This window comes from Papaver somniferum, chromosome 9, assembly GCF_003573695.1.
Source record: "Papaver somniferum cultivar HN1 chromosome 9, ASM357369v1, whole genome shotgun sequence".
NCBI lineage: Eukaryota > Viridiplantae > Streptophyta > Magnoliopsida > Ranunculales > Papaveraceae > Papaver > Papaver somniferum.
The window spans coordinates 90,093,273-90,165,361 of NC_039366.1; the positions used below are offsets into that span (position 1 = coordinate 90,093,273).

Consider the following 72,089-nt stretch of genomic DNA (forward strand, 5'->3'; position numbering starts at 1 on the left):
TTAGAGGGTAAAATCAATCTTTTCTCCCGGATTTACACCAAGAATAGATACCAAAGGCGTATAAAAATATTTTCTTAATAAGGAAGAACATACAAAGTCATTAATGACCATGCACCGTAGTTCACATAAAATGATTGTGAACATCCAAGAATCCCATAGTAATGTCTACTACTACCCATTCTTGAACTTCCTTCTTTGTGATTCACCAACAACATTCTTGTAAAATCTACAAATGAGCTTAGAAGAGTAGTACTCCAATAATACAAGTGCCCAAGTCCAAGAGAAGTGGAACAAGTGCAACGAAACGGAGCAAAACACTCAAAAACAAGAGACAGGACAAATACCAATCTTAACTCATCCAAATTCAGAAATTCTCATCTTCATTTTGAAGAGATATCAAAGAGAAAGAGAATGCAAAAAGAATGAGGTCATTCCGAGTTCGAACGAAGAAATTACGGCCAAAAAAAGTTTACCGAATATCGACGTCTACAAGCAAGTATGCATACGGGTTTGCAAACGAATTTTCATGACTTGGAGCAGTTTGCAAACTGGGTATGCGAACTTAAACCCCTGGATTTTGATTTTAAATTATGGTATGCATACTTGATATGTGTACCATGAAGTCCAAACATCCCGAACTATTATTTTCAAACCTAAACATTTAAGAACCTTAAACACAGATCAAGTTAGGTAGAAAAGAACGATAAGAAAGGTATGTGAATCATTATAAGTTCTCTAAGAAAATCAAAGCACAAATCTTGCTCAAGTTTATAGACATACCTTTTTAGATGAATCCAATTGAATTCTACAGCCTTACCAAACATAATATGTGCGCCCCAATTTTCGTGCTTCCCTCACCGTATACATAACAGGGCATTCCTTGGTGAGGATACACTTACAACACACTCAAGTTGTGTTGAGGTGAAAAATGTCTTGCTCACCACAAGTGACTTTTGGATTATCATGAAAGATATCGCTTTTAGAACCTTTCACATACAAATCCATCTTCCCAAAGAACTCTTTAAGTTCCAGCATCATGGATATTGCTTTCTCCATAGTCATGGAACTTTCTGGGAGATCATTCCTTTTCACACTCAAAACATCATTGACTTTCTTTGGTATCCACTTTAGAGTGCGTTTAGGAACGACCGAAACCTTCTTCCCATTACTCTCTTCAAGATTTTCCGGAAGAGAATTGGATTGACTATTCTTTTTCAAGTTAGTCTTTCTCCAATTTGGAGCATCAGATCTTGTCTTCGTCTTTACGAAGTTATCCTTTTGATAACAATTACAATTGTGAAAAGGATTTGTACGACGTTTATAGGCAAATCTAGGCTTATCACAACACTGATTCCTTTGCCTAAAGGTTGGACAGTTATAACCTGTAACATTAAGAGGATTAGTCTTAAGGTATGATCTTGGTTTCACAACTTCTTGTTATGCCCAAACAAGAACATCATGAAGTTTCTCATTCCTTATACGGAAACGAAATCTCCTTTCCAGGTGACCTTTCTTTCCGCAATACTGGCAAACATAAAGAATATTCTTACCTCGATCTGTATGTGCTGTCTTTGGAGGTTGATATACTTTGGTCTTTTGAACCTTAACTACCGGTGAAGGTATTTCACTTTTGCCATCAGTGGAAACATTTTGTTGAGAGCCTTGACAAATTTTACCTTTTTGCTAATACTTGGAGCATTTATTCCCTTATACCCCAATCCTCGTGTATCGCGATGATTTTTACTTGCTCCTAGCATAGTGGTTAATTTGCTTGAACTAGTATTGAAATTTTTCAAGTCATCTTCCAACATCTTGATTTTATCAAGAGCAGTAGCTAAATCAGCCTCAAGGCATTTTTCTCGAGCGAGACAAGCACTTTCTCTGTCATCAAAACTAATTTGTTGAGAGTTAAATCTTGCTTCAGATTCTGCAAGTTTCTCTTCCAACAAAAAGTACTTTTGATAAAGATTATCACATTTAAGTGACTTCATACGTAGGTTTTCCTCAGAATCCTTGAGGATCGATTCGTTAAAACGATTCGAAAAATAAAAACATGCGTAACATCTTCTCAATTTCTTGTTTTCTCGACAAAGAGGAGTCATAAGAGGTGAGACATGAGAATTTGTAATGTTCTTCATATTCCACGAATCCAAAAACTTAACATACTCTGAAACTTCCTCATCAACATCTCTATCAATATCTGAATCACCTTCATCAGAAAGTTCATCCAACTGTTCTTCTAAGAGAGTTTCCCAATCAACAGTTTTTACATCAAGAGAATGTTTGGATATTGACTTAGATGTGACAGTTCTCTCAGGTGAATCCAAGCTTTTAGAATCATCTGGTAATTTTTGAATTGGTACGTTATTAGAGATAGACTCGTCCATAATCAGATCGCTACAAACACAGACTTATAAGGTCTTTAACGTGTTTGACTGCTCTGATACCAATTGAAAAAGCGGGGGTACAACAACCACACCCAACAATTCGATTAGCAATCTGTATGGACAAACTCCAATATACTTTCTAGAGAATCAACTAGACATTCAGACTCAATCTTGATAAAAGTATATCAAAGAGTTTATATCTCAATCTCTCGATTTGATCTTTACTCAAGCAAATAGAAATCTGTGAGTCTTTATCAAAGAGAGATAACTTGGATGGTACCAAAGACTAATATCCAAGTGTCAATCAATTTAAATCAACAACCAAAAGGTCGGATATTCTAATTGATTGAACAACGCACAACCTGTGATATTTCAATTATATAACAAAATATAATGCGGAAAATAAATAACACAGACACCAGAATTTTGTTAACGAGGAAACCGAAAATGCAGAAAAACCTCGGGACCTAGTCCAGATTGAACACACACTGTATTAAGCCGCTACAGACATTAGCCTACTCCAAATTAACTTCGATTTGGACTGTAGTTGAACCCCAATCAATCTCACACTGATCCAAGGTACAGTTATGCTTCTACGCCTCTGATCCCGGCAGGATGCTACGTACTTGATTCCCTTAGAGGATCTCACCCATAACTAAGAGTTGCTACGACCCAAAGTCGAAGACTTTAATAAAAAAATCTGTATCACACAGAAAATTCTACGGTAGTAGATAAATCCGTCACGCACGAATATACCTACGAGTTTTGTTCCGTCTTTTGATAAATCAAGGTGAACAAGAACCAATCAATAAACCGGTCTTATATTCCCGAAAAAGAACCTAGTATTATTGATCACCTCACAATAATCTTAATCGACGCAGCGAAAAAAGATATTGTGGAATCACAAACGATGAGACGAAGTGTTTGTGATTACTTTTCTATCTTGCCTATCGGAGATATAAAATCTCAAGCCAATTATTTCAATTTTACTCGTACGATAGAAACAACAAGATCAGATCACACAACTACAAGAAAAGTAGTATCGGTCTGGCTTCACAATCCCAATGAAATCTTTAAGTCATTAACCTGGTTTAGAAGAAGAAACCAAAGGTTAAAGGAGAATCGACTCTAGATATGCAACTAGTATCACACGTAAGGTGTGGGGATTAGGTTTCCCAGTTGCTAGAGTTCTCCCTTATATAGTTTTCCAATCAGGGTTTGGAATCAATGTTAGCTTGGTAACAAAGCATTCAATATTCACCGTTAGATGAAAACCTGATTAGATTCAAGATAATATTTCTCAACCGTTGGATCGAAAACTTAGCTTGTTACACACAAATGAAATGTCCAATTTTGGGTTTACGAACCATTCCCAAACATTAACATTTGTTTTTTCAACAATATTTAACCAAATGGTTAGCCATATGATTACTTTCATATCAACCATATTCTTCTTCACCATAACTAGTTCAAATGACTCAAATGAACTAGTTAGAGAGTTGTTCAATTGCTTAGATCTTATGTACCTACACAAGACACAATCGAAGCCAAAACGGTTTGATTCACTCGAATCAGTTCACGAACTTTATAGCCACGGTTTGCAAAAGCATTCCTTAGTTTAAGTAAACATGAGTTCAAGAACAACCGATTTTAGATATAACCTGCTCAAGTTAGCGGACTTAAGCTCATGGAAGGAGTTCACAAACTCCAGCAAAAATTCTCGGGTCGAGAACTTCCGCCAGTTCGCGGACTTGGCTCACGCCACTTCCATTTCTCTTGATCAACAAAGTTCGCAAACTTTGGTTCAAGGAATAAGGACTTATACATATATGTGTTTCCACAACAATGCTTATATCCTACCAATGGTTATGTAATCTAAACTCTCATTTTAATCATTGAAACATTCTCAGAGGACGGATATAGCCGTTATTCACAGACCGTTTTTCGTCAGAGAAATTTTCAAAGTGATTGAAACATAACATGACTTTTGTCACTAGGTAAAGATGAATTCGGCTAAAGCGAAAGCTTACCAACACATATTTCGAGAAATAGATAGGCAAGATAAACTCGGCTCTAAATAGAAAATGTGCATAATGAAAGTCTATATATCAAAACGACTCTTGTCTCAAGAGTAGGATATAGAATAGATAAACTTTTGAGTGACAGATAATTTCAAGTCTCCACATACCTTTTAGTCGATGAAGATCCACCAGTTTCTTGAGTAGTCCTTCGTCTTGTATGATGATTGCCATGGAGTTCTTGAGGTCAACTACACTTTCTATCCTAGTCCGAGACCTTTAGCTATGTAGGCTAGAAACTTATAGTTTTGATCACTAATATTGACAAACATGCTTGAGATAACAACGCATGCGAGTTCGACCAAGCAATGCTCTAACACTCTTAACTAGTCACCTTAAGTATGCGTACCCGTACGCATACTGGCGAAAGTTTTTGAACCGAAAATTTCTGTTGAGTTTGGAAACTTAACAAACTCAAAATCGATTGATTAAGTACGCATACCCGTACGCATACTTAAGATGGTTACTTTGTCAAATCGTTCAGTTCATGGACTTAAACATTTAAATCATTAGGAATGCAATTTTTGCAAACAGTGGCTATAATGTTCATGATTGATTCAAGTGAATCAAACCGATTTGCTGCAGAAATTGCAAAGCTTAAGGATTTGAAGTCCATAAAGACTTTTTCAAGGATTTTAAATAACTACTCTAATTCTTCCTTGAAGAATTGCCATATGTCAAGTGATAAACAAGGTCTAGGCTTTGTGAAATCTGACAGTACTCAGAACTCTTTGAACAAGGTTAATGATGTTGGCACATGTTTGTTTTGTGGTTCTCACAATCACTTTCAACATGTGTGTTTGTCCTTCAAGAGAAGATTAAAGGTTTCTAGTGATTTTCATAAAAAAACTATTCAACTTGTGTCATCTCTTAAAAGACATTCAATACTAACAAGAAAGCCCAAAATGGTTAGTAGTGTTGGTATGGGAGCTTTTGCTCTGAAGTCAACATCACCCTTTCAATGGTTCCTTGATGGTGGATGTAGCAGGCACATGACTGGAGATCTCTCATGGTTCATCAACTCTAGCGATTTTGATGGTGGACCCGTAACTTTTGGAGATGGAAGCTGTTGTTACATAAGCAAGAAAAGGACGATCAAATTACCTGGCGTTCCTGAAATTCATGATGTCGTATACGTTAAAGGTATGACCGCTAATCTTCTTTCTATAAGTCAAATCTGTGACAAGGGCCATAAGGTTGTCTTCAATGATAAAGGATGTGACATTGTCGACAAATCTGGAAAAGTGATTTTTCAAGGATCACGTGGCAAAAATAATTGTTATCTTCTAGATACACAGTTCAGTAACTGTTGCAATTTGACTAAGGTTGAATCTATACACCTTTGGCATGAAAATTTTGGTCACATCAATTATCGTCTTCTAACCAAGATCATTAATAAAGAACTTGTTAGAGGCGTTCCCAAAATCAATGCTAAGGTTGAAGGTGTATGTGGTGCCTGTCAAAAAGGTAAACAAACGAAAATTCCACACAAGTCATCCCGAGATATTCTCACCAAAGATCCACTTGATTTAATTCATATGGATCTTTTTGTCCCAATTCAACAATATACAGTGGCTGGGAAGAAGTATGTTTTGGTTATGGTAGATGATTACACTAGATTCACCTGGGTGGCATTCTTGGCTCACAAGAATGAAATTCTCATTTAGTTCAAGATTATTGTTAATAGAATCCAGAATGAGCAAGGTCGCAAACTAAAGAAAATTAGAAGCGATCGTAGCACAGAATTCAAAGACACCAAGGTATTTGAATATTGTGACTATCTGGGAATTGTTCAACAATACTCACCACCAATTACTCCACAAGAAAATGGAGTTGCAGAAAGGAAGAATAGAAATATTCAGGAAATGGCCAGGGTAATGCTCCATAACAAAAACCTACCATTAAGGTTTGGGGTGAGGCTGTTTTTACAGCTTGCTATTTGATCAATCGTGTTTACTTACGGTCAAAGACCTTAAACACTCCCTATGAGTTGTGGTACGGTAGGAAACCCAACTTACACTATCTCAGAGTGTTCGGAAGTAAGTGCTACATTCTAAAGGATCGAGAACAGAAAGGGAAGTTTGATTCAAAAAAAGATGAGGGAATTTTTCTCGGCTATCCATCTGACAGTCGTGGTTTCCGAGTCTTTAATCTCAGAACCCAAGTCATGATGGAATCAGATAATGTTATCATTGATGATCTAAGTAACTTTCATCATGATGACTCTCCTACTGAATTGCACGAGACAATTGAGAATGTCAAAGAAACGTCAGAATCAGAAGAAGTTGTTCCAACGGTTGCTGATCCTGATATCTCTAGTGATGAGGAGAAAAATTCTAGTCAGGCTGTTCCTCTTGAACAAGAGCGTGTCTCCGCACGACACCTTTGGGTTCAAAGGAATCATGATACTAACAATATTATTGGTGGCAAGGACTCTACTGCTAAGACGAGAGGTCAACTTCAAAATATGTGCAATTTTGGTTGTTATCTATCGGAAGTGGAACCTAGAAACATTGATGAAGCTCTTAGTGATCCCTTTTGGGTGAACGCAATGCATGAAGAGTTAAATCAATTTGAAAGACAAGACGTATGGAAACTCGTACCTTGTCCCCCCCAATATAAATATTGTTGGTACTAAATAGATATTCAAGAACAAATCTGATGAATTTGACACCATTGTCAGAAACAAAGCTAGATTTGTCGCTCATGGTTATTTACAGATTGAAGGAATCGATTTTGACGAAACCTTTGCTCCCGTGGCACGTCTTGAGTCCATTCGTTTGTTTTTAGCTCATGCTTGTTTTCTTAAGATTAAGTTGCTTCAGATGGACATTAAATCCGCCTTCCTAAATGGAAACTTAAAGGAAGAGGTCTATGTCGCTCAACCTAAATGGTTTGAAAACCCTGATTTCCCTGATCATGTCCTTAAACTCAATAAGGCATTATACGGTTTAAAACAAGCACCTCGTGCCTGGTTTGAAAAACTAACCACTTCTCTTCTTAAGAAAGGTTTTTCAAGAGGTGGAGCTGACAAAACTTTGTTTACCAAATGGAGCGGAAAAGATGTTGTTATTGCTCAAGTGTATGTAGATGATATCATCTATGGATCAACATCGGAGAAACTTGCAAAATATTTTCAAGTCTCTCTTAGTAAGGAGTTTGAGATGAGCAATGTTGGTGAATTAAAATTATTTTTGGGTTTACAAATTCAACAACACAAGGATGAAATTTACTTATCTCAAGAAAAATATGCAAAAAATATTGTCTCAAGATTTGGTCTTGATAAGTCAACTCCAAAACTCACTCCTATGCCTACCACGGGTAAACTACATAGAGATGAGAAAGGTGTAAATGTGGATCAAAAACTTTATCGATATATTATTGGAAGTCTTTTGTATCTCACTGCTACGAGACCTGATATTATTTTTAGTGTTGGTTGTTGTGCTAGGTTTCAGGCAAATCTAAAGGAATCTCATCTTGCTGCCACAAAGAGGATCATACGTTACATCAATCACACTGCCGGGTATGGTATTTCTTACACTTTTGATACTAACACGGATCTTACTGCCTATTCAGATGTCGATTGGGCAGGATCTGTGGAAGACAGAAAGAGTACATCAGGAGGATTCTACTATGTAGGAATGAATCTTGTAGCTTGGCATAGCAAGAAGCAAAATTCACAATCTCTTTCAATATGTGAAGCAGAATACATTGTTGTTGGGTCATGTTGTACTCAACTTCTATGGACGAAACAAATGCTTGATGATTATGGAATTGATTCTGGAATAATAAAGATCTTTTGTGATAACTCAAGTGCGATTCGCATCACTGAGAATCCTGTTGAGCACTCAAGAACTAAGCACATAGACATCAGGTACCATTTTATTCGATATCTTTATGAAGATGGTATTATCACTATGGAATTTGTGCCTTCTGAACAACAATTGGCTGATATTCTCACCAAACCATTAGACACTGCCACATTTCAGCACTTGCGGCAGTCTATTGGTGTTTTTCTAGATCATTAGATCCTCATAACTCTTGCCCCTGCTTTTATCTCGATCTTTTGGGCAATTAAGTTTGGAACTCCAGAATAGTGTTAAGTCTAGTTTGCATTTGTTTCCAGTAGGTATGTTTCTGTCAAGTATCCTAGTGTTTATAAGAAATCCTTTTTTTCTTGTGAAAGTAAGGTCGCCTTTTTTGTTCCTTCGAGGATGACATTTTATGGGGGAGAGTTCATTTTGAACTTGTGCTTAATTGCCAAATATTTGTGGGGAGTGCGGCTGTGGAATTTTTAGAGATTATCTTGTATCTTTATTAACTCCTTGATGAATGCATTTAGCTTCGGCTTTATGATTGCATCTAAATTTGTTGGTATGTTAATACACCTTTTGGTCATGATGTATCTCCGTGGAAATTTCATTAGGATCCCACTAATTTTCGCACCTTTGCCAATTCTTTTGACAAAACGGGGGATAATTAATGTGTAGTTCACACTACAAATACATATGGTTTTCGGATCATTATGTAAGGGGGAGTGGTTTCCATGTGAGATGGAGTATTGGCTAAGGGGGAGTGATACATATCACCATAGTATTGTTGTTGAAGTTGTGATATAATTGAACTTTGACGTTGTGTAATGATACTATGACACTGTATAACAATGATTGAGAACTATTGTTTTCTTATTGTTATAGCTATGGATCTTTAACAACTGTAATGATGAACTTACAACCTTTAGGATAATGGAGTACTTGGAAGTGACGAAGATTTCGAGTCGCGTTGAAGATGCCAAGGAGATCAAGCATGTGGATAAGAAGCTACATTTTTTTTATCTTTTTTGTAATCCATATGTATTGATAGTTTTGTCACTAAAATTGACAAAGGGGGATATTGTTAGAGCATTGATTGGTCAAACTCGCATGCGTTGCTATCTCAAGCATGTTTGTCAATGTTAATGATCAAAACTATAAGTCTTGATTTATAGCCTATTTCTCGGACTAGGACATAGATGGTGTAGTTGAGCTTAAATCTCTCAACGTTCATCTCTTGAAGACGAAGAACTACTAAGGGGAGCTTGTGGAACTTCTTCGACAAACGGTATGTGGAGACTTGAACTTATCTATCACTTGGAAAGTATATTTCTACTATCTCCTATATTGAGACATAAGTCGTGTTACGATATAGTTTTCTTTATACACATTTGAGATTTCGAGCTGAGTATATCTCGCTTACATATTTCTCGAAATATGTGTTGGTAAGCTTTCGCTTCGACCAAGTTCATCTTATATCATGAGAAAATTGCCAAGTAACATCTTACATGGTTTGTCTGATACAATCATTTGATGTAGTCTTGGAATGTTTCGACAATGATTATTTCAATATCTTGAAAATTGCTTTGATGCTAATAGTGTGTGAAAACGTCCATTGTCATTATAGAAGAATGTTTCAATGATTGAAATAAAGAGTTGATGATGTAACCATCTATAGATATAAGCATATATAGTGTGTTCGCACATTAGTGTATAAGTCCATAAACCGGGAGCCAAGAGTATGCATATGTGTGTATACGAAATTGGTGAAGGAGACAAGTTAAGTATGCGTACCCGTACGCATACTGGTGGAAGTTCTCGAACCGAGAATTTCTGCTGAGTTTGGTTTTGGCAAAACTCTTAACTAGTCACCTTAAGTATGTGTACCCGTACGAATACTGGCGGAAGTTTTTGAACCGAAAATTTCTGCTGAGTTTGGAAACTTAACAAACTCAAAACCGGTTGCTTAAGTACGCATACCCGTATGCATACTTAAGCTGGTTACTTTGTCAAATCGGTCAGTTCGTGGACTTAAACATTTAAATCGTAAGGAATGCAATCTTTGCAAACCGTGGCTATAATGTTCATAATTGATTCAATCGAATCAAACCGATTTGATTTCAATTGTGTTTTCTAAACAATTGAACAACTCTTAACTAGTTTCATTTGAGTCATTTGAACTAGTTATGGTTAAGATGAATAAGGTTGATATGAGAGTAATCATATGGCTAACCTCGATTAACTATTTGTGAACCAACCTGGTGTACACGTTTAGGTACGGTTACATAAACCTAAATGAGGGTACATTTCATTTGTGTATAAAAAGCTAAGTTCGATCTAACAGTTGAAAGATATTAGCTTGGTTGAATCAGGTTTTTTCATCTAACGGTGATTATTGAATGCTTTGTTACCAAGGTAACTTAGATTGCAAACCCCGATTTGAAAACTATATAAAGGAGAACTCTAGCAACTGGGAAAGGTAATCCCCACACCTTTTGTGTGTTACTAGTTGCATAACTAGAGTCGATTCTCCTTTAACCTTAGGTTTCTTCTCGAGACCCTGTAGGTTAACGACTTGAAGACTTCATTGGGATTGTGAAGCCAGACCCAACTATTATATTTGTAGTTGCGTGATCTGATCTTGCTGTTTCTAACGTGTTGAGTGCAATTGAAATAATTGGCTCGAGATTTTATATTTCCGATAGGCAAGATAAAAAAGTAATCACAAACAAACTTCGTCTCATCGTTTGTGATTCCATAATAACTTGTGTCGCTAGTCGATTAAGTTTATTGTGAGGTGATTGATAATACTAGGCTGTTCTTCGGGAATATAAGTCCGGTTTATCAACTGGTTCCTGTTCACCTTAATTTATCAAAAGACGGAAAAAAACTCCTGGATATTTCTGTGGGAGACAGATTTATTCAATCCTATAGACTTTTCTGTGTGAGACAGATTTGTCTATCAAGTCTTCGACTTTGGGTCGTAGCAACTCTTAGTTGTGGGTGAGATCAGCTAAGGGAATCAAGTACGTAGTATCCTGCTGGGATCAAAGACGTAAGGAGTGTAACTGTACCTTTAATCAGTGTGAGATTGATTAGGGTTCAACTACATGCCAGTCCGAAGTTAATTGGTAGTAGGCTAGTGTCTATAGCGGCTTAATACAATGTGGTGTTCAATATGGACTAGGTCCCGGGGTTTATCTGCATTTGCGGTTTCCTCGTTAACAAAATTCTGGTGTCTGTGTTATTTCTTTTCCGCATTACATTTTGTTATATAATTGAAATATCGCAGGTTGTGCGTTAAGATAAATCAATTAGAATATCCAACCTTTGGTTTTTGATTTACATTGATTGACACTTGAACATTGGTCTTTGGTACCGTTCAAGTAACTCCTCTTATATACAATCAGGCTCGCAGATTTCTATTTGCTGATTGCGGATTGAATTAAGAGTTAGAGATATTAAACTCTTTGATATACTTTAATATAGATTGAGTCTGACTGTCTAGTTGATTCTCTAGAAAGTGTATTGGAGTAAGTCCTCTCAGATTGTCAAATGAATTGTTGGGTGTGGTTATTCGACCCCTGTATTTTCAGAACCATCCTCTTTGAGTTTTCCCGACACAAAATTGGTAATATTGGGAAAAGGATAGTGAAGATGAAGTAGACATATCTAGATCTGAGATCTAAAATTCACAAGAAATGAGAAGAGATCGATGAATTGATGAAAATTTGTCGAAGATAGACCAAGAAACTGAAGGAGTAATAATAGGTTGAAGATTTCTTGAAAGCAGAAAGCAATTTTAAGAGATATAATAATGAAACTGGTAGAAATATTGAGTGATTGTAGATGTAAAAGTAGTAGCAATTTTAAGAAATCGTAGATACAGCGGAAAAAGGATCAAGGATTCAAAGAATCGGAATCTTACTCAGAAGTCTGATACCATGAAAGATTATCAGAAAGATAATGTTGAATTTTATTAAGATTTTTTGATTACACAAAGAAAGAAAAGTTTTACAGAAAGCAAAGGAAAACGTTGTAATAACAAGAGAACTAATACTCAAATTAATTTATTGGTCCGAGCTATGCCATATAACTATATCAAGAAAGAAAAAAAAGGGAAGAATGACCAAAAATACAAAGCAAACAATAAAAACTCTATTTTAGCGGGATAACTTGTCTGGACATCAACCCCTCAAAAATCAATTCCCGAAAGTTTCAAATCATCTAAAGAAATAATGTTGCTTACAAATAAAGACTGAAGATTTTTTACTTTTTTCCTATTTTTTTCGGAAAAGAGGCAAAGCCTCTATTATGATCCAGACAATTACAGGTATTTCAAACAAACAACAAACACAATCACAAGCAAATCACTTAACAACCCAGTTACACGACATGATCCAAGGCAGAATCCTAATCATTCCAGACATTATAAAGAGTAGAACAAGTTTAAATGGCCTGGTTCGAATTAAAAGTAACTCATGGAAACCATAAAGCTGAACTGCAATTAGTAGGGTTACTAGGATCCAAAGATCCAACCATTTCTCACGGTTTTTCTAAGAATGTGGTAAAACAAAGATCCACCCATTTGTCAAAGATTTGTTTTCTAAATAACAGTAGCATAAATGACCTGAATCGGTCATCAGAGGACGAAATCGGTCAGGGGCTTCATCGGAATCGGTCTAAAACTATTAATTGTTGGTGTCTTCTATGTCTTCAGTGTTGTTGCTGGTGTCTTAGAACCTGTTGTTGCTGTTGGTGACTTTTGAAAACCTGTTGCTGAAAGTATAAAACTAGAACTACTAGTTGAATCTAGACTATAATATCTAAGAAAAAGAACCAGATTGTAAACATCCTAAAACATGAATATCGTGTAAACCTAAAACATTAAAAACTAAAACCAAATCATCACCAAAACCAAAGAAAAACGCAAATCTGCTTAGGATTGGTGGAGATGATGTTGTCTCTTCGAATTGTTCATAAATCAGGACTAAAGATGATGATTATGATCTGAATTTCTCAATGATAGATCACAACCCATACCTGCATTAATAGCCACATATCTAATAAAGACCGAAGATGGAGCATATGTTGACCCTAGTCTCATATTCAATGCTTCTAATGAAAAAGTGTAATTATTAACTACCGATATTTCAAAAGCGATTCTCATGAAAAATCTAAAAACAGCACAGCCAAATGCTAAGTCGCCATCATGACTCTTACAATTCAAATGGGAAACAGAAAGCGGGAATCCGCAAATTGTAAGAAACTATGACACAGACAAAGTAATAACTTTGAAATATGTATTTTAGGGAGGGGGTCTTTGGATCAAGGGAGTGGAAAAATCGTACTCAATTTATCTGGTAAGACCTATTCAACACTTTCCTATGACTCGGACAGAAATACCCTCGCACAAAACCCCTACTCGTCCTAAAACAAAAGACCAACCTTCTTTTTTACTTCTTCTTCCAATTAAGAACGATGAACACTTATAACCCTAACCCCAATTTTATCTACGATTCATTTAATGTAAAACCATAAAGCTTTTGAACATTTCATCACCAAAGTTATATCCTCGACAAGTATGACACCAATAATGGTTGAATATTCAGATTTTGAAGGTTGGGAACCATTCTCAAAGCCAAGAGATCAAATGAAATATTTTGCGATGTTATGCCTTTAAATGAACCGGAGAACTATGGAAACGAAAAATCTGAGGTACCCAAACGATTGAATACAGATTCTTTATGTATGTTTATATATATATATATATAAAAAAAAAAAGCATCTCTAAAACCTTGGTTCTTTCATACCAGTAGAAAAGGAATAAAACATTCAAGTTCACAGTACGGAAAGTGAATACCAAATTTCTCTACCATGTAGGTGGAGGTAGAATGTAATACTTCTCTACCACTTGAGCGACAGTGAAATAAAACATTTCACTGCCATTTTGGTGACAATGAAATATAACGTATGCAGCAAAGAGGTGCTCTTGACGAACTCTGACTTCACATCACGTATTGGCAAAAGCATTTGTTTTAGTTCACCAACGAACTCTGATTCCGCAAACCTAAAACATGGCAATTGCAGAGAAGACTAAAACAAGGATTATATACGGTGCTCATTTAAAGATTTGATCATGTTACGGTACTTTTGTATCTTCAATATTTGAAAAACTTGCAACTTTTCTTCTTAAACCAACCTTCATGCCTATCCATGTCCCATTCATGTAGTTAGATTTCAGTATGTTCGGAGGACACCAAAGATAACGACATAAAAGTTCTTCATAATTAAGGAAACCCGAAAATATAACAACCTATTAAAATTAGTACGTCTAACCAAATAAATGGTAGCGAAATGTCGCATTTCACCATCACTCTGGTGCTAGTAAAAGGTTCTATTTCATCACCACTTTTTTGACAGTGAAATTCTGCGTTTCACCGCCTTTCATATGGAAGAGAAATTTGTAATTTGGGTTTCCAATTATGAACATGGTTCTTTTATTTCTTTTCCACTGGTACAAACGAACCAAGATTTACAGATTGATACTCTTATACATATATATATATATATATATATATATATATATATGGAAAAATGAGAAAGCCATGCTTGAAACCCCAGTAATACATAGAAGAAGAAAAATAGAATCGTGTTTCATTCATCCGCTAATACCTTGATTACTCTGTTAGAGATGATGAGTTTAAGATTTTTTGAGAGGTTTTGAAAAACAATTCTAGGGTATATGCTTTTTCTTCACACATGATGGAAAGAAGAAGCAAGGTGATATAATATGATCTAGGTTGTTTTGAGACATCGATTTTATGCAAAGGTAGAGTTGTCCAACTCATAGGTAAGTTTTAAAACCGTAGAATTGTGTGGGTTGAGTACGATTTTTCCACTCCCTTGATCTGAAGACCCCTCCCTATAACAAAAGTGAATTCAACTAGCTGTGTCTGCTCAAATTTGTTGGTCGAAGCTACACCACATCAAGAAAGAAAAAAAAAGGAAGAATGGCCAAAAATACAAAGCAAACAATAAAAAACTCTAAACTCTATTTTAACGGGATAACCTGTCTGGATATCAACCCCTCAAAAATCAATTCCCGAAAATTTCAAATCATCTAAAGAAATAATGTTGCTTACAAATAAAGAGTGGAGATTTTTTACTTTTTTCCTTTTTTTTTTTTTCCAGAAAAGAGATTTTTTACTTTTTTCCTTTTTTTTTTTCATAAACGAGGCAAAGCCTCTATTATACTCGTATTTCAAACAAACAACAAACACAATCACAAGCAAATCACTTAAGAACCCAGTTACAAGACATGATCCAAGGCAGAATCTTAACCATTCCAGACATTATAAATAGTAGAACAAGTTTAAATGACCTGGTTGGGATTAAAAGTAACTCATGGAAACCATAAAGCCTACAATCAGTACGGTTACTAGGATCCAAGTTTAAATGTGGTAAAACAAAGATCCACCCATAGATGACCTGAATCGGTCATCAGAGGACGAAACCTGTCTGGGGCTTCATCGGAATCGGTCTAAAACTATTAATTGCTGGTGTCTTAGAACCTGTTGTTGCTGCTGGTGACTTTTGAGAACCTGTTGCTGAAAGTCCAAAACTAGAACTACTAGCTGAATCTAGACTATAATATCTAAGAAAAAGAACCAGATTGTAAACATCCTAAAACATGAAGATCGTGTAAACCTAAAACATTAAAAACTAAAACCAAATCATCACCAAAACCAAAGAAAAACGCAAATCTGCTTAGGATTGGCGGAGATGATGTTGTCTCTTCGAATTGTTCATAAATCAGGACTAAAGATGATGATTATGATCTGATTTTCTCAATGATAGATCACAACCCATACCTGCTTTAATAGCCACAGATCTAATAAAGACCGAAGATGGAGCATATGTTGACCCTAGTCTCACATTCAATTCTTCTCACAGTTCTCTGAGCTTCTAATGAACAAGTGTAATTATTAACTACCGATATTTCCAAAGCGATTCCCATGAAAAATCTAAAAACAGCACAGCCAAATGCTAACTCGCCAATGTGACTCTTACAATTCAACTGGGAAACAGAAAGCGGGAAGCCGCAAATTGTAAGAAAACTAGGACACAGGCAAAGTAATAACTATGAAATATGTATTTTAAATGAAATCTCTTGCTACCACTAACAAATAATCGGCCCACATTAAAACAGTAATAAATAAGTTTATGTTCACAGTGTGATGCCTGCATGCCCAGTAGGATGCCAAACTTAATCTCTAGTACCAATGTACCATGGATGTGGGGATTATTGAGGCAGAATACCATAGTGAAGCCCTCAAGCATACCTATATGAAGTTACACAATGAGCAAGTAGCTCTCGAGTCAGAGAAAGTCACAGTGATGCTGAAGTACAGACTATCTGGGAATATGGAATATGAAACAGTCTGACATACACACTTGAACAGCAGAGGCATGGAGAAATTAGGGGTAGAATGGACAATATCATTCCATCAGGAGTTGGTGATAAAACTAGGCAGACTAGTCTGAAAATTCCAAATTGTGAAGGATACACTTAGTGCAGTCTACACGAATCATTGTAGGAAACTCCTTAGCATTACTATCTACCATAGGTTATCACATATTAAAATGATTGTCCAACAGATGAAGTAAAATGTAAAGCAAATAAACTCATATTGTATGATGTTTTAAGGGTATAATAATATACAGCACATCGAGAAACTTATAGTAGTGTTTCTAAGAAAAAACTGAGGTGACAAAAGATAACTGAACAGAATCGCTGATGAATATCAACGCTGAACAACATGAATGGCAATGACAAAGAATGCACAACTTACACTTGAACTTCCATCATGCAAGAAATTTTCCATCATGACTTACCTACTGTCGAGTTTTCACCATGTTAAATCTCATTGTGGTGAATAACGACTTGGGATGAGCTGAGAAGAGGAGTCAAACAAGGTCAATCTGCCCTGTCTCTACAAGTGGCTTTATTGACTTGTACCTTAGGACATACAAATCACCCGCAATCAGGTCTACAACCTCATCTCCACTGCAACATTGCCAAACAAAATTGATTAGTGGATGAACGAGATACACTTCTAGGAGGAACTGGAATACAATCTCTATTCTTTATGGCAAAGCTCAAATTAGCGGTTCAAGCCCCTTCCTTCATGCCTAAATGCCTAGTAACTAAATGCCAAGTACCCCATTCTACATAAAAATATCATATTGTCACACTTCTCTTACACGTACATCTGACCCACATGAAGATGATTCAGTATCTGTTTTCTTATAGAGGAATATTTCTTTGTAATATAGTGATAGAGATCAAAGTCAAGCCTACATTGATCATCATGTGACCCCTAAACCCAACATAATGACATGTGTACATATGCATGGATTCCATATTATATAGAGTTCATTAGAGAATTACACGGAATCGAGCTGAAATGACCCAACAGACCCCTTGCTTTTGCAGAAGACAAATGTGTCCAGCTGCGGCTCTGGAACTGCATGTCAAAATCAATGATCAGGCAAGTATAAGAAAAATAAATTAATTAAGATTGCCATAGCAGATACCATAAGGCATCCAAAAGAGTCACCCATGGGACAAGTGGATTTGAATGTTAAGATTGCCTGAATAGTTCAAGATAGAAGTTTAAGAATGACCCTGTAACAGTTATCAAAAACCATCCACATCTACGATGTAATCAATTGAACCTGAGTAGGCGTACAAAAGTAATTGTAGAAGTGCACATGGGTAGTGGAACGTTAAACCCAAAATCCTCAAATGGTAGAACAAGCTACAGTGAGCTTGAAAGAAGATAAGGGATGTATTAACTGTTGAAACAACTGAATAACCACATAATTTGTAGAAAGCGATTCACGCAGCTCTAAGACAGCTGGGATAACTTGTTCCAACACAGATACTCTATTATTTCCCCAGGGAGATAAAATAATCAGAAAATATGAAAAATTAGTATTCGCCACCAATATTTTCTTCAACATTTCAAAAACTGCAATAGGACGCAAAAAAACTTTTGTATAAGAACTGTTGGCCTTCACAGATAAGCCACTGTTTAGAATACATTAACAACGCAATTCCTTTATTACTGCGACATCTGGCCATACATATGTCATTAAGACATTTTGCATGGAGAAAAATTCTTATCAACACTAGATTAGTTTAACTAATCAGATTGGTGTATCTAGTGTTTTTAAGACTATATTCAGGAGTTAATGAAGTTAATAAATTTCGATATCAGTTAATCTGACAGTGAATCCTACTAGGTGAAAGAAGAGTGGAGGTCTTGTCATAGAGAGACAAGAATCATTACATCATACCTTACTACTCATCAGGAGTGCTCAGAAAATTTCTACCAGGGATGGTTCCAGAACCAAAGTCATATGATCAATGAAATTGCTTGAGAGAGAGAGAGAGAGAGATAGTACCCATATCATCCTCTTCACTTGATATAGATTGCTTAAGAAAATCCTGGTAGCCAAAAGGCAATCGTGATAAAACACTTTGCTTCAGATGATTTTCCATATTTTCCTTACAGCTGTTCATTCAAAACAAGTTCACAAACCAAATCAGTCATGTAACTTAGCAAAACATTTCGCACATAAAACTACACATATGACATATCAAATAAAATAGAATGATTCACCTTTTTGCAAACTCTTTTTCAGGTTTAGAAAGCCTATTCCATAAATCGGTTTTCGAAATGTGAATCATGTACTTCTCGATCTGTAAAAAGAAATTGTTAGATAAAAGGATAAACCATTTCAAGGTCCTAACCCACAAAAGCAACAAGAAATTGAACCTATCCCCACCTTTTGAAGGCGAGTTCGAAGATACGATCTCAATAAAAACTCAGTCCTGTCCAAGTCCATCTGATAAAGTGATACAGTGAGTGCATCCTTGCCATCTTCGGCATATGCTTCCACAGTATCTTCCTACCCAGACAGTATGAAAAATTGAATTAGATAAACAATGTAACATAAAAAAGACAAATCAGACACCCCCAATCAATCTTTCTTCTCACAGAACCTGTTTCTTAACTCACTCTCTAGAATTTTGTGAATAAGTAAAATTCCTAGAAAACCAACCCTAACTTCAACAGTGTACGAAAAAAGTTCTCAAATCTGTAAGAAATTCCAGCATAAAAACTATATAACCCTAAAATAGACTATATATTCACAATTCATTAGTGAAAATCTTACCCCGAATCTCAATTGAAAAATTGAAAAAGAAATAATTTCAGCAAAAATGAAAAAAGGGGGTAAGATCTAAAAGAAAAGGTTAGAAACAGAATTAGGGTTTGGGATAAAAAATTACCATATTTTGAATTTGGACTCTAGCATTTCTTACTACATCTTCCTGAAATTGAAGAATTTCAGGAGAAGCTTTCTCGTTTCTCCATGCGCGTTTCAAAAGCTCCACTTCAGTTGGAAGAGCTGAAATCGACGCATCGATATCTTCACTTCCAAAACCTAAACCTTGATCTGAAGCAGACGCCATAATATCTTATCTGCAGAGACGAAGATGGTAAAGCAACAAAAGAAGAGGAGACGGGAGGAGAAAGCACAAAATGGCGCCAAAAATATAGACATATGCCCGTCTTTCTGGATTCTGGACCGTCTTTGGGTAATTCACTTGAGGGTCCGTTTGGCACGGTGTTCGTAATAGAAGGAGGTAGTGCAGCCTAAGGAGTAGTAGAAAAAAGGTTGTATTTATAAGTTGTTTGGCTTCTGCCCAAAAATTCATTTCTCAACTGATTTTCCAGGATTATTAGCATCTCCAGTTGGTGCAGACTAGACTTGTTATCTCACTACATCCTACATGACTTTACAGTCATATATTTTAAGTTAGGGGCCTAAAAAGCCCGTCCCAGGACCATCTAATGACAAATACAACAGGATCCTTAGCCGAGTTCACTCCTCTGGTTCAGAGATAGTCCAGGTAAAATCAAAGTTTGCACCAAAAAGAAAATACAAAGCCTAACTTCCGGCAACTACTACATTCTTTACCAAAAATAAAAATAAGTTAAAGAGTCCAAAACCTTTTATCTAAATTAGCTTCCACTTATCCTGACAATGTATTGTGTTTTCCAAACCAGACTCATAGTATGAACAGTTGAATGATCTTTTCTTTTAAGGGGAACATAATCAAGGCAGCCATGACAATGCCAGTGTTGCTCAATAAATACAAGGATACTGTTGAAGAGAATAACGGATCCTACGATGTCGCAATATTATTTAAAATAATTAAGCACATGTCTGAGCATGTAAGAACAAGAAAGAAAAAAGTAACAAAGTAGATCCTTCTAAGGTGGTAGGCATCTTCATCCCTCATTTTTTTTCTCGTTCTCTTTTCTCTACTGTCAATATAAGAAGTTCACTACATGAAATCATATGTAGAATAAAGAATACAGAAAACTACTTACCGGACATTGACCTCACCTCAGAAGCAGGTGGGCACAATGTCCTCATTTTGGGTACTTTAGAAGGTTACTCGACCCCTTTCTTCTTTTTCTTTTTTCCACCATTTTTTTTTCAGTTTTTTCTTTTTTCTTTTTATACAGACGAGCTTACATCCAGCTTCAAGGCTCGGAGGATATCAAGTAGTAGAAGCCCATTCGAAAAATGGGCAAACTGCACCTCTGGTAGCAGTCCAATTTCCACACCCAAAAAAGAAGCTTCCATGCTTCGGACCGGGTTTGCGGACCATTCTTCTGCTGCTCTTAACCCCACAGAAACAGTATGTGCGCAAGTCTCTAGCAGAGTCAATGTGAGAAGGATGGTGGTGCAATTGGATGAGAGGAGGCACAGGAGAAGACTGCCTTATTGGCTTCTGGGGGTAATGGGTGGGAGTTGCAGGAGCTAGTTGTCGGTCAGGAGATTGCTGCCATCCCATTGGGCGTTCTGCAGATTGCCATACCAGCGAGTTGGTGATGGAAAACCTGAAGCCCCTGTGCATGATGTGGGTAAGAAGCCGAGCAGTATTCCTGGCGTCATCCAGGCCACAATGTGCACGACCTTCCCATACTAAACCAGCCATCTGAACAGCGTCTTTTAGATTGCAGCGTGCCCCACCAAAAACCTCACAAAATGGAACCTTCAAGTTGATCCACCTGAGAAAATTTCCAGGTGTTAGTATAAGGTATTTCAGGAATCGACAGAAACCAATGCTATATTCAAGGCCAAAATTTTGAATGCTTTGAGATGTTAAATTCCATTCAAATTTGAGCTTCTCAGAATACTTAGTATTATTCATGTGTTGTATCAAATTATGTGACGATTTTACAGTGAAGACATCTCAGGTTATGATTAAAAACGTTTAGAGGGGACTAAATCTACACCTTGCTTACAACGTAAAAGCCAGAAATACAAAACCTAATCACCTGTTGAAGTAAGGAGGTTTGCGAATCCTCTTAAAGCGACACTCAGATTCCAGCATGACCCTACAATCCCAGTTCGACCAAGTTACCACGGCAAAATTAGTGTGCTTGATCCCCTTATCTTCAAGCCACTTATCATGCATGAGTAACGCTTCGCCTAAAGGGACACCTCTGTCCACCTGGAAAACGACAACACATTAGTTATTTCTGTTTCATAGCTTCAACAAATGGCTTCTATTGATAAAAGCACTTTATTTATAGTGATTACTATTATGTATCAGCAACAGTTCTTCCATCAATAGGGTACAGATGACAAACACAAATTATGGAAATGATCAAACTTGTAACGGTGTTACCTAATTCCGATACGGTGGTATCTAATCTATAAACAACAAGTTTTTCTTGTACTTTATTATAAGGAGATACACTTTACAATATCTGCAGCAAGTCCTGATAATAACCAAAAAATACTGGGTTCCTAACAAATATTTGTGAACAACTTTCTACCCTTTTACAGGGCTTCTTGCTACTTAACCCAAAATGATTTTCACAATCATGGTCACATTGTGATGTGGTTTGAATTTGCAAAAGATGCAAATGTACTTTGGACCACACTGCTGACCAACCAGCAACCAGGATCCCTTCATACAAAAAAAGCCTTCGCCACATGAAGTCAGATTAATGACCATTAATTGGAGTCGGTTAAAACTCCTGTTTCCCTATTAAAACTTGAGACCAGGTATTCATATCACATAATCCAGACAACGAATATGGCTCCCCATTAATTACTTAGTATAAGTACAACACAAAAAGTCATAAATTCATGATTTTGAGCCGTTATTCAAACACAGATACCATACTTGATCACTAAAACTCAATATTTACCCATCCTTGAGTAATTTGAATATGTGTTATGTTATCCTAAACTTACATAAATAATCTTTACTTTGGCTTGAACAAGAACTCAAGAACTAACACAGTCAAGTGAAATGGAACAAAGAAGTGACTAATTCAAGTCGTCACACAGGATGATGCTTAGTTATAAATAACTATGCAACATGAAGTAGAAGGTAAGAATAATGAATAGATACACAAACTTGTATGAAAGTACGGGTGATTGTTTTACTATTTTGAGAGCTAAACATTCATATAATTACAAATAATACCCCGTCATCACATGGTCCACAAATCGCCGCAAACCAGCCAGCTCCACCCCATTAATTCTATGGACCCCTCTAAGGATACTAACTAAACTTCCTCAAACTTTATAATACATAATCTAACAAATCCCAGCAACACAAACTGATCCGTGAATAGGGATTGTTATTCAGAGCTTGTAATGGTACCGCTTTCAAGTCAAAGTCCATCATTACAGCATGTAAATAACTATAATGGCATTTACTAAGGATTGTGATTTCTGAGTAATGGGAAAACAAAGAGAAAAAATCTTTTCTTTAAGTAAATTGAGACTACAGTATCTGTGTCTATCATGGGTCGCAGAAGTTAATTGGCACTCCATGCGTCTCATTGCAACATCAGCTTGCTGATATCTTTAGCAAAACACAGCTTATGCGTGTTTTCATTCCAAGTAAGGTTTAGAAAACCCCCGTGCTCTATCTCTATCCTAAGTTGAATATCAGAAAAGCAAATCATTAGTTATAACTTGTAAATTGACAGCAGTTAGGTAGCTTTCAGGGTTCAACTCTCTAAGTATATCATTTTTCCAGCACTAATCAGTCAGTATAGTGTGATGACTATCCCCCACTGTATACGCTCCTTGTACTTCTTCCAAGACGATAATTTCTATGGTTTATCTGCTACAAGTATGTTTTACTTGGTCTACGATAGTGAACGTGAAAACATGTTCAATCACCCCATTTGAAACAGAAAAATAAAAATATAGACAAGAGAAAAAAAGGGAGTAGCAAAGTACACTGAAGACTCACCTGAATTTGCTGTATGCCTGTCAAGTCCTTGCAGAAATCAGTGAGATTTTGATGATAAGCAGGTCGCACATATGTCTGAAAAGAAGCTTCCAATTGCCCAGTCACACTGTTCACCAAAACAGACGGAAACTCGATAATTTCTTGTGGGTGGGGATTCCTTTCCTTGTCACAGGTTGCTTCGAAGTCTATAACCACAAAATATTGAAACTCTTGAAACTGAAACTCGTGTGGATAGCCACCTTGAGAAGCAAGCATCCTGAAGGGTATATACTGGATTCTGTTTTCTAAGGGAAAATGATGCTCCCTATTCATGTAATGTAAGCTCTCGAAGGCATTCCAGTTCTGTTGTGGCTTCTGATAGTCGGGATGATTAAAGGTTGAAGACCACATGCAAAAATCTTGTTGGTACATGGGTCTAGGATAACCACCTTCACCTGGAGGTGCAAAAGATTCATTGCTTGATGAACTTTCAGGTTCTACAATGCCACCACCTCCTGGATGAGCATTGTTTTCATCCTTGTACTCTACAAACCCTTCCATGGATATTCCATCATTTTGCAAATGGAAAGGGAATGCCTCAGGCTGCAGGCATCTTATGGATGCCTCCTGGTTCTTCTGCATTGTTCTGCAGTCACCCGGGGGCAAAAAAAAAGAAAAAAACTAGTAAGATTTCAATAACCTATAAGACGATAAAGCATTGAACAAGTCATTTGAAACCATACTGCGGAATTAGGCTTTTCACAGTAGCTCAAAAGGATATGATCGAAATGACGATGGCAAAAGAAAGTATTCACTCAAAAGGATTTGGTTTGAACTTAGAAGACTTAATGTGCGCAACAGCTTAATTTTTATAAATTTCAGCACTGAACCAAAAAAGATGTATAACACATTAATATGCTGTCAAACTCATTTTGCAACTCAGATCTCTCTTTGCAATAAGCAGGGCATAACCTGATAGGCAGCCAAGACACAGAGGTATGTAACTGCGAAAATTACACGGTGGCGGTATATGAGCCAAACATCCGTAGAAAGGTCAGAAAACATTGCTATGGGGTTAAAACAAGACTTTGAATTAGCTGTGGCATATAAATTAGCTATAATATTGAAGGGGACTGATGGCGGACTGTACTCTCATCAATGACAATACTAACTCAACTGTTGAAGAAGTAGAAGAGTATAAGATGAAGACATCCTTAGCCCATACATTGGCACACAAATATTCACGCACACTGAATTTTCAATCAAATATCCAAACAAGTAATAATAGGTTCTAAAACACCAATCCCACCGAATCTCCTGCTAATAGACTATAACTCACTGGCTAGAGCAGGGAAACTTGAGACTGTTACAATATACCTCCTTTCACACAAGTTCCATTAGAAATTCTAACAATTACATTGAAAAAGTAAAATAAATCAAAACTATGAATTCAGCTATTATCAGCATCCCATCTCCTTGTTGATTTAGTAATGCTATCGTTTTGTTTATTGCTAAGTTGCTAATGCCAGCAATGGTACAATACGGATGCCATATAATAAATAATCATATAAACTTACAAATTGGTGGCAATCCTTGGTCTCTAACTTGTTCTCCAATCATTTGCACGTTGTTGGAGACAACACCTTCGCTGTGAATTCCAATCAGATTCATAGTATTAGATTGGAAATTTACCAATCAAAAAAACAAACAAACTAATAACTTGCAAAGGCGATTGATGTAAAGTTCAATTCGTTCGCCTACAGAGAACAATTTCATGTTAACTAATCTTAAAACCTAAGTATATTTAAACAACTACAGCAGTAACCAACTCTCAATTATCATGATTTTGAAAGCAAATCAAACGAAAAGCAACATTAAATTCATCTAAAAAAAATTACATCTAAATCGAAATCTGCTCCTTGAAAAATAAGATTTCAAATCGAAATCCGGTAAGATGAGAATAGAATTTACAGAAAGAATAATCGAAAGAAAGAGGAAGAGAAAAATCGAAAGAAAGCGAAATCCGCTTACATTGATTCTATAGACAGACACAGAAGGAAGGGGGAGAGAGAGAAAGAGTTTGAGTGAAACGGAAGAAGGTGATCATATAATAAAAATCAGGACTAAAAAGCTTACCAGTTTCCGGTTTTCCTTGGAAACCAAGCAGGTGACTCTACTCCTAACTTCTTCATCCTTTTTTTACTTTTATATCCTTTTAATCTATTTTTATTTACACTCACGTGATATTCAAGTGCCCCGAATATCTTTTTTCCACTTTTGTCCTTGAACAGTCATCTTCGTCCTATTTCCAATTTTTAGACCATCCCTATAAGCCGGCCTTTTTATTTTCCTTTTAACTTGGCGTGTGTCACGTGTCCATTTAATCGCCTAAAATTTTCATAGGACATGACCGGCAATGATTGTGGTTCAGTGAATCAACTTCACCCAAAAATATTTAGCCTTGCATACTTGCATCAAAGTACGCATCTACCTTCACTCATAAGGCATTGCACAACGAAAGTCTTTTCTTCTTTCTCTCTTTCATGCCCCCATAAGCATAAGAGGTTCTTCCATGTACTTGAACAATTCTCACAACATCAGTAACACAATGAACACAAAGAATACTGCAACAAACCCATTTTACTGCACTAAAGGAAGATTACAAAACTTGTTCATCACATGGACCAAAACAGGTCATTCACCCTCTTGGTGAATGCCTAACTCTCTCTACAAATCGGTGGTTCTTCTCCAATTGAAAAACACCAACATTATTGATCTCTAAGATATTTATACCAACTAGGATCAGGCCAAAACTTCTGTGCAACCGCTTGCACATCCTACAGACAGCCACATGTCCACAGGTAGTTTCCATAACTGCATAAAGTGTGCATAACTGACTAGCCTTTACCAACTTCTGCCAAGTCACGCCACACCTGTCCCAAATGGTTGTAGACACTCTAATATGGTTATAAATTCAATTTATAACCATTCCACCCTGTCTCACTTCATTGGCATGCTCGCAAAGCCAATAACCAACACTTGAGCTATAATGTGCCACTTTTACGTCAACTTTATGCACCACTGCATATAGCCCTGATCTGAACTTGCTAAGACGCCTTAATTAATCCAAATTCATGCCAACATGATTTCCAATTGATGCCAATACGTGGCATATGCTCATATGCCTTATTCTTGCTTCACTTAGCCAATTTGCTTAACAATAGTAATGCGCATTCTCGCATTACTAGCTTGTTTGCATTATTCAAGCTTTGGCCAGCCTTGAACTAATGCATAGACCAACTCTTGGCCTATTCTGCCTTCTTGCATCATCCTTGAGTTTGGGCCAAACTCAATTCCACGGACATGCCAACATGCAAACATCACATGTTGCATGTTACACCTTGCAACTTTGTCTTGCCTTTCCTCAATGAAGCTTCATTGTGTCGGCCAATAAGCTTCATTATTTAGCCAAATGTATTTACAATGTAGTGATACTCTTTCACTTCATTGGCCCTGCGGGGTTATGCCATTCTTAGCACTTGATAGTCTACGCAGTGTGGTACCATTCTGGCTGCACACTGACTTGGCCTGCAACTCTGTAACGCGCAATCATTATGCGTCACTTGCAGCCATGTCATAGACCTCCCCCACCTAATCTGTTCAACTTCCTCGTTGAATGCAACATCAGTTCAGTCTCTACTGAACTTTCCTTGGCCTCGTATACATCTGAGCCACTCTCAGAAATCAGCAACTTTGTTTGGCCTTTAACCTTGCCAAAACTTCTCTGCCTAGTACTTTATGCCGCCACTTAGTTTGTTTGCCTTGCCATTAAGCCTATGAATTCCAGATCCACTGTCGCATCGTCGACTATGCTTCAATCTCCACTTTATTCACATCTCAACACCCAAATGTTTTTGTGATCTATTGCCATGCATTTTCAGAACTCCTCTGAAATTCGACAGTACTCTTTTGGCTAACCCTAAACCAATGGTCCTCATTCGATCTGCATCACAAATATTTTCTCCAAGCCATTTCGTGCATAAGTGTACACTTCAAACAGCCAACATATCACCCTGATATGCATAACTTAGCTTACCGCCTTCAATTCCGACTGACATTGCACTCTTGCAATTCAACATGCCTTATTGTAGACTAAGTGTTCTTCAATCATTTTGCAAAACTCCTGCGCAAACTCGACTGAAATGCATGACGTTAGCCATGACTTAGGATACCCGGAGTTTACTATTGCCTCATTGTACATGGTTCCTCTTCACGCGCCTTTGAAACCAGTACTTTAAGCATCACTTGCTCTTTCAAACTGCAACGCTTTAACGTGGCGGAAAAACAACATCATGTTCATCCTAACAATGAGTTACTCTTAACTCATATACTTGCTGGACTTACATCTTCATTCTTGTTGCGTCACTCTATGCATTCGCTGCCAAATGCCTTCGCACTTCAACATAACTCTCAACGGCAAACTCGACTATGCCACCAACTCCTCTTTTTGCTTCTTTCACTTTCAGCGTCTTCTATTGCATATTTTGGCTTAATATGCTATGTAGAATCTTCCACGCGAACTAGCTTTACTTTGAACGAAAGAGGCAAGATCTTTTCACTTCAAATACCCTCATTCACTACTACCTTACATAGAGAGACTTCATTCCAACACGAAGGTCCACTCGACCCAAACTGAAAGTATACTCAAACTTGAGCAAATACTCGCGCCAACTGATTGCAACTTGTAAGACCTAAAAAGCCTTACAATACTGACCTCAACTTCGCTTCTAAGCAACAAAGGAAGCGAGACAGCACCTACTGTCCCCAATGTAGCAATTCACTTCGCCACATGCACTCTTCCAACTATCAACGTTCTTATGCAACTCCCATAACGAAGCACAATATAATTGACAATTAGTTGAAAACTCCTTCAAACTGATGCCATCATGTTGCTTTAGCTTTCATGAAGATTTCTTCAATAATGTCCACATGCCATCTTTATGCATCACCACTACTTTGTCCTTCTTTCTCCATGCATCTACAATTCGCCTAACTTGCATCTCCAACATCGTCATGCATCTTGGCCATGCCCAAATCCTATTTGGCGCATGCTACTGTTGCATACCTGCTATGCCAATTAGTACCCAAAATTTAATGCAAAATTGTGCACCTTTGCACAACTGGAACGGACTTAACTTGGTAATTCGGAGCATCACTATAGAGCTCAGCAAAGTCATATCACTCAATGACTTATACGGATAAACACTCTTGGACAATCTTAACAAGGCTATAATCCTTGCAAATGAGGCGCCACTGCCTACGTTCCATGAAGGAAGAATGTCGCATTCTTCTTCAAACTTGGAACTCATTTTTATTTCCATGCACGACTGGAAACTCTTGTCTTTCCCCTTCTCCAAAATCAACTTCAGTAACGACAATTGTTGATTTGCAGTCGACAAGAACATCTGCTTGTGGTTATGATCAAATGAAGGTTTTTGGACACCCTTGTCCAAGCATACTGATCCCACTCATAAACCAGGTGCAAGCACACTCCTTGTGCTCATCTAGCATCAATGAAGAACTCTTTGCAAACGCAAGACCGCGGTGTATCGGTTTTTCCATAACTTGAGCTTATTTCTTCAGCCTTTCCATAAGCTTTATGATAGATAAGAATTGGCCATCCAATTCTTCTTTAATGGCATCACATTGCCACAAAAACGTTGGTTCGCAACCAGACTTTGCATTACCACCAAGGTACATGCATTCAAGAGAGATAACTATAATCTTCCATCAACTGGCTATGATGAAAACACCTTCAAATTTATCGCATAGACAGGTCCTTCATCTACTTTGCCACTGCAAAGGCCATCAACTTCTTTGAGTTCAATATTTTCACAAAATTCCCATTACCACATGTAATGTACTCGCTACGTATAACAATACGAAATTATGCATTCCTAATGCATCATCTTCGTATACTTGTGAGAAACATGGACTTTAACACCTGACTTGCACCATAGAAGTCAGCATACTCCATAGTTTTGTCATGCCATCACTTGAAAACCCTGTTAGAGCATAGCTCGGTCGACTTGCATGCGTTGCTATATCAAGCATGTTTGTCAATGTTAGTGATCAAAACTATGATTCTTGATTTCTAGTCTACATAGCTAAGTCTCGGACTAGGATATAAAAGTGTAGTTGATCTCAAGGACTTCATGGCGATTCATCATACAACGACGAATATCTACTCAAGAAACCGTGAAACTTCATCAACAAAAAGGTATGTGGAGACTTGAACTTATCTATCACTCAAAAGCCTATCTATTCTATCTCCTACTTCTTATGAGATAACAAGTCGTATGTTATATAGACTGGATCATATACATTTGACATTTCGAGTTGAGTATTCACTAGTTATCTTTTTCTCGAAATCGTGTGTTGGTAAAGCGTTTCGCTTTGATCAAGTTTATCTTCACCTACTGACGAAAGTCATGAAAATTTTCAATTACTTTGAGAATTGCTCTGCCGTGAAACGGTCTGTGAATAACGGATATATAACGTCCTTTGAGAATGTCTCAATGATTGGAATGAGAGTTTAGATTACATAACCATGTATTCCTTAATCCGAAGTTTTCGAACTTTTTTGATTGAGAGAAACCGGAGGAATTGGCTTTGCCAAGTCCGCGAACTGACAGAAGTTCTCTTACCGAGAATTTCTGCTGGGATTTTCCAAAAAATCGTTTGTATGTTTAGTCCGCGAACCTAGTCCGCAAACTGGCGGAAGTCTCTTTGCCGAGATTTTCTGCTGAGTTTGGAAAACTCTGCCGGTTGCCTTAAGTCCGCGAACTTATTTGTGAGCTTAAGTGGTTATGATCTAAAGATGTGCTCTGAACATGAAACTTAAATTACTAAGGAATGCTTTATGCAAATCGTGGCTATAAATTTCATGAGTCGATTCATCGAATCGAATCATCTTTGTTTTAATTGTGTCTTGTGTAGTTACATAAGATCTCATAGCAATTGAACAACTCTCTAACTAATTCATTTGAGTCAATTGAACTAGTTATGGTGAAGAAGAACTAGGTTAATATGAAATGCTCATATGGTTAACCTTTTGAGTTGCTATGTTGAACCAACATACACATACACGTTTGGGCACGGTTTTCACAAACCCAGTAAACGTCTACCCAAGTGTGTGTGACAAGCTAAGTTTTCGATCTAACGGTTGAGAAATATTAGCTTGGATCTAAATCAGGTTTTCATCTAACGGTTAATATGGATTGCTTTGTAATTAAGGAAAAACCCTGATTTGAAGGTTATATATAGGAGACATATAGCATTGGGCAAAAATAATCCCCACACGTCTGTGTGATACTAGTGCGCTCGCTAGAGTCGATTCTCCTTTAACCTTTGGTTTTCTTCTCTAAAACCAGGTTAACGACTTAAAGACTTCATTGGGATTGTGAAGCCAGACCGATACTACTTTTATCGTAGTTGTGTGATCTGATCTTGCATCTTCTATCGTACGAGTACAATCTTTGATTGGCTTGAGATCGTGAGAGTTCTCCGATAGGAAAGACAAAGAAGTCACAAACATCTTCGTCTCACTATTTGTGATTCCTTGACAAACCGCTTGTGTAGTCAAGAAGGATTGTTGAGAGGTGATTGATTAATCTAGGTTGTTCTTCGGGAATATAAGACAGGATTATCAATTGATCATGTTCACCTTGATTATATATCTTAAGACGGAACAAAACCTAAGATTTATCCTTTGATAGACTTTTCTGGGTGAGACAGATTTGTTTATTATCAAGTCTGCGATTTTGGGTTGCAGCAACTCTTAGTTGTGGGTGAGATCAGCTAAGGGAATCAAGTGCGCAGTGTCCTACTGAGATCAGAGACGTAGGAGTACAACTGTACCTTGGATCGGTGGGAGACTGATTGGGGTTCAACTATAGTCAAGTCCGAAGTTAGCTTGGAGTAGGCTAGTGTCTGTAGCGGCTTAATACAGTGTGTATTCAATTTGGACTAGGTCCCGGGGTATTTCTGCATTTGCGGTTTCCTCGTTAACAAAACTTCTGGTGTCTGTGTTATTTCTTTTCCGCATTATATTTTTTATATAATTGAAATAATACAGGTTGTGCGTTAAGATCATCAATTGGAAATCCAACCTTTGGTTGTTGATTGATATTGATTGATCCTTGGATATTGGTCTTTGGTACCTTCCAAGTTATTCCTTGTGTTTGATTAAAGACTCGCTATTGTTTTAGCTTGAGTAAATCAAAACAAGTGAGAGATATTGACTCCTTGAGATACTTTAATCTAGATTGAGTCTGACTATCTAGTTGATTCTCTAGCAAAGTATTTCGGATTTAGTCCATACAGATTGCTAAGCGAAATATTGGGTGGTGTTGTTAGATCCCCGCTTTTTCAATTGGTATCAGAGCAGGCAAACACGTTTAAGACCTAACAAGTCCGTGTTTGTAGCGATCTGACTCTATGGACAGAGGTGCTATCTCTATTAACGTACCACCAGTCTTCGATGTCTCTAATTACTTATGGTGGAAAATTTTTATGCGAGCTTTTCTTCAATCGCGTGATTTTCAATCATGGGTATATGTGGTTAATAGCTATGATGCTCCCGGTCTGGCATTTGGTGATGTAAACGTTCCCAAACCTATTGGTGAATACACCGCTGTTGGGATAACTGTTGCAAAGCAAAATTCTGACGGTTTGAATGCTATCATACATGCCATTACCCCAAATCTTCAAAATCATGTGAGAAACTGCACTAGATCTAAAGATGCTTGGGATATCTTAGAAACCGTATTTGAAGGCAACTTCAGTGAAAAGGATGCTAGGCTTCAAAACCTTAATTCCGATTGGGAAAACCTTTGTATGGCAGATGAAGAAATATTTGATGAGTTTAATCACAAAGTGTCTGAAATTGTTAATCCATCTTTTGCATTGGGTAAGACTTTTCCTGAAAATGACATTGTGATGAAAATTCTCAGATCGCCGCCATCTAGATACGAGTTTAAGAAGCATGCCATCGTTGAGGGGAATAACCTCGATAATCTTTCCAGAAACACCTTGGTTGGAAAGCTTAAGATCTTTAACCATGAGCATACATCCAAAGTCGGTAAGGATGTTGCCTTTAAAGCACAAAAGAACACTAAATTACTTGTCAAAAGTAAGAAAGTTCATGTCTCTGAGGATGATCAGTCTGAGGATGATTTTTCGAATGAAGATCTTGACAAATCAGTCTCCTTGATCACAAGACAGTTTAGGGATCTTCTGTTGAACAGAAGTAAACGGTTTTCAAGAGACAAACCTAAGTCATCAGACAAACCTCACGGTCGCGTACCTCCTAAAAACAAGGATGCTGACGAGGCTGATGACTAGGACATGCCTCAGTGCTTTAAGTGTTAAGGTTTTGGCCATTTTGCTAACGAATTCCCAAATAATAGAAAATACATTGGGAACAAAGGTCTAGCTGTAACACTTGATGAAATGTCTGAAACATATGATTCCGATGAAGATAGGAAATCAAGTGTAGGGCTTCTTTGTGAAAACATTGATTTTGATACTTGTAGCAATACATATATCAACCTCAATGGGTTCGGAGAAGAGGAAAACCCAATCAAGATGGAAGATTCACTGAATCCGATAACTGGAAACCCTATCAGTGATGTTTCAGGATCAACAGTATGTCTACCTGCTTGCACATCTCAGATGCATGAATACTATCCAAGATTGACGTGCTCGTTTTGTTCGATGAAGGGACACGAACTATCAAGGTGTTACAAATACAAGCACCAAATAAGGCACGCCATAAAACTTCAACGAAGAGCGGATCGATTAACAAGGAAGCTGAAACTTGCTCAGAAGACCGTCGAGGTATGTAGGATCTTATCTTCGTCTAATAAGTTGGTTTCCAAGGATAGAATAAGACCATTTGAAAAGAAAATATGGTCAAATCGTTTTGATAGACAGAGATCAGAGGATTCCTCCCATGAGGAAAAAGATGGATAAATTGTTGTTCATCGCAACACAACTTGATTGTGTTGTTGGAAAAATCTTGTCTCATGTGCCTGTTTGAAAAGAGACAAGATTGAGTGCTGATCCAGGATTCAGAAAAAGTTTTTCCTTCTTTTCTTAGATTTGTTATTTTTTTGTTTATCAAATAAAAGAAAGGGTTATTATCGATAATTCTACTCTTTATAGGGTTTTAGAGTTGGGCGTATACGAACCTGTCAATAGGTTTCGAACCCTACATTCCTTTTTCCTTTTGACATCCTTTATAAGACTGCTTGTTGAGTTAAGTGATTCCATCACACAAATCCAGTTGTTCATAACTGTTCTGAAAGCACTATGTCGTCAGATGGAAAGGATGTCAACATGATTGTTAAGTCTTCAATCAAGGAAAAAGAGAAATCTCATATTTCTAAGTCCCTGAAAAGAAAAAGAAGGAATACAAGAAAACCCAGGGTTGTTCCTTCTAACTCTCAGAAGTTTTCCGATGTTCTTGATGAGTTAAAGGAAATAAGAAGGGAGATTTATGAAATAAAGACGTTCCTGTCCAAATCTTTAGAAATTCAGAGGCCCCTAATTCGACCTCTTCAACCAAGACAGTTCGTGGGTATTGACACTTATCTCCGTGAACCTTATGTCCCGATGGTTGTCGATAACAAGGAGTTCGGGAATGATAATGAAAATCTCAAAAGAATTGTTGCCTAGTATGTTTTATTTTTGGATTAGTTGGAAGAATAACTAGTGCTTTGAATAGCGAAGATTGTGACTACACATAGCTATTTTTGTTTTCATATTCTTATGTTATTTTTTAGGTTTATTGGTTTTTAAATTCTAAAAATATTTGGAGGATGATATTATTGCAGTATTAATATGTTTTTAAGTGTTGCAATATTTTTATGGGATATGTATTGTTTGCGTCCGTGAACTTGAAGGTCCCATATTGTGTCAAAAGTAAAGTCGTTCATAAATTGATATTCGTATTGATGAAAGGACGAATGGACTTTTGAAAATTACAAAAGTTATGCCTATGCAGTCATTTATTTGATGGAAAATAGGATGAAATCTTTTGTTTGACAAGGATAAAGTCTATTATGTCGTTATGCAAATAGTTGTATGTTATCCACGGTATTGATCAATTTTGTTATGTTTTATCGTGAAGGCTCCATTGTGTATCTTATGTTGAGCACCTTACAACTATGTCGATTAATATTGGCCTTGTTGGTTGTTCCATGAGAGGCTATATGTTGAGCATTCTTGAACTAAATTAATCATCGTGATTGGTTATTTAGTTATTTGCTCCGAAAGTCTTCTTTTGTCGAGCAAATTCTTTTGACAATTAAATTGATTGCTTCGGTGATTAGTTTGGTTGTGTATTCCAATTAGATTAATTATAGGTTCTCTTGTAATTAATGTAGTTGAGTTTTTCATATATTCCACAAGTTCTTGTGTTGAGTACATGAACGGCTATACTAATCATGTTCTATTGGTTGATATAGTCGTATATTCCGTAAGGTTTTCCTTATGTTGAGTATTTGAACAATTAAGGTAGTCATCTCCGTGTGGTTATCTTAGTCGTAGCTCCGTGAGTTTTGTTATGTTGAGCACAATCAATTAAATTGATCACTTTTGTGGTTTGATTTAGTTGCGTATTCCAATTAAATTAATCATGGGTTTACTTGTGATTAATTTGATTGAGTTTTGGATATAGAAAATCATTTCCATGGTTTTTGGTGTCCAATTAAAAAATCCTTCATTTCTTTCGAAATTAAGGTCGCTCTTGTTGTTCTTTCGGGAATGACATCAAATGGGGAGAGTTCTTTTGAACTTGTGCTTAATGGTAATATCTTGCGGGGTGTGCGGCTGTGGAAATTTATAGGGGTTATCTTGTATCTTAAAACTCCTTGATGAATGTATTTAGCTTCGGCTTTATAATTTCATCTAAATTAAGTTGGTATGTATTTTTTTCTTTTAGTCTATGAAATGTTTGTTGTGGAAATTTCATTATGATCCCGTTCTTTTACCTTTGCCAATTTTATTGACAAAATGGGGAGAAATAATGTTGTTCACACTCCAAATACATATGGTTTTCGGATCATTGTGTAAGGGGGAGTGGTTTCCATGATCGAGATGGAGTATTGACTAAGGAGGAGTGATACATATCACCATAGTATTCTTGTTAAAGTCGTGATGCAATTGGACTTTGATGTTACATAATGATACTATGACATTGTATAATAATGATCGAGAATCTCGATTTCTCTCATTGTTATAGCTAAGGATCTTCAACAACGGTGGTGCTAAACTTACAACCTTTGGGATAATTGGAGTACTTGGAAGGACGAAGATTTCAAGGAACGTTGAAGATTAGACTATGGAATAGGAGCCACTAAAGTTTATCTTTTTGTATTCCATATGTATTAATAGTTTTGTCACTAAAATTGACAAAGGGGGAGATTGTTAGAGCATAGCTCGATGGACCTCGCATGCGTTTCTATATCAAGCATGTTTGTCAATGTTAGTGATCAAAACTATGAGTCTTGATTTCTAGTTTACATATCTAAGTCTCGGACTAGGATAGAAAAGTGTAGTTGAGCTCAAGGACTTCATGGCGATTCATCATACAACGACGAAGATATACTCAAGGAACCGTGGAACTTCATCAACAAAAAGGTATGTGGAGACTTGAACTTATCTATCACTCAAAAGTCTATTTATTCTATCTCCTACTTCTTATGAGACAAAAAGTCGTATGCTATATAGACTGGATCATACACATTTGACATTTCGAGCTGAGTATTCACTACTTATCTTTTTCTCGAAATCGTGTGTTGGTAAAGCGTTTCGCTTGGTCAAGTTTATCTTCACCTAGTGACGAAAGTCATGAAAAGTTCCAATTACATTGATAATTGCTCTGACATGAAACAGTCTGTGAATAACGGCTATATAACGTCCTCTGAGAATGTCTCAATGATTGGTATGAGAGTTTAGATTAAATAACCATGTATTCCTTAATCCGAAGTTTTCTAACTTTGTTGATTGAGAGAAACCGGAGGAATTGGCTTTGCCAAGTCCGCGAACTGGCGGAAGTTCTCTTACCGAGAATTTATGCTGGGATTTTCCAAAAACTCGTTTGCGTGTTTAGTCCGCGAACTGGCGGAAGTCTCTTTGCCGAGATTTTCTGTTGAGTTTGGAACACTCTGCCGGTTGACTTAAGTCCGCGAACTTGTTTGTGAGCTTAAGTGGTTATGATCTAAAGATGTGCTCTGAACATGAAACTTAAATTACTAATGAATGTTTTATGCAAACCGTGGTTGTAAAGTTCATGAGTCGATTCATCGAATCGAATCATCTTTGTTTCAATTGTGTCTTCTGTAGTTACATAAGATCTCATAGCAATTGAACAACTCTCTAACTAGTTCATTTGAGTCAATTGAACTAGTTATGGTGAAGAATACTTAGGTTAATATGAAATGCTCATATGGTTAACCTTTTTGGTTATTATGTTGAACCAACATACACGTACACGTTTGGGCACGGTTTTCACAAACCCAGTAAACGTCTACCCAAGTGTCTGTGACAAGCTAAGTTTTCGATCTAACGGTTGAGAAATATTAGCTTGAATCTGAATCAAGTTTTCATCTAACGGTGAATATGGATTGCTTTGTAATTAAGGCAAAACCCTGATTTGAAGGCTATATATAGGAGACATATAACATTGGGAAAAACTAATCCCCACACGTCTGTGTGATACTAGTGCGCTCGCTAGAGTCGATTCTCCTTTAACCTTTGGTTTTCTTCTCTAAAACCAGGTTAACGACTTAAAGACTTCATTGGGATTGTGAAGGCAGACTGATACTACTTTTATCGTAGTTGTGTGATCTGATCTTGCATCTTCTATCATACGAGTATAATCTTTGATTGGATAGAGATCGTGAGAGTTCTCTGATAGGCAAGATAAAGAAGTCACAAACATCTTCGTCTCACTGTTTGTGATTCCTCGACAAACCGTTTGTGCAGTCAAGAAGGATTGTTGAGAGATGATTGATTAATCTAGGCTGTTCTTCGGGAATATAAGACCGGATTATCAATTGGTTCCTGTGCACCTGTATTTTATATCTTAAGACGGAACAAAACCTAGGGTTTTTCTGTGGGAGACAGATTTATCCTTTGATAGACTTTTCTGTGTGAGACAGATTTGTTTATTATCAAGTATGCGATTTTGGGTTGCAGCAACTCTTAGTTGTGGGTGAGATCAGCTAAGGGAATCAAGTGCGCAGTGTCCTACTGAGATCAGAGACGTAGGAGTACAACTGTACCTTGGATCGGTGGGAGACTGATTGGGGTTCAACTATAGTCAAGTCCGAAGTTAGCTTGGAGTAGGCTAGTGTCTGTAGCGGCTTAATACAGTGTGCATTCAATCTGGACTAGGTCCCAGAGTTTTTTTGCATTTGCGGTTTCCTCGTTAACAAAACTTCTGGTGTATGTGTTATTTCTTTTCCGCATTATATTTTTTATATAATTGAAATAATACAGGTTGTGCGTTAAGATCATCAATTGGAAATCCAACCTTTGGTTGTTGATTGATATTGATTGATCCTTTGATATTGGTCTTTGGTACCGTACAAGTTATTCCTTGTGTTTGATTAAAGACTCACTATTGTTTTAGCTTGAGTAATTCAAAACAAGTGAGAGATATTGACTCCTTGAGATACTTTAATCTAGATTGAGTCTGACTGTCTAGTTGATTCTCTAACAAAGTATTTCGGAGTTAGTCCATACAGATTGCTAAGCGAAATATTGGGTGGTGTTGTTAGACCCCCGCTTTTTCAAACCCGGTTTTCAATGACTATTGCACGTTCGTCTGACACTTTGGGCAGGAATTTTGACACCTTTGTCATGAACTTTCATGGCTTGTTGCTACTTAAAGCTTCAAGTTCATTCAAATTGATCTTTCCACACAAGACCAACTTCTTCCAGTCTCCATACTAGTGAAACCCAAACAATTCTTCACTGAATTCGACAAACAAATGACATTAACTTGAGTAAAAGAGAGAAAAATCAATAACCGTGTCCCCAAACACAGCTCTGATACCAGCTATCACATGCCCATTTAATCGCCTAAAATTTCGATGGGACATGACCGACAATGATTGTGGTTCAGTGAATCAACTTCACCAAAAATCATTCAGCCTTGCATACTTGCATCAAAGTACGCATCTGCCTTCCCTCATAAGGCATTGCACAACGGAAGTCTTTTCTTCTTTCTCTCTAACTCTTCATGCCCCATAAGCATAAGAGGTTTTGCCATGTACTTGAACAATTCTCACAACATCAGTAACACAATGAACACAAAGAATACTGCAACAAACCCATTTTATTGCACTAAAGGAAGATTACAAAACTTGTCCATCACATGGACCAAAACACGCCATTCACCCTCTTGGTGAATGCCTAACTCTCTCTACAAATCAGTGGTTCTTCTCCAATTGAACAACACCAACATTATTGATTTCTAAGCTATTTATACCAACTAGGATCAGGCCAAAACTTATGTGCAACCGCTTGCACATCCTACAGACAGCTACATGTCCACGGGTAGTTTCCATAACTGCATAAAGTGTGCATAACTGACTAGCCTTTACCAACTTCTGCCAAATCACGCCACACCTATCCCAAATGGTTGTAGACACTATAATATGGTTATAAATTCAATTTATAACCGTTCCACCTTGTCTCACTTCATTGACATGCTCGCAAAACCAATAACCAACACTTGAGCTATAATGTGCCACTTTTACGCCAACTTTATGCACCACTGCATATGGCCCTGATCTGAACTTGCTAAAATGCCTTAGTTAATCCAAATTCACGCCAACATGATTTCCAATAGATGAAAATACGTGCCATATGCTCATATGCGTTATTCTTGCTTCACTTAGCCAATTTGGTTGATAATAGTAACACTCACTTTCGCATTACTAGCTTGTTTGCATTATTCAAGCTTTGGCCAGCCTTGAACTAATGCATAGATGATGAGTGCTAAAAAGTGCATATTTCTATATATTTTTCTTGGCATTTAACTCATCCTTTGTGCATTAATTCTACATTTTATCCCATATTCTGTATTTTCATTGTTTTCAAGAATAAATATTTTTCTTACTTCATTTTGCATTTTTAGGTAATAAATAAAGTTTGGATGAATAGCAGAGCGGAAAAGAGCAGAAAAGTAGTGAAAAGCCGGGAGGAATTACACAAGGAAGCCGCGAAGAATGTTGTGCACAAGACCAAAAGGCTAGAAGTGGGCTTGAAGAAGAAGAATTGTCCTTAAAGAAGATATGGGCTTGGCATACCCAAGGCCCAAAACCCTTACTCAAACACATTTCCACTATCCAAGCCCGTCTCGGATTTCGGCCGTCAGATCGAAGCATTTCAGCATCCTACGGTCGCTCCATCATCGCACATCAAACTCCGAAGCCCCCGCTTTACATCGCAACGCCCATCTCCATCTTGGGTCGTCCGTTTTGCTACGTCCCTTCATCCGACGGTCGCTCCACGCTTACCTCCGTATCGCCGTTGGATCCACCTACCATCTTCCCATCCATCGCTCCTTGTCGCAGATCATCAAACCTCGCCGAACCCGCCTAACACCCAAGTATCGAACACCCTATACCCATCGCCAAACACACCCTTCTCCCAAAAACATCGAGTTCTTCTCCTCCACTCCGTCTGCAGAGAAAACTCTGCCATCTCCTCCTTCCACCCGACCATGGCAGCCTGCAACTGCTGCTCCTCGAGCTTCACTACACCCCTCTCCGCCTCTACCAAAACCCGTACGTACCACAGTTTTCTCTTCCTAGCCTAGTCGTTTCCCCAAACCCACATCTCTCTGACCTAGGTGTGGAGTTGATGAAACAACTCGAGTTAGGGTTGCAGTACATCAATTGGAGCAGGAAGAGCATCAGAGGGACATCAACAAGCATGGGTCGAGCTCAATTCAGGAAATTGGTGAGAGAATTTGATTTTCCCCAAAAAAATTAGGGTTTCGAATTAGGGTTTTGTATTTTGTTGTAAACTATAAATAGGAAGTGATGTAGGATGTTAAAAGGGTGTTCTTGGTTAGCCGAGATACCCCCAAATTTGGGTTAATCACTGTTTAATTTTAGTTTTAATTTTCACTGTTAATTTTTAGGGTTCTTCAATTTCTGTTCATGTTTGTTCTTTGCTGATTTCACTGTTAATTTTTAGGGTTCTTCTTTTGCAATTTTCATTCACTGTTTAGTAGTTTAAATGATGTGTTGTTCCTGTTAATCATGTGTTGTTCTATCTGTTTTCTCATGTTCTGAGTTCACTAGCTGAGGCTCAGATGAAGCTTTAGTGGACTGTTAGATAGTGGAATGCTAGGTTAGAGCCTTAGTGCAGTGTGTTGATTGAGCAATGGGAAGAGATTGATGCTCATAGTGCCTGTGATTGATTGTTCTGTCAAAAGACAGTCAATGCTAGGGGCAAACTAGTGAGCAAATTAGTTTTCCTCCCATTCTAGATGTATGCATAGGATTTTCAACTCAACCTAGGATCACATTGTTTGGCTAGGACACAAGGGTGGATTCAAAGCCTTAGTTTAACCCACATTTTGTTTTCACAGTCACTTGCAACTTAACTGTTTTGTTACTTCTTCTCCTCCCTGCCCTTGGCTCACAGCCTTGGTTTCTTTGGTTTTGTTTCCTGTTTTGTCACTGTTTTGAATCTCTTGTTTTGTCAACTGTTAGCTTCTCAAATGTTAGGATTAGTTTACTGTTGTGTGTCAATGCTAGGTTAGAGCCTTAGAGCATTGAGTTGATTGAGCAGTGGGGAGAAACTAGTGCTCACTAGTGACTGTGAGCAAGCTGGTTCTCTTCCCACTCTAGATGAATGCCTAAAGCCATTGCCTTGGCTTTGCTTTTTTTTCCTTTTTTTTTACTTCATTGTCAGCTTATCTCCACACTCCTGCCCTTGGCTTGTAGCCTTGGTTTGCAACTATCTCTGTTTTGTTATTACTTGGCTTGCACTGTCACCATTGCTGTTTTCCTTCCTCTTTCTCCTGTTGCTGCTCCCAGCTCCTGTTGCCTTCACTTCTCCAGCCTTGCTGTGCTCCTGCCAGGCCCAGCTTTGCACTGCTGCTGCTACTACTTGCTGTTGATGTTGCTGCTGCTGTGCACTGCTTCTGCTGCTGCTGAAGCCACCACTGCTGCTGCAACCTGGTTTCCACTGCTGCTGCTGCAACTGAGCTTGGCTCACAGAACAAGCCTAGTTCAGTCCACAGTTAACTCCAAAGGCCTAGTTACTCTCAGGTCAAAAGCTAAGCCCAGGAACAAAGCCCAAAAGCCCAAATCCATCCACTGTTTGGTTTACAAGCCAACTGAGTTCAAGGCTCAGTTCAGTTCACTTGAACCCAAATTCATTACATTTCCAAAGGCCCAGATCCTTGACTGAATCCAAAGCCAAGTTCACAGTTCATTCCAACATCATTCAAAGGCCCAAGGCCTAAAGCACTTCACCATTACAAACAAACCCACTAAGCCCAAAGCACAATTAGAAGCCCAATAGCAATTTAGAGCCCAAATAGCTAGAAACTCCAAACACCCCCAGTCTCTGTGGATCGACCCGTACTTGCACGAGCTACAACTGACGACCGTGCACTTGCGGTATTACTGTAGGCCCGTTTTATTTCGCTTCAATTTTATACGCTTTCCCGGGCCCACCAAGTTTTTGGCGCCGCTGCCGGGGACTAGCTAATAAAACTAGCTAATAAAACTATTAGAGAAACAAACCGAGTCCCCGGCAGCGGCGCCAAAAACTTGGTAGGCCCGCGTTTCATTGCTCTTCATATTTTCACCCATCTCCGGGCCCACCAAGTTTTTGGCGCCGCTGCCGGGGACTCGGTTTGTTTCTCTAGTAGTTTTATTAGCTATTTTTGCATTTCACTGCATAGCATTTGCATCTGCATCTGCTTCACCTCATTTGCTGTTGGACCTGCTGTTCTGAACCAGTTTTTCCTCTGCTGGGACGCCACCAAGGAAAAGAACCAAAGCCCAACTGGGTTTTTGCAACAATATCAGAGCAGCTGGGCTGTGCTTAAAAGGTAACCCATTTAAGAGAACCTGAATTGTGGGCTTCCAATTTTTAATTGTGGGCTTGTAATATTAAAGCCAATTTTTGGGCTTTTTATTTTCTGTTGGGTTTGTAATTAATTTCTGTGGGCTTGTTTGTTTAATTTGTGGGCTTGTATTTAATTTTTGTGAGCTTGTTTAATTTGGACTGGTATTTTGTATTCTGGGTTTTTAAACCCAGCTGAGCTTGTAACCGATCACGCTAGGTTAACTCGTTAGTGGGCCGAGTACCCAAATTCTAGGCCGAGATTTTGGACTCAGTTTCACCAAACGTTTTCAAACCAGCTGAGCCAAAGCAAACACAAAACCAAACAGTGGGCTTGCTCCCATTAAAAAACCAAATTTTATTTTCTACCTTAAAAAAAAAAAAAAAAAAAAACCAAAATTTTTACTTTTCTTCCATTCAAAAACCAAATTTTACTTGCTCCCATTTTAACAACCAAATTTTTCTTCTTTATCCCATTAAAACCAAACTTGCTCCCAAATTTTAAAAAACCAAAAAAAAAAAAAAAAAAAAAAAAAAAATTTGCTCCTTATTTCAAAAACCAAAATTTTCCCAAAAATCCAAACCCATTAAAACCAAATATTTTTCCCAAAAATCCAAACCCATTAAAACCCAATAGTGGGCTTTGTGTCTTTTCAATATGGGCCAACCTAGTGCTCTCCATGAATACATGTATCCCACAATAAAAATTCCATTATCATGTATTGTATTACCTCAAACCAATACCCCTTTTAAAATAAATGCAAGCATGATACAAATACTTCCTATATTTCGAGGGTTCGATTCTGAGAACCCCTATACTCATGTAAGAGAGTTTGAACAAATTTGTCGGACTATGCAACCTGATCATATGTCCGAAGACTCTCTGAAATTGCGTTTGTTTACATTTTCTCTAAAGGAAAGGGCCAAAACATGGTTTTACGGTTTGAGACCACAATCAATCACCACTTGGGAACAACTCACTAATCAATTTTTCCAAAGATTTTTTCCACATCATAGGACCATCGCTATTCGTCAAAATATCAATTGTTTTGTCCAGTTGGATGAGGAAACTGTTTTTGACTATTTTGAACGTTTTAATGATTTGTTGAGCGAATGTCCACACCATGGATTTGAGAAGTGGAGACTTGTCGCTATCCTCTATGAGGGACTAGACTTTAAATCTCGAGCCATGGTTGAGCGTATGTGTAATGGTGAATTTCTTGATAAAACTGTGGATGATGATGGAATTTTTAGCTGAGATTGCAGAGAAAACCCGTCACTGGGAGTCCATTAGGGAAACTGAGACACTGTCACATGATATTGGTGGTAATGAATTGAACTTTGGAAATAGCATGTCTAGTCCTTCTCATGTGTATGATATTGAATATGAACCTAATCTAGAGGAACATGAGTTGACTAATGACACCACAACTGCTAATAGGGACAAGTATGCATATTACTATGATGATGATGATGATGATGTTATGTTAGAAGAACATGTCTATGCTGAAAATGTTATGGAACCTTTGGGTTCAAATACATTAGGCTTCTCTGCCTCGACCTTCATGAATGATGTTTCTTCTAGTATTCCATATACATGTGATGTTGATACTGATTTTGAGCATGTGCATCTGTCCTATGAAGATGACTTAGGTAATATAGAATCTTCTGTTGACACTAATATGCATGAAAATATAATTGTTGTGTCTGATTCTCTACCTGGGTCACGTTGTGATGTTTCCACTGATTTGTCGATGCATGAGAATAATTCTTCTGATGATGTTGATGATTCTGATTTGTGTGAGCATGGTAAGCATGTTGTGACACGTGTAGAAGACTTAGGAGATGTTGATGTGATTAGTAATGATGTGCCTATCGTCCTACATAAGTCACAATCTGATGGCCTTCCACCCAACCTAGATTTGGTTTGTACCCATATTGTCAAACCGACTTTTCTGAGAGTCCGTAATCTAGGATTGGAACTGTGTGCTTCCCAAGTCCTCTTGGACCATTTTGCATCTAAATATAATATCTTTGAGGAGCCACAGTTGGAATTAGCATGTTTGCCCGTCCCTAGCACAGTTCATTTCGAGCTAGACCTTGTGCATGATGAACCCCCAAAACTGCGAGATTTTGTTTCCAAAATTTTATCCGTTGAAAAATCCAGGTTTGGGGGTAGCTCATTCTGTTTCACAGCTTCACTTGCATGCCTATCATATTATTATTGTGTGAAGCTGTTGAAACCTCTACACTTTGTCTTTTGGGTTGATCCTCAACTCTTTAGATTGTTAGTGTATGGTGAATTTTTGTATATAATCCAGTAGATAAAATTTCTTAAAAACCTTTTTGTTCCTTTTGTATATATTTTGCTAATCCAATATGATCTCGGCTGACATATGTTGGATTCTTGCCTTGAATAACGGAGTTCTAAATTGCTTTCGCGCGAAATCGGGTATTCTCTTTCCTTTTTCTCTACTCAACATGATCCTCTTCATATGTTGTATTATAATTTTGTTCATATTTTGAAACATTGAGGACAATGTTTAGTTTAGGTTTGGGGGTGAAAAGTAGATACTTTGATATATGCCATAATTGAAAACAAGAACTCCTTCTTTTTGAAAAAAAAATGAAAAAATCAAAATAAAAAATTAAAAATTGAAAAAAAAAAAAAACATAAAAAATGGAGCTCATTTACCTTGAAATGTTGACTCTTGTGCAAATATGTAATTATTAGGAGTCTTAGTCTAGATATTTAGGCACTCTGATTCTAGCACAATTCACATAGTGATAAGAAATTTGCACGCGCACGATCTACCAATACATGTTTGGCCTCGATCTTCAAGGTGTTTGATAGGAAGTCACGATTGCCAATCACTTTAGAATACTGAACGAAACTTGACTAGCTTGTTCTTTGGTTGGTTGGGATAGAAGGTGGAGGTTACATTAAGAAAGACAACCATCGAATTTAACTGGGTGCATCAAAAAGGGCTACCTCTTGCAAAGTGTCATGTAATCTTTTGTTTCCTTTTGTATATGTATCAAAAGTGTTTCTTTATCAAAAGAAAAAAAAAAAAAAAAAAAAAAAAAACGATGTATATATTCAGAAAAAAAAAAAAAAAAAAATCAGAAAAATACAAAAAAATCAAGTATTTATCAATTCCATCATCTCTTGTTCCAAAAATAAAAAGAGAGTAGTCAATGTAAATAAGAGTCATGTAAAGAGTCATTTTGTTGTTTCATTGTAATAAGCAAGGAGGGTGTATGCCATTGATGTACAACGCGAGTAATTGTGAAATACCTCCAACTCATTCACAATTCTCGTAAAGTCCGGACAACTAGCTAGATTTCGACCTTGGTTCTTAGCCTGAGAAACTATCTCTTGGTGATTAGTAGTCATAACATCCGATCTTTCTTTACACATGTGTAGATACACTTTACACTCTTATCACATGTCTTTTTTTGTTATCAGTGCTAGGATTGTGCCTTCGATACCTAGATTGACATCTCCATTTTGCTGTGAGCTTAACTGACTTGCACATGTCACATTTGATGGAATCTGAGCTTATATTTTGACCTAGAACTTTGTAGGTACGTTCTAAGCAAACCTTCACGAGACTTCAACTCGTCCACTAGGGACACTTAGTGGTTTAAAAGGCTTAGTGCATACGCTAAATGCATTCGAGAGACCAGCGACAGTGGTATAGGTAGGATTTCCTTAGTTTTGTTTTACTTGAGGACAAGTAAAATTCAGGTTTGGGGGTATTTGATGAGTGCTAAAAAGTGCATATTTCTATATATTTTTCTTGGCATTTAACTCATCCTTTGTGCATTAATTCTACATTTTATCCCATATTCTGTATTTTCATTGTTTTCAAGAATAAATATTTTTCTTACTTAATTTTGCATTTTTAGGTAATAAATAAAGTTTGGATGAATAGCAGAGCGGAAAAGAGCAGAAAAGTAGTGAAAAGCCGGGAGGAATTACACAAGGAAGCCGCGAAGAATGTTGTGCACAAGACCAAAAGGCTAGAAGTGGGCTTGAAGAAGAAGAATTGTCCTTAAAGAAGATATGGGCTTGGCATACCCAAGGCCCAAAACCCTTACTCAAACACATTTCCACTATCCAAGCCCGTCTCGGATTTCGGCCGTCAGATCGAAGCATTTCAGCATCCTACGGTCGCTCCATCGTCGCACATCAAACTCCGAAGCCCCCGCTTTACATCGCAACGCCCATCTCCATCTTGGGTCGTCCGTTTTGCTACGTCCCTTCATCCGACGGTCGCTCCACGCTTACCTCCGTATCGCCGTTGGATCCACCTACCATCTTCCCATCCATCGCTCCTTGTCGCAGATCATCAAACCTCGCCGAACCCGCCTAACACCCAAGTATCGAACACCCTATACCCATCGCCAAACACACCCTTCTCCCAAAAACATCGAGTTCTTCTCCTCCACTCCGTCTGCAGAGAAAACTCTGCCATCTCCTCCTTCCACCCGACCATGGCAGCCTGCAACTGCTGCTCCTCGAGCTTCACTACACCCCTCTCCGCCTCTACCAAAACCCGTACGTACCACAGTTTTCTCTTCCTAGCCTAGTCGTTTCCCCAAACCCACATCTCTCTGACCTAGGTGTGGAGTTGATGAAACAACTCGAGTTAGGGTTGCAGTACATCAATTGGAGCAGGAAGAGCATCAGAGGGACATCAACAAGCATGGGTCGAGCTCAATTCAGGAAATTGGTGAGAGAATTTGATTTTCCCCAAAAAAATTAGGGTTTCGAATTAGGGTTTTGTATTTTGTTGTAAACTATAAATAGGAAGTGATGTAGGATGTTAAAAGGGTGTTCTTGGTTAGCCGAGATACCCCCAAATTTGGGTTAATCACTGTTTAATTTTAGTTTTAATTTTCACTGTTAATTTTTAGGGTTCTTCAATTTCTGTTCATGTTTGTTCTTTGCTGATTTCACTGTTAATTTTTAGGGTTCTTCTTTTGCAATTTTCATTCACTGTTTAGTAGTTTAAATGATGTGTTGTTCCTGTTAATCATGTGTTGTTCTATCTGTTTTCTCATGTTCTGAGTTCACTAGCTGAGGCTCAGATGAAGCTTTAGTGGACTGTTAGATAGTGGAATGCTAGGTTAGAGCCTTAGTGCAGTGTGTTGATTGAGCAATGGGAAGAGATTGATGCTCATAGTGCCTGTGATTGATTGTTCTGTCAAAAGACAGTCAATGCTAGGGGCAAACTAGTGAGCAAATTAGTTTTCCTCCCATTCTAGATGTATGCATAGGATTTTCAACTCAACCTAGGATCACATTGTTTGGCTAGGACACAAGGGTGGATTCAAAGCCTTAGTTTAACCCACATTTTGTTTTCACAGTCACTTGCAACTTAACTGTTTTGTTACTTCTTCTCCTCCCTGCCCTTGGCTCACAGCCTTGGTTTCTTTGGTTTTGTTTCCTGTTTTGTCACTGTTTTGAATCTCTTGTTTTGTCAACTGTTAGCTTCTCAAATGTTAGGATTAGTTTACTGTTGTGTGTCAATGCTAGGTTAGAGCCTTAGAGCATTGAGTTGATTGAGCAGTGGGGAGAAACTAGTGCTCACTAGTGACTGTGAGCAAGCTGGTTCTCTTCCCACTCTAGATGAATGCCTAAAGCCATTGCCTTGGCTTTGCTTTTTTTTTCCTTTTTTTTTACTTCATTGTCAGCTTATCTCCACACTCCTGCCCTTGGTTTGTAGCCTTGGTTTGCAACTATCTCTGTTTTGTTATTACTTGGCTTGCACTGTCACCATTGCTGCTTTCCTTCCTCTTTCTCCTGTTGCTGCTCCCAGCTCCTGTTTCCTTCACTTCTCCAGCCTTGCTGTGCTCCTGCCAGGCCCAGCTTTGCACTGCTGCTGCTACTACTTGTTGTTGCTGTTGCTGCTGCTGTGCACTGCTTCTGCTGCTGCTGAAGCCACCACTGCTGCTGCAACCTGGTTTCCACTACTGCTGCTGCAACTGAGCTTGGCTCACAGAACAAGCCCAGTTCAGTCCACAGTTAACTCCAAAGGCCTAGTTACTCTCAGGTCAAAAGCTAAGCCCAGGAACAAAGCCCAAAAGCCCAAATCCAGCCACTGTTTGGTTTACAAGCCAACTGAGTTCAAGTCTCAGTTCAGTTCACTTGAACCCAAATTCATTACATTTCCAAAGGCCCAGATCCTTGACTGAATCCAAAGCCAAGTTCACAGTTCATTCCAACATCATTCAAAGGCCCAAGGCCTAAAGCACTTCACCATTACAAACAAACCCACTAAGCCCAAAGCACAATTAGAAGCCCAATAGCAATTTAGAGCCCAAATAGCTAGAAACTCCAAACACCCCAGTCTCTGTGGATCGACCCGTACTTGCACGAGCTACAACTGACGACCGTGCACTTGTGGTATTACTGTAGGCCCGTTTTATTTCGCTTCAATTTTATACGCTTTCCCGGGCCCACCAATAGACCAACTCTTGGTCTATTCTACCTTCTTGAATCATCCTTGAGTTTGGGCCAAACTCAATTCCACGGACATGCCAACATGCCAACATCATATGTTTCATGTTGCACCTTGCAACTTTGGATTTGTCTTGCCTTTCCTCAATGAAGCTTCATAGTGTCGGCCAATAAGCTTCATTATTTAGCCAAATATATTTACAATGTAGTGCTACTCTTGCACTTTATTGGCCCTGCGTGGTTATGCCATTCTTAGCACTTGATAGTCTACGCAGTGTTGCGCCATTCTGGTTGAACACTGACTTGGCCTGCAACTCTGTAACGCGCAATCATTATGCGCTACTTGCAGCCATGTCATAGCGTGGGTGGAGCTTCGCCTGGCCCCGCGGTGATGCATTTTTGATTTGGTGAAAGTCCCGTCTCTTGCGATGCATGACGGGTGAATATATTAAATAGGTGGGGGAAAGATAGAAAATATGTGCGGATTTCATTTATTTATTCCTTTTATTTTCGGAGTAAATATGTGGTTTTTTGTATTTTATTTTATTTTATATATTAATTTGGAGAACAAAAAGAAGTCCTAATATGGTAAGTACTCGACTTCTGAATTGAATTTGCACTTCCATAAAATTCCAAACACGTTAAGTTTTCCTTTTGAGTTTGTCATTTTTAAACCAATCATACGTTGCCAAGCGTCCTCACCAAAACTTTCTTTTACAAAAGCCACAAAAAGCTTATTTCGGCAAATAAGAAGCGAGGGTTTTCTCACCGTTTAACGTGGGAGTTTTATTTGTCTAGGCCTTTAAGTCTAGATTTTATGCCTGTGCTATACACCGGGTTCCTTCAAAAACTATCCATCATAACCTTTATACGCATCTGTGAATAATTTAGTTCACTACATTTTTAGTGGAGTAGTTTATCATCTGAGCCAAATAATTTGAAAAAACTTGAATACCAAAGCAATATTCAAAGTTCAATAAACATAAGAAAAACATTGTTGCATAACCTAAGAATTGTTGAATAAGAAAATGAATGCCCGACTACTTCCCATAAAGAAAGGTGTCTTAAAAATACTAAACGTTCAATAAGCAAATCTAGATCGATAAGAAAAGTGCAGTTGATCATATTTTCATCTCCCTTTATTAGTGTCCACTATTTTCCTGTCCGTGCTCATTACTCTATGATAATCCCTTTTCTGCAGCTTGTAATTCTGCCAATGTAATCATATCATCCAAGTTTTTATCATCACCATGTTGGCCACCAACTGCATTACCATGTTCATTGATAATCCCTTTTCTGCTAATTCTGCCAATGCCATCATATCATCCATGTTTTCATCTTCATTCCCATCTGCATTTTCATTGTTTGTGAAAATGTGGGGGTCTAACAACCACACCCAACAATGCGTTTGACAATCTGAGAGGACTTACTCCAATACACTTTCTGGAGAATCAACTAGACAGTTAGACTCAATCTAGAGTAAAGTACATGAAGGAGCTTAATATCTCTAACTCTTAATTCAATCCGCAATCAGCAAATAGAAATCTGCGAGCCCGATTGAATATAAGAGGAGTTACTTGAACGGTACCAAAGACCAATGTTCAAGTGTCAATCAATGTAAATCAACAACCAAAGATTGGATATTCTAATTGATTGATCTTAACGCACAATTTGTGATATTTCAATTATATAAAAAAATATAATGCGGAAAAGAAATGACACAGACACTAGAATTTTGTTAACGAGTAAACCGCAAATGTAGAAAAACTCCGGGACCTAGTCCAAATTGAACACCACACTGTATTAAGCTGCTACAGACTCTATGCTACTACCAATTAACTTCGGAATGGACTGTAGTTAAACCCTAATCAATCTCACACTGATTCAAGGTACAGTTGCGTTCCTTACGTCTCTGATCCCAGCAGGATACTACGCACTTGATTCCCTTAGTTGATCTCACCCACAACCAAAAGTTGCTACGACCCAAAGTCGAAGACTTGATAAACAAATCTGTCTCACACAAAAAAGTCTATAGATTGAATAAATTTGTCTCCCACAGAAATACCCAAGAGTTTTTGTTCCGTCTTTTGATAAATAAAAGTGAACAGGAACCAATCGATAAACCGGACTCATATTCCCGAAGAACAACCTAGTATTATCAATCACCTCACAATAATCTGAATCGACTAGCGAAACAAGATATTGTGGAATCACAAACGATGGGACGAAGATGTTTGTGATTACTTTTATCTTGCCTATCAGAGAAATTAATCTCGAGTCAATTATTTCAATTGTACTCAATACGATAGAATCGGGAAAGATCAGAACATGCAACTACAAAAGAAAATAGTTGGGTTTGGCTTCACAATCCCGATGAAGTCTTTGAAGTCGTTAACCTACAGGGTCTCGATAGAAACCTAAGGTTAAAGGAGAATCGACTCTAGTTTATGCAACTAGTAACACACAGGAGGTGCGGGAATTAGTTTTCCAAGTTGCTAGAGTTCTCCTTTATATAGTTTTCAAATCAGGGTTCGCAATCCAAGTTACCTTAGTAACAAAGCATTCAATATTCACCGTTATATGAAAAACCTTATTAAACCAAGCTAATATCTTTCAACCATTATATCGAACTTAGCTTGTTATACACAAATGAAATGTACCCTCATTTAGGTTTATGTAACTGTACCTAAATGTGTACACCATGTTGGTTCACAAATAGTTAACCGAGGTTAGTCATATGATTACTCTCATACCAACCTTATTCATCTTAACCATAACTAGTTCAAATGACTCAAATGAAACTAGTTAAAGAGTTGTTCAATTGTTATATTCTCATAGAATTATACAAGAACACAATTAAAGCAAAATCGGTTTGATTCACTTGAATCAATCATGAACATTATAGCCACGGTTTGCAAAGATTGCATTCCTTGTTATATAAATGTTTATGTTCATATTCATAACTGATTTTAGAACTTTAACCTTCAAGTATGCAAACGGGTACGCATACTTAAAATATCCGGACTAAGATTGAGTTACGCCATTACGCAAACGGGTACACAAACTTCAAATCCCAACAGAAATTATCGGACATGAACCTGTACGCCAGTACGTAAACGGGTACGCATACTTAGGTTCCCGGATTTCTCAAACCAACAGGTACGCAAAAGGGTGCGCATACTATGGTTCCCGGACATGGATTACATATGTGAAAGAGTGCACAACATGACATATTCAATAATGGTTAAGTGTTCTAAACTCTTATGTCAATCATTTAAACTTTCTTAGAGGATGTTATATAGTTGTTATTCACAAACTATTTTTCATCAAAGCGATTTTCAAGTTATTGAAATAATCATTACGAAACATTCCAAGACAACACCAATGATTGTATCACGCAAACCATGTAAGATGTTACTCGGAAATTTTCACATAATATAAGATGAACTTGGTCGAAGCGAAAGCTTGCCAACAAATAATTCAAGAAATATGCAAGGGAGTTAAACTCCGCTCGAAATCTCAAATGTGTATATAGAAAACTATATTGGAATACGACTTATGTCTCAATATAGGATATAGAGTATAAATAGACTTTCCAAGTGATAGATGAGTTTAAGTCTCCACATACCTTTTTTATATGAAGTTCCTCCAGCTCCCCTTAGTAGTTCTTCGTCTTCAAATGATGAATGCCGTGAAAACTAAGCTCAACTACACAATCTATGTCCTAGTCCGAGACATCTATAAATAGGCTAGAAATCAAGACTTATAGTTTTGATCACTAACATTTACAAACATGCTTGAGATAACAACGCATGCGAGTTCGACCGAGTAGTGCTCTAATAATCTCCCCCTTTGTCAATTTTAGTGACAAAACTATCAATACATATGGATTACAAAATAAATAGAAATTTGTCGCTTCTCATCCAAATGCTTGATCTCCTTGGCATCTTCAACACGACTCGAAAACTTCGTCACTTCCAAGTACTCCATGATCCTAAACGTGTTCAACTCAGCATCATAGTTGTTGAAGATCCGTAGCGATAACAATGAGAAAACAAATGCTCTCGATCATTGTTATACAGTGTCATAGTATTATTTCACAGCATCAAAGTTCAATTGTATAACAACTTTCACAACAATACTATGGTAATATGTATCACTCCCCCTTAGTCAATACTTCATCTCAACATGAAAACCACTCCCCCTTACATAATGATCGGTAAACCATATGTATTTGTAGTATAAAATTACACATTAATTCTCCCTCTTTTTGTTAATATAAATTGGCAAAGGTACGAAAACTAGTGGGATCCTCATGAAATTTTCATAGAGATACTTCATGACCAAGAGAATAGCATACCAACTAATTTAGATGCAATCATAAATCCGAAGCTAAATGCATTCATCAAGGAGTTTATAAAGATACAAGATAACCCCTATAATATTCCACGGCCGCACTCCCCACAAAGATTTGACAATTAAGCAAAAGTTCAAAGAAGTCTCCCCCATAAAATGTGATTCCCGAAATAACAACAAAGGCGACCTTGCTTTTACAAGAAAAGAATTATTTCTTTGGACATAACCAAATCACATGAAAACATGAATTTGTATCCAAAAAAAATTCAATTGAAATAACCACAAGAGAACCCATGGTTAGTTCAATTGGAGTACACAACTAAACTAACCACAAGAAGGTGATCAATTCAATTGGTCATGCTCGAAATAAGAGAACTTACAGAGCAACACAGTATATGCACGAAAATGTGGATCGGAGATCGACCAATTCTGTGGAATACACAAGGATTCATTCTATTTTCCATCACTATTTGCACAATGACATATAATAGACATAATCCTTGTAAACAAAATTTGTATCCTTTCTTCCATCAAATAATGACATAAAAGGCTTTAACTTTTGTAAGTCAAAAGTTCATTCTATCTTTTATCAATACTTTCATACCGACATGATAGAGATAACTTCTGAACAAGTATGAGACAGTTACAGGTTCACGGACGTAAAAAACATATCCCATATCAATTTGCAATATATAAAATCATAACGATTAAAATTGCAAAAATCATCTTCCAAAAAACTTAGAATTTAAATAAATAAATCTAAAAACATAAAGATGAAAACGTTGGACATAGCTATGTGTATTCACAATAATGGATATTCCAAACCCTAGTTATTCTTCTAAAAACACAAGAAATAAATTCTCAAAAGAAGATTTACTAGACATTGAGACCTTTGGAGAATTCTTTATCGTCCCTGAACTCCTTGTCGTCGTCAACCATAGGAACATAAGGTTCGTGGATAAAGGAGTCAATTCCAACAAACCTTCTAGACTGATGATGTCGAACCAGGGCCTTCTGAATTTCGAGAGTTCTCAAGAAAAAAGCCTTTATTTGCTGAATCTCCTTCCTTGTTTCCTTCAACTCTTCAAGAACACCAGAAAACTTCTGAGAATTTGAAGGAACAACTCTTGGCTTCCTCACATTCCTTCTTTTTCTTTTCAAAGTTGGAGGTAACAGAGATTTCTCCTTTTCCTTCATGATTGATGGCTTAACAATCATATTAACATCTTTTCCATCAGAAAACATGATGCTTGGAGTTTCCATGAGTGTATGGGTTTGTGAGAGGAAATCACAATTTAAGCTAACAAGCAGTCTTAAGATAAAAAGCGTTTCAAGGAAGGAATAGGAATGTAGGGTTACGGAAACTTTAATCGCACAGGTCCACGCACGCACAATTCACAACCCTAGAGAGAGTCGAATTGTCAAGAATAACCCTCTTTTATTGATTAAACAGGGAAGTCCCTTTCAATATCAATTAGATATGAAAGAATTCCAAATCTTGCAAAACAGGCAAAGCTCAAAAAGAAAAGAAAACAAAATTAAAACCATTTTTCTTTTTCAAAAGCCTGAGGTGCGTAGAATCTTGTCTCTTTTAATCAGCCACATGAGACAAGATGCACTAACCAACACAATTTAAGTTGTGCTGGGATGAACAATAATCTGTGCATCACATCCTTTTTTATTGGAATTCATAGAACCCTGTCTATCAAAATATTTAGACCATACTCTTTTCTCTAGTGGTCTTGACCTATCTTTGAAAACCAACTTCTTTGAAGAGGATAAAATCTTACATACCTCAGTGGTTTTTTGAACAAGTTTAAGCTTGTTTGCTAGGCGATTTTCTCTTTGTTGGAGTTCATTGACATATCTCATCTTATATTGGTGCTTGAAACACTTTGAAAGTTCATGACCTTTGAGTGAACAATAAGAACATGTCAATGGATAAGATGATTCAGACGTCCGGGATGTGCAAGCTGCTAGACACAAAGTGGAACCTGAAAAATCAGACAGAGAGTTTCCAACAGAAAGGTTAATTTTTTCTTCCAGATTGGTTGAGTCTTCTTCTGGAAGAATATCGAGATTGATGTATGTATTGCTACAATTATCAAAATCAATATCTTCACTAAGAAGTGCAATACTTGATCTTTCGTCTTCATTGGAATCATAGTGATTAGATATTTCATCAAGAGTTGCAGCAATACCTTTGTTCCCAGTGTATTTTCTACGGTTTGGACACTCATTTGAAAAATGACCAAAACCTTTACACTTAAAGCACTGTGGCATATCCTCATCATCAGCCTCGTCAGCATCCCTGTTTTTAGGAGCAATGCGATTGTGAGGTTTAACTGATGACATAGGTTTGTCTCTGGAGAACCGTTTACTTCTCTTCAATAGAAGATCTCTAAACTGTCTTGTGATTAAAGAGACTGACTTGTCAAGATCTTCATCTGATGAATCAGTCTTAGAAAGATCATCCTCAGAGACATGAACACATCTACTTTTGTCAAGAAATTTAGTGTTCTTTTGTGCTTTGAAGGCAACATCCTTTCCGCTTTTGGATGTATGCTCATGATCAAAGATTTTTAGCTTTCCAACAAGCGTGTTTCTGGAGAGAGCATCAAGATTATTTCCTTCAACGATTAGAATCGTATCTAGATGGCAGCGATCTGAGAATTTTCATCACAATGTCCTTTTCAGGAATAGTCTTACCCAGTGCAAAAGATGCATTAACAATTTCAGACACTTTGTGATTAAACTCATCAAATGAATCTTCATCTGCCATATGAAGATTTTCCCAATCAGAATTAAGGTCTTGAAGACTAGCTTCATTTTCACTGTATTCCCTTCAAATACGGTTTCTAAGATATCCCAAGCATCTTTAGACCGAGTGCACATAGTCACATGGTGCTAAAGATCTGGGCTAATGGCATGTATGATGGCATTCAAACCGTCGGAGTTTTGCTTTGCAGCAAGTATCTCAGCAGCGTCATATGCACCAATATCCTTAGGAACGGTCGCATTCCCTACTGCCACAACAGGAGCATCATAGCCATTAACTACATAAACTCATGATTAAAAATCACGCGCTTGAAGAAAGGCACACATATCAATTTTCCACCACAAGTAATTTGAGTCATCGAAGACTGGTGGTACGTTAATAGAGATAACACCCTTGTCCATATCAGATCGCTACAAACACAGACTTATGAGGTCTTTAATATGTTTGTCTGCTCTGATACCAATTGAAAATGCGGGGGTCTAACAACCACACACAACAATTCGTTTGGAAATCTGAAAGGACTTACTCCAATACACTTTCTAGAGAATCAACTAGACAGTCAGACTCAATCTAGAGTAAAGTATATCAAAGAGCTTAATATCTCTAACTCTTAATTCAATCCGCAATCAGCAAATAGAAATCTGCGAGCCCGATTGAATATAAAAAGAATTACTAGAACGGTACCAAAGACCAATGTTCAAGTGTCAATCAATGTAAATTAACAACCAAAGGTTGGATATTCTAATTGATTGATCTTAACGCACAATCTGTGATATTTCAATTACATAACAAAGTATAATGCGGAAAATAAATGACATAAACACCAGAATTTTGTTAACGAGGAAACCGAAAATGCATAAAAACCTCGGGACCTAGTCCAGATTGAACACCACACTGTATTAAGCCGCTACAGACTCTAGACTACTAACATTTAACTTCGGACTGGACTGTAGTTGAACCTTAATCAATCTCACATCGATTCAGGTACAGTTGTGTTCCTTACGTCTCTGATCCCAGCAGGATACTACGCACTTGATTCCCTTAGTTGATCTCACCCACAACTAAGAGTTGCTACGACCCAAAGTCGAAGACTTAATAAACAAATTTGTCTCACACAGAAAAGTCTATAGATTGAATAAATTTGTCTCCCACAGAAATACCCAAGAGTTTTTGTTCCGTCTTTTGATAAATCAAGGTGAACCGGAACCAATTGATAAACCATATTTATATTCCCGAAGAACAGCCTAGTATTATCAATCACCTCACAATAATCTTAATTGACTAGCGAAACAAGATATTGTGGAATCACAAACGATGAGACGAAGATGTTTGTGATTACTTTTATCTTTCCTATCGGAGAAATTAATCTCGAGTCAATTATTTCAATTGTACTCAATACGATAGAATCGGGAAAGATCAGAACACGCAACTACAAAGAAAATAGTTGGGCCTGGCTTCACAATCCCAATGAAGTCTTTGAAGTCGTTAACCTACAGGGTCTCGATAAAAACCTAAGGTTAAAGGAGAATCGACTCTAGTTTATGAAAATAGTAACACACAGGAGGTGTGGAGATTAGTTTTCCCAGTTGCTAGAGTTCTCCTTTATATAGTTTTCAAATCAGGGTTTGCTATCCAAGTTACCTTGGTAACAAAGTATTCAATATTCACCGTTAGATGAAAAACCTGATTCAACAAAGCTAATATCTTTCAACCGTTAGATCGAACTTAGCTTGTTATACACAAATGAAATGTACCCTCATTTAGGTTTATGTAACCGTACCTAGTTGGTTCACAAATAGTTAAACGAGGTTAGCCATATGATTACTCTCATATCAACCTTATTCATCTTAACCATAACTAGTTCAAATGACTCAAATGAAACTAGTGAAAGAATTGTTCAATTGCTATATTGTCAAATAATTATACAAGAACACAATTGAAGCAAAATCGATATGATTCACTTGAATCAATCATGAAAATTATAGTCATGGTTTGCAAAGATTGCATTCCTTATTATATAAATGTTTATGTTCATGTTCATAACTGATTTTAGAACTTTAACCTTCAAGTATGCAAACGGGTACGCATACTTGAAATATCCGGACTAAGATTGAGTTACGCTAGTACGCAAACGGGCACGCAAACTTCAAATCCCAACAGAAATTCTCGGACACCTATACGCCAGTACGCAAACGAGTACGCATACTTAGGTTCCCGGTTTTCTCAAACCAACAGGTACGCAAACGGGTGTGCATATTATGGTTCCCGGACATGGATTACATATGTGCAAGAGTGCACAACATGACATATCCAATAATGGTTAAGTGTTTTAAACTCGTATTTCAATCATTGAAACTTTCTTAGAGGATGTTATATAGTTGTTATTCACAAACTATTTTTCATCAAAGTGGTTTTCAAGTTACTGAAATAATCATTACGAAACATTCCAAGACAACACCAATGATTGTGTCACACAAACCATGTAAGATGTTACTCGGTAATTTTCACATGATATAAGATGAACTTGGTCGAAGCGAAAGCTTGCCAACACATATTTCGAGAAATATGTAAGCGAGTTAAACTCAACTCGAAATCTCAAATGTGTATATAGAAAACTATATCGTAATACGACTTACGTCTCAATATAGGAGATATAGTAGAAATAGACTTTCCAAGTGATAAATGAGTTTAAGTCTCCACATACCTTTTGTATATGAAGTTCCACAAGCTCCCCTTAGTAGTTCTTCGTTTTCAAATGATGAACGCCGTGAAAACTAAGCTCAACTACACAATCTATGTCCTAGTCCGAGACATCTATAAATAGGCTAGAAATCAAGACTTACAGTTTTGATCACTAACATTGACAAACATGCTTGAGATAGCAACGCGTGTGAGTTTGACCGAGCAGTGCTCTAACAGTTTGCTAATTCTGGTAATACCTACATCGAAATTTAATTTTATTATAGATTTAATTTTTTTAATTTTTTCCTATATATCTGAATAGAAGTGGGTATTGTCATTGAGTATTTATTACGTGCTCCATCTTGTGGAGTTCGTATTTAGCTTCCAATTCAAATTTGATTTTATTAATTTTCCTGACAGAGAAATTATTGTATACGTTCTCGCAGTGAGGTGCACTTCTAATATGAATGACAATCCCAGTGCATTCCATATTTTGGGTACATTTTCTGCCAAATTTTCTTTTTATTCAAATTAAATTGTAAGATATATTTACTAAATCCATTGTACTTAGAGCCAAATTGTATTACCACGATATTCGGCATGATTCACCGAATGGAACATCAGTAATGGTTTGTCCCTTCCAAAAACCGAGGCCTTTTCATCATAATTGGCTCCAGAGTTGGCAGAAAAATCTGCAGTTAAGCGTGCTCGGGCGGGAGTAATCCATGGATGGGTGACCTCCCATGAAGTTTCTGCTGGATTACCGCAGCGATGCCCGTTGAAAATCCCACACTTTCGGATAACCACAGTGGCTAAGTGGGGACAATATCGATGGAGGGACGGGTCATTACAAATGGTATCAGAGCCAACGACGGTTCACCTGCCGAGGGTGGGAAGGCACGCTAGACGGGATTGGTCCAGGTGCTTGTCTCATGAGGGGAAGAGAACGTCGGAGATCTGGGCTTGAGAATATATTCTGGAGCCGAGCCGAAGACGACTCCAATTTAAGGTGGTGGTATTGTAATACCCCGATATTCGGCAGTGGTTCGCCGAATGGAATATAAGTAATGGTTTGTCCCTTCTAAACACCAAGGCCTTTTCAGCATAATTGGTTCCAGAGTTGGTAAAAAACTCTGTAGTTAAGCGTGCTCGGGCAGGAGTAATCCAGAGATGGATGACCTCCCAGGAAGTTTCTGTTGGATTACCGCAGTGATGCCCGTTGCAAACCCCACACTGCCGGATAACCGCAGTGGCTAAGTGAGGACAATATCGGTGGAGGGACGGGTCATTACACCAATATTTACTAAATCCATTGTACTTAGAGCCCAAGTCATCGTGTATTCATACCTCTACATTAATGTTGTTGATTTCCATGAGTTTTGTTATTCTCGAGCCCAAGTCATCATGTATTCATACATATACATTAATGTTGTTGATTTCCATGAGTTTTGTTACTCTCACATTATCAAGGAGTGGTTCTTCAGATGTCCCCGATACAATTTTTACAGTTTTTGTGGTATGTCTGTCACTTTGATCTCCAACTTGTAACGTGCAACCGGAGTTCTCACTCTTTTCTCGCAACTATTGCACCATGGAATTCCTTTACGCATGAGGTGTGTTTTTTTACATCTTTATATGCCATGTAGAACCAAGTGGATCGGTCAAGAATACTGGTCATTGTTGCTTTGAATGTGAATGTTGTTCCCTGTCATAGTTATGATTAGGATATTTTGGAGAATCACTTGCTTTTGAACTTCTGGTATGTCAAGATCCACATATATTAGTTATCTGAGGCATAATTTATGTTAGTATAAGAATAAGAAAGCATTCAAAAATAAGATTGACATATTCAAGTTTTGATTGCCTGCAAATGTTTGCATTATTATGGATGGCGATGCTTGTATCTCCTCATAGTGTTACTTCATTCATGTTCTCTTTCAAATTATTTCGGGTCCTTTTTCCAGTATTAGTTTTCCCATCACATCCACCAAATCATGTTTCGAACTTAGTTAATGAATTTAATTAAATAACCCATTTTATGAACTGTCAGTGAACTGCTAACTGGTTATAATAGTGTCACCTATAGTGTATGTTCCCACATCTTTCATGGAATTGTTCCACGTATCGGGCATCACTTTTTTTAACCATATTTTTTATTTGGTGTGGCGGGGTCGCGATACATTTTTATTTTGGTATGCGTGGTATCGCCCCGCCTTGTGAGGATGCATTTTTTACTTGGTAACCTAACCGTGCCTTTTCCACACGCTTTTTCGATCTGTCATTCTCGCCTAGGGAAACACCTTCTGTTCCTACGTACTCCACCTTGTACATGTTCTTATCTCTTTAAGTCATCCGATTCTGCAATTGGGTGTTCCAATTAACTCCACTTATATCGATTTAGTTATTTCCTTTATATAACTGTCTGGGTGTGAATCTTCTCTCTTAAACCCTGTACATTATGAGTTTTATTCCTTTGTCACCACTGTTGTCCCAACCATGAAGCCATCATCCAGGCAAAAGAAGAAAGCTTTAATTTATAACGACTGAAGTAATAGTAAGAAAAATCATAAAAAATAAAAATTATATCTTTAGAAGTGAAATTCTCTGAAATTTACATTTCACATTGATTAGGAGTTTAGGGACTCAATAAGGTGCACGTATATAAAGAGAACTCACCAAAAAAAATCATAGACTTGGCATATCGAATATTAGATTCAAAGCAACTTTCTTTGGATACAAACATAATCTACTACCCGTACGTCTTTTTCGTAGTCGGGCATTGTTTTAATGCTCTGTAGAATGGCACAAGTAACCGTTTAAGTTTGTATGGTGTTAATAGTACAATTTTGTAAATAAAAGGCAAAGAAATGTAAACAGCGTAATATCCAAAGAATAAGTCCAAAAACAATAATGAAAAATAATAACAAAAATGTATACAATTTTCTTCTCCAAGCCAGCTGTGATACCCAGTATTAATTATTGATCAATGTTTAACGCCCTAATATAACTGAGATAAAATTCAACCAAGTGCGCGCTACCATCTTAAATACATAAAGGACAAACAGTCTGGTTTAACTGGGTAATAGCAGCCATAAAAACAACATTTATAATTTCCTGAAATCGCAATCAAAAAGATAAACAATTTCCAGTAATACTAACCCGGACAAGAAGGGTTTCAACTTCTTCTTGTAAGTAAGTGGATTAGAAAATCATACCCTAGATTTTGAATAACTGACAGATAACTGCGCCAATCCATTAGACAAGCAATGCAAAGATTGTTGAACAAATTCCTTCCTACCTCTACATTCACACTAACTCCAGCTGATAAGCATCGGTTGGATGTTTGAAAGTGACCTAAGCATCCAACATAGCATAGAAGATCGCATGTGCCCTAAAATATTTCTCATCATATACAACATACCAGAATATATATAAAAGGAGAACATCAATAAAAGAAAAAAGGTTTTGGTTAACCAATTGAAAATTGTGTTTAGTTAGTTTTCCTTTTTTAGCCAAAATCGTACCTGCAAAATAACCTCAACAAAAAATAAATGGAATAGATGAAGGAAGATTAAAAGAGAAAGATCCTGTTAAATGAGATTATAACAGAAATCCTCTTCCCGACCATGATGATGTGGTCATTGAATCAACTTGTCTGGCAACTGCTGCCAACTCTACGTCCATGAACAACTAAAAAAGCTGGTAGGATTAGCAGCGGTAGCCAGGGTAAACGACACCAGCAAAAAAAAATTACCGATATAATTTGTCACACACCTGAACTGAACCAATCATCCACCCATCTGTCTAAGAAAAACTCATATCTAACTTACGGACAACATTAAGAACTCATTGGTTGCAATCTCATTTGTACCATTTTGGACCTTGTCGGGCCCATTTGTTTACATTATTGAGATGCCAAGCTTTTGAGCTGAATTATAAAGAAAACGAAGAAGCGGGACATGATAATCTAAGTCGTTCTTGTAATTGAAAAGTAATTCACAACTACTAACATGACAGATGGAAAGATATTTCCTTAACATAATTTATACAATTACAATATTAAGTGTATCATACCTCGTATAGCCTTAATTCCTTTTCCTCTTGTGCTTATGCGCCTTTTATGTTAACCCATAAGAAAAGGACATAAGTTGGTATATACTACAAAATGAGCAAAATGGTGTAAATGAATCAAGAAAAAAAGAAATATAAGATTAAAAATATCGCGAGAGGGATTGATATCCAAGGAGAATAGAAAAGGAAGCGGCGAGAGATGGAGAGTAGCAGAGAAAAATGACAACTTGTTAGGGTGGCATAGAAGGGAGGCGACAATATATTTTTTGCAGACTTAAGTCACAAATAAGATGATCAAAACGACTAAGAAAATTCACACCTCTACACTAATGGCAGGCTATTCACATAAAGATGGAAAACTTATTAACGAAAATTAACAAGCCCGAACTGATCCATAATGCATAGTATTTAGAACTGAACTTTATATATCTAATTCACATCAGTTGTTTCATGCTTAGTTAAAGATAACAATGGACTGAAAACACCTTGCATTACAACCGGAGCCCTAACATGCACACACCACCTACACATATACAATGAAATAAACACTACGACATCTCAACAACATTACAAAAATGAGTTGTTGTATAGAGGACACAAACCCTTCTTGCTTCTACATTTCAAAATACAAATAAAAAAGATATACATAACTGACTCTATGAAATACCTTTTTTGCTTCCCAGGCCTTGAGATAAGTAGGAACCATATTTTGCTTCCAATGTGTTTAAGAAAAACTCATTTCAGACCTTGTCTCACTTCAGTCAGTTTATTCCATGCCAGGGCATGAGTGCTTTTACAGACACTACAATGTTATCCGGCCTCTTTCATGTTGTTTCTGGCTCTTGAAGGATTTAAAATGACTTTGGCATCTGACTTTTGAGGTATGTCAGTAACCATTACCACACATAAACCTGCAAAATTACAAATATAGCTTAAGTGCAAAAAACCAAAACTTCATATATTTCGTGTTAATGGAGTTGTATTCTCAAGCCATTTATTGATCTACATTCTATTACTATTGGTTTCTACAACAATCAAAAAGAAACATTGGAGATTCTAGGCTAAAGTTACTGTAAATACAAATACTTCAATGCAAATTTTAAGTATAAATGATTGGTCAATCAGGACTACTGTTAAACCTAAAGCTGATAAAAATACCAAAACATAAAAATTGTACAACTTAGAAATAACCAAAGTAACCAACCTAGAAACTCTATACAATCTAGAATCCAATTAAGTATACATTATAGACATATTTTACTTGAAAGGAGCACGAATAAAGCTTTTACTTACTTAAAGTAGGCTAAAATCAATCCCCATAACGAGTCCGGAAAAGGACGATTCGCTACTTGCCCACATCTAACTTGGCATGCTACATAAACCCACCAAAGCATACATTAAGTCAACATATGTTCGAAAGGAAGATTTAACGTAGGAAAAAGTAAGCCTCAAAATTACTGAGAAACAAAACAAACCAAGTATCACTCCACAACTTCTTGAGAAATAGCATATTACCAAACCATTAACAATGGATTAATATTTCACACCAGTAGGTTAATCAATTGTGTAAAGGTAGAGCAAGAGAACAATAATATCATATATATTTTTAAAGACCCCAAACCACTCTAATAAAATAAAATTTACATTAAGATACCACTAAGACATTTCGACCCTATAATGCCAGCTTTTTTGTAAGTCAACAAAGTAAGTACATCTACTATTTGATTTAGTCTTGTTACTCATAATAACTTCATTGTCAGCTGCAACAAATATACCTTATTAGAAAATTATTGATCTTAGTATTGCACTATATTCGTTCCAATTTTTTCACGTCTTCGGGAATATGATGCATTTTGATACTTTTGCAACCTCTTACACACTTTAATAGTTTCTTCGTCAAAGTTCTTGATGGTGACATACCATTGTACAGATTATAAAAATATAAGCATCAATAGTTGTACACAAAATAAATGAGAAAGTTAACGCATCAACTAAAGCAAACTTACCCTAACTGTTTTTCTAGATGTCAAGGTCCCTATTATTTCAGCATTCTCAGAACAAGATTCGCCTCATGACAGACTCATCCTGCATAAGAAAAACAAATAAATTATTAACCCTTTAGTTCTTTTTAGCGGAGATCATACACATTAATTTGCATCAAGGATAATTTGATCTGAAATTCCTCCCAAGAAGGCTTAGTTTTCATCAAGAATTGTCATAAACATAGAAGTACATTTATTAATGGCCTAACTCCTTTACAACCAATATAGGTTAACGCAACTTATCCAATATCTACGGTCTTGTCACTTTTCCTCTGCCTATTACTGACAAGATCTGTAGTTTTTTTATGACAGTAACTGGATGGAAGTAAAGCGAACATACTAAAAACAACTAAATCTTTAGCTTAACAATCAAAACAAAAAAAAGAAAATTTAAAAATCCAGAAAAAACTAAAATCCACAGATATCGAATGATTTTCTTTAAAAAAAAACAAGATTTTTTTTTTTTTTAAAATACGGGCTAGGATTTACAAAAGACAACATAGTTAAACTCTCACCTGAACAAAATCAAAACAGAACAGGAGAACAAAGAAAAAAATAGTGAAAAAAAATAGATACCTGGAAACTTGAGAGAGTCAGCTCAAATCAGCAAAATAGTTACCTGCAAAATTTCAATACAACTTCATTCATATCTGTTTTGAACTGATAAAACATTAATCACTGCAGAGGAAAGAATCAATCCAAAGTAGTATGAAACTCTTGTTAGTTCATACTTATTTTGAACTCATAAACCTTTTATATGCTAAATCAAAATACAACTGGGAAAATTCTTAAATCAAAAGAAAAAAGATAAAATTTATGTTTCAGTAAATCAATTAAAACAGAAAAATAAAGTACGTTAAGAAGACTGATTTTACCTGGTATGCTCCTATACGTGAGACTCCAGCAAGATTTCAACTCTTATATGCAACGCAAACAGATAAATACCTTTATTGCAAATAGAAGATACAAGAGAATGGAAAAGAAACGACGAGTAGAAAATCAAAACAGGCAGAGAAACTTACGCTAGGAATTAAGTTTTAGTTATGACCGTATGAGATGATTAGGGTTAATTAGATCCCAAGACTGATAGATCTTGTTAGATCATTGATCGGTCGAACTCGCAAGCGTTGCTATCTCAAGCTTGTTTGTCAAGTTTAGTTGATCAAAACCATATTATTGATTTCTAATCTACTTATAGCTATGTCTCGGATTAGGATAGAATGTGTACTTGAGATTTAGACTTCACGATTTTCATCGATTGAAGACGAAGATCTACTGAGGAGAGCTTGGGGGAACTACATCAACAAAAGGTATGTAGAGACTAAAACTTATCTCCTAATGAGACTAAATCGTATAGCTATATAGACTTTTACAATATACACATTTGATATTTCGAGACAAGTTTATCTCGCTTATTTATTTATCGAAATATGGGTTGAAAGCTTTTTGCTCTAGCTATGTTCATCATTATTCTTGACGAGTTTAGTTGGGAACAGTCTATTTGTTGGAAACTAAATATTAATTCAAAAGATGATCATGTGGAAATTGCCTTGAAACATCTTACATGATTTGTGTGATACAATCATTTGATGTCGACTTGGAAAGTTTCGTATTGATCATTCAATCACTTGAAAATTACTTGAAGCTAATAATTTGTGTGAGACAACTATTTTCGCCTTCTAAGGATGTTTCAATGATTGAAATGGGAGTTTAGAACAATTAACCATGTCTGTTTACAACACAGTATGCATACCTAGTATGCGAACTGTATTGTTTTGATTCAGGTCTAGGAACCTTGTTTGCGTACCTAGTATGCGAACATTTTCATCTGAGTTGGGTCCGGGACGGTTGGTCGCGTACCTGGTATGCGAACGGCTGGACATGCCAAGGTATGGAGTTGTTGTTTGCGTACCTAGTTGGCGAACACAGTGGTTATGTTCTAAAATCGGTTAAGTATGACTCTCATACTCATGAACTAAAACATTTATGAATTAAGGAATGCAATCTTTGCAAATCGTGGCTTAGTGTTCATGAATTGATTCTTGTATAAGTACTTTGTACGATTACGAATCAATATCCGATTTTGTTTCAATTTGTTCATATATATTTCTATGATATAGTAAACAATTGAACAACTCTATTTGAAACACAGTTAGATTCATTTGATTATCTTTCATGTTTGATTGATCATCATATTTGATCTAGAAGTGTTAGATGAATATAGTTAAGACAAAAGTGTTCATATGGCTAACTTCGGTTAACTATTATTGAGCCAACTCAATGTACACGTTTAGGAACTGTAAAGACCCTCAAGCTCGTCAACGTTATTAGACCAGTCAAGAGACGATTTAGCCGCTAATGACTCGATTAGTTTAACACGAACGTTAATTAATAGAAATTAATCTAACAACTATATAAATATGAAATTAGTACCATTGATAGATCTCGAAAAGTTATGCGGAATGGACTACTAGATCGCATCAATCGGACACCAAACGAGGGAGAAATGACGATCGAAAACGCGAAGTGTTGAAGTTTGACTAAGTCAAACTGTTGTTGACCATTTGACCTGGCTTGACCATTGACCAGAACCATTGATTGACGTGGACCTGACCTGGCCGTGACTTGAGGGGACCTTTGGTTAATAATAGGTCAGCTCCTAGTAATTTGCTAGATGCCGAATAGTAAATCTTTTAATTTAAATTCAAAAGATTTATAAGTTTATCTTCTTCGTGTATGTGTGTGCATGCGTAAGGTGGTGGTGTGAGTGAATGAATGATATAGAGAGTTTCTTAGGTGGTGATAAGACGGAAAATGAATTTAAAAGTTGAGATTAAGAGTTTTAGTTGAGAAAATAATAAAGAGAGCTAATAAGTGATGGAATAGAAGTTCGAAAGAAATATAGAGTTTATGTTGTTGTTATTGAGAGTTGTAGAGAGCTTAAGTGAGATATATGAGTTAATATGATCATTCAAAATAGAAGTAGAATCAGTTGTAATCAGTGGATTCATGAATGAGTAAGTTTGAGTTATGGTATGATGGAGAACTAAGAAGCAAAGCTAGAGTTAATTAGTGATGATTATAATTGTTACGGTAATGATGATGCTTTTCATGGGAGTGATGGAAACATGTCTAAGAAACAAAGATAATTTTTTTAGTCTCTCTACAATGTTTTTGAAGAATTGGGTGGTTGTTAGATATGAAAATAGCATAGAAACAAATATGTTTTTAGTATATGAAATCATAATTTTATTTGAATTTTGTGTGTCTCTGCTCTATGTTCTCGCATGATTAAGATTGCTTTAAGTTGTTATTTGGACGTGTTTTACAACATGATAATATAGATTAGTATTTCATCTTTTTATAGAGCCTGAGTTTGCTCAATTTGGACCATCATAGAATTAGTTATGAATTTTCAAAGATCACCCTTTGCAACTAAAAAACCTGGACTCAACGGTGTGAGTATGTTAATGGACCTTTCTAGGTATGTTAGAATCGGAATTAGTTCCAGGTCAAAACTAGAAAGTTCTAGAGGAGACTGCTACCTTTATAAAGAAATATCATGTGTTAGTTTTGGATCAAAAATGAGAAATCTAAACACCCCGAAACTTGACCTTTTGTCTTGTGTACAAGTTATAGTTATCTGTCATGTGTTTGTGGAAATGACTGAGTCAACACGAGTCGGGCCTAGGTAGCGAGTCAAACCTGTTCGGTTCATGGAGCGGGTTTATGGATCGAGTTGTGGGTTAACCTGATGGGTTAGACGAATGGGCATGGGCTTGGGCTTAGAGTTAGAAACCTTATTATGTATTTTTGGACTAGCGCTTAACCCGTGCCGAATGGTCACGGGCATTTATTGTCTTTCAGTATTGTATTTAACCCAGTTTTTGCGAGGTTCTATCTGGCTATAAGAAAACCTTAAACGGCAAAGAGTTTTGAGCCTGTTGTCCCATTTCTGTGTATTGAAGTCTTTTGAGTTCTCTTAGCCCTTGTTTGAACGCGACCCTGCCATGTTTGGGACAATCAATTTCGTTGGTAACCTACAGTCTATGATTGGAAGAGAATGGGAAATGTGGTACGGTTTAGCGGCTTGGTATAGCGTTGAAACTAAGAGATATGACTCTAAAAATGCGCTCGAGCAAAATCCGCTTATAGGTGCACAAAATGCAAGGTAAAATATGTGAATTTTCTAGAAGCTTAAGTTTAATTCCAGCAGCCACTTTGTTCCAAAATGGACAATCATTTTTTCTCTTCTCTGAAACCGTCCTTCGATTAGCATACACACTTTGTGTAGTTATTTCTTTTTCATTTTATATTAAAGTACACATTAACATAGATCCATAAGTAAATCAACATAACTTGAGAGAAATACAAACAAAACAGTCATCAATAACTACAGCTTTTACCTATAAATTTTTTGAGTTATAAGCGATCTAGAAATAAGTGCTCACCCATCAAACTGCTCGTCGCCATCTTACCCAGCAGGTACGGTGAAGGTGCAGTTCAGCGTCCTACAACTTTTTCGGTATCCATGCGAACCTTCGGGATAACTTCTTTAAATGAACCTGCTCTGTTTCGTGTTCTCTTCTCTCTTTGGGGCATATCTATACAATGTCCGGTGAGACTCATACACATACTATGCAGACTGTCCATTCCCATTTTGTACACTTTAAGTTGACCATCATAACAATCTTTAATCAATGTTGCACTCTTCGCCTTAAAACCAAACACATTCAGTTGCTTACACTGAAACTCAAAAGATAAATGATGGTACTTAGTTTTAAAACCATCACAATTATCCAATATCAAAACATCCTCTCATACAATTTAATTAACTTGGCCTTTTAGCGCTAGACTCTTTGGTAGCTCTACTTTCCAAATTGGCATGTTTCACAATCTTGTCATGGATGCAAGAACACTTTCCAGACTTGGCACTTTCCAGACTTGCATGTAATTACCTTTTTGTAATTTATTTAAGCCCAATGTGTGTTTACATATATTTCAGCCTCAAGTTTCCTGCTACTGCGAAGTCGTTACTCGTTACACCTTTTCTCAGATTACTCAAGCTTTCCATTTGACCTATCACATTACATCCAATACATACTGTGGCGGAGTTTGTTGCATGCTACTCAGAGTAGGATTCATTATGACTATTGGGGAGACCCCGATAACATATAGTGCCCAATAATAGAGGACAAATAAGTTGTTTGAATCCAATTAAACTTCTACAACAACATAACATGATCTCCTGGTATATAATCATAAATCATTGAACATATGAAAGACAAACATCGAAGATATGAAAAACGAACATGCATAATTAACTCAGTGCATCCCTGGTATATAATCATCGAAGATATGAAAGACGAACATGATGCATCGAAGATATGAAAGACGAACAGGATCTCCTGATATATAATCATTGAACTGGATCTCCTGGTATATAATCATCGAAGGTATGAAAGACGAACATGATGCATACTGGTCCTCAGAAACAGGATCATATAATTACTTGGTGCTTTCTTTTTGCACCCCATAAGAACAGTGTCCCTTAAATTTAAGAAATGATAATAATAAGTCTACAGTACCTCTGAAATTTAACAAACAACATTAATCACTAAGTTACGCTGGTTTAGACCTTTATGCGAACAGTTTTTAGTGCATCCCTTGAAATGAAAAAAGCATACCTCTACGTTGTACGAAGACATTTGGATAGGAGGTAATTCACATCTTGAAGATAAGAATCTTTAGTAAGATCAAACTCCCACCATTCATCTCATGGCACCATCTTCAGGATACTTGGTCAAAATGATAGGATCCTAGTACACAAAACCATAGAAATAAAAAAGTCCAAAATTTTCCAGCACAACAATGATAAATAAACAACGAAGCCTATACTCAGAAATCAGTAACAAAATCTAAAATAATTACCAAAGAAAGCTTCGAGTAACGATAATTGGAATTGAGGAAGACTGCAAGAAGAAGCGAAAGGTTTGAGATTATTATTTTTTTCCTTTAAAATCTAAAATTAGGCAATTAAGAGGAAGGTGTAAAGACTAAAGAGTGGAGTTCTGAAAGCAAACCACAACCATAGATTTATCTCTGGAGAGAGAATTGGGAAGGTTGTTCTTTGCCTTTCCCAATGACAAAAAATGAGATGAGACTGATTATGTACAATTAATAGTGAAAGTCTTGGATAAATCACATTTTGCAAGGGTCCAAGATTATGGAGAGTTGAAGGTCTGTCTAAAATTTTTAAGGTTTCTTTGATGTTCTTCTTTGTTTGATACGTCTATTCGACTCGTATTAGTAGAGGTGAAAAACAACCACAATAGATTGAGTTTTGGTCTGCTCGATTCATTTCCGTTGAAAAGGCTTTTGAGATTTTTTTATTATATGATCGTGTGTAGGATTGTGTTTTATGTGTGTAACGGCGGCCGTAGATTTATCTTTGTGAGGACAAATCTGAACCACCACTAACACAGGCAAACTTAGCCAAACTGTTTTTTGTACTCTTGATATTTTCTTAGAGTGCTTGTGTGATTAACATTTAGTCTTTATTAACAACAATCGACTCCAAGGATGATCTGGCGGATTGCGGATCTTGAGGTAGGCGTGGCTTGTCTTCAAAAGAGGTGGGAATCGATAACGAACTCTCTTGTGTTCAATAATGGTTTTCATGGCCATTCGCTTTTATGTTGATGGTTCCTCATATTACGGGTATGCCAACCCGACATATAGGCCCTATATTCTTTGGGGACTTCCCCATGTTTGTCGGTATGGAATGGTGTTGAGTTCGGGTTTTCCTGGTAGTATTTATTACTTTTATTATCTAGAGGAACTTTTAACATGCGAGATGAATGCGTTTTTCGTGTTTTCATCCGACATGCATTACCG

At 37.1% G+C, this 72,089-nt stretch overlaps 2 protein-coding genes, 1 long non-coding RNA gene and 1 other non-coding gene across 7 annotated transcripts; all 4 read right to left on the minus strand.

Annotated features, from left to right (window-relative positions):
* Window positions 1–16,449: 16,449 nt before the first annotated feature.
* Window positions 16,450–19,965, minus strand: LOC113313463 (DNA replication complex GINS protein SLD5-like). 2 transcript variants are annotated; one of them, XR_003341896.1, is made up of 7 exons: window positions 19,640–19,965; window positions 19,135–19,257; window positions 18,969–19,048; window positions 18,751–18,860; window positions 17,732–17,807; window positions 17,176–17,347; window positions 16,450–16,622 (listed from the first exon to the last, which is right to left on the minus strand). XR_003341896.1 is itself a non-coding variant. In XM_026562245.1 (6 exons), exons 1-6 carry the CDS (start codon window positions 19,820–19,822, stop codon window positions 17,248–17,250), a joined length of 672 nt encoding a protein of 223 aa, XP_026418030.1. In that variant the 5' UTR covers window positions 19,823–19,964; the 3' UTR covers window positions 16,952–17,247. The 2 variants fall into 2 exon arrangements, 1 of the variants encoding a protein (XP_026418030.1); XM_026562245.1 differs by lacking the exon at window positions 16,450–16,622 and having other exon boundaries at window positions 16,952–17,347; window positions 19,640–19,964.
* Window positions 19,966–20,456: 491 nt separating this feature from the next.
* LOC113309786 (ERI1 exoribonuclease 2-like) lies at window positions 20,457–25,826 on the minus strand. Of its 3 annotated transcripts, none has more exons than XM_026558299.1 (5): window positions 25,763–25,826; window positions 25,204–25,274; window positions 23,648–24,272; window positions 21,705–21,880; window positions 20,457–21,434 (listed from the first exon to the last, which is right to left on the minus strand). In XM_026558299.1, exons 3-5 carry the CDS (start codon window positions 24,266–24,268, stop codon window positions 20,921–20,923), a joined length of 1,311 nt encoding a protein of 436 aa, XP_026414084.1. In that variant the 5' UTR covers window positions 24,269–24,272; window positions 25,204–25,274; window positions 25,763–25,826; the 3' UTR covers window positions 20,457–20,920. The 3 variants fall into 3 exon arrangements, with proteins under 3 accessions (XP_026414084.1, XP_026414083.1, XP_026414085.1); XM_026558298.1 differs by lacking the exon at window positions 25,763–25,826 and adding an exon at window positions 25,658–25,757; XM_026558300.1 differs by lacking the exon at window positions 25,763–25,826 and adding an exon at window positions 25,525–25,690.
* A 17,994-nt stretch (window positions 25,827–43,820) lies between these two features.
* LOC113314585 lies at window positions 43,821–43,924 on the minus strand. The gene has a single exon (XR_003342473.1). It is a non-coding gene; the product is annotated as a small nucleolar RNA R71 (small nucleolar RNA).
* Window positions 43,925–70,380: 26,456 nt separating this feature from the next.
* LOC113309022 lies at window positions 70,381–71,773 on the minus strand. The gene is made up of 2 exons (XR_003340276.1): window positions 71,124–71,773; window positions 70,381–71,011 (listed from the first exon to the last, which is right to left on the minus strand). It is a non-coding gene; the product is annotated as an uncharacterized LOC113309022 (long non-coding RNA).
* Between the last annotated feature and the right edge of the window lie 316 nt (window positions 71,774–72,089).

Coding starts and splice junctions, on each gene's coding strand:
- LOC113309786 (XM_026558299.1), bottom strand. CDS start 24,268: ATGCAGAAGAACCAGGAGGCATCCATAAGATGCCTGCAGCCTGAGGCA. Junction 21,881..23,647: donor CAGGCATACAGCAAATTCAG/GTGAGTCTTCAG, acceptor GTCGTTTTCCAG/GTGGACAGAGGTGTCCCTTT. Junction 21,435..21,704: donor AAACCTCCTTACTTCAACAG/GTGATTAGGTTT, acceptor AAATTTTCTCAG/GTGGATCAACTTGAAGGTTC.
- LOC113313463 (XM_026562245.1), bottom strand. CDS start 19,822: ATGGCGTCTGCTTCAGATCAAGGTTTAGGTTTTGGAAGTGAAGATATC. Junction 19,258..19,639: donor GAGTCCAAATTCAAAATATG/GTAATTTTTTAT, acceptor CTGTCTGGGTAG/GAAGATACTGTGGAAGCATA. Junction 17,348..17,731: donor TCATTTCAGCTCGATTCCGT/GTAATTCTCTAA, acceptor GCAATGTTGCAG/TGGAGATGAGGTTGTAGACC.